Below are 72,089 nucleotides of genomic sequence, written 5' to 3'. Positions count from 1 at the left end.
TTCAATGACGTCATATGTATTTTTACTACGAAATACAATATTGTGAGTTTCATTTGCTCCCTTTTTAAATGCTTTTGCAATATATATTTTTGAGACTGAGAATACATGCGCTTTTATAAATGATTGACGAAATAGACACAAGTAATCGAAACTACATTCTATGGTTGAAATGTTATACCGGATATCGCCCTTGTTGAACTTGGTAACCTAAGAATTGGTGTTTATTATAATTGCCACCAATTGACGCGAATCCTAAAGATAGATCTATGGGCTGTGACACGCCCCAGTCAGAGAATTTGAACTGCTTTAGTACTTCGATGATTATATATGGGGATATTTTAGATGCATTTTGTTAAGGTCGGTTACCAGGTGTTCAATCCATACAAATGAATTTTAAACACTTATGAGTGTATGATTATTGAATAAATGAATTCTTGTGGTCTATTAAAATTATGGAAATGGTTGATTATGATAAACTAATGAACTCACCAACCTTTTAGTTGACACTTGAAAGCATGTTTATTCTCAGGTATTAAAGAAATCTTCCGCTGTGCATTTGCTCCTTTTAAAGATATTACTTGGAGTCTTTCATGGCATATTTCAAAAGACGTTGCATTTAAATTGTTGAGTTCGATAAAGATTATTGTTAAGTAAATGACAGATTAGGTCATTTATAGTTTAGATATTATGAAATGGTATGCATGCCTGTCATCTTTCGATGTAATGAAAATTGTCTTTTAGAAACGAATGCAATGTTTGTAAAATGTATCATATAGAGGTCAAATACCTCGTAATGTATCCATATGTTATTGTATTCGTCCTTATGGATTGGGACGGGTCGTCTCACAAACCCCATGCGATCGCATGGGGTGTATTTTCCTTTTTTTTATTTTTTTATAAAACCTATTACTTATAAAACAAAAAAAAAATGAAATAAATTTAAAATTTTGTTTTTATATTGAAGGCGTTTCGGTACGTTGACCTAGTTCGTCCCTCGACAAAATTTTAAAAATTTGTCTTTTTAAAGCATTGTTTTAAAAGCTAAGGCTTTTGAATTTTTTTATGTTTTTTTGGCATACTTTAGATCAATAAAATTAAAAATAATTATAATAAAATTTCTAGTCCCGCCCATGGGTAAAGCAATTTCGGTTCAACGACCTAATCTTCAACTCACGACAAATTTTAAAAATCATATTTTTAACTTAATGAAATAAAGTACATTTTTGTTTTTAAATTCACATCAAACTTAAATTGAAAATACATAAAATTTAAAATTTATATAAATATCATTAATATTTTTGTACATTAATTTTACAAACTTATATTGAAAATATTAATTTTTTTTAAATATTTAAAAACTTAAATATATTGGTTTTAAAAATTTACAATAATAATTTAATATTAATTTAAAAACAAGGTAAAAATTAAAATTAAAAATCTTTTTGGTCTTTTATCCCACTTTAATCAATCAAATATTATCAAAAATATACGTCCCTCTTTTTGGGTAAAGTAATTTCGGCTAGTTTACCTAGTTTTACTCCTGACGAATTTCTGAAATATTTTGGATTGATTGATTAAAGATATTTATACCTTAAGAATAAACGGTAAATTTCACCGTGATGTAATAAATTTTTGTATGATATCAATAATTTCGGTTTCGCATACCTAATTTTATTGAATATCAATTTAATACTTTATAGCGAACGATTCAGCGTTTATTATCAAAAGGTTAAAAGCAATAAATAAAGATAAAAACTGTACATACTTACCTGTGATATAGAATTCTCAGAGACCTGCTTTAGCCGACTCATAGGAGAGTCGTGTGATTTGGTTTTCCATAGCTACATAAGCGTAACCTCGATTTTTCAATAACTTTTCTTCTAAACATATGAACGGTCCTTCTCTGCATAGAGTAACAAATTCGGTATTTGAATATGTTTGATTGTTCGAACATTTACCTTCATGTGACCATTTTTCGCATTTATGACATCTTTCAAGGTGTCGTGCTCTTCTTTTTGTTGTGGATTTTGATTTTCCTTTACCAAAATGTGTCTTATAATGATCTTTCTTGAGTTCTCTCCTTACTTCGTACATTTTTCCTCTTATGAATGATACCAGATCACTCGGGAAGATGTTATTATTATGTTTAGTAATCATAGCGTGTAGTAGTAGACCATGGTTCAGATCAAAGGAATTCTTCATCTCATAAAACCTAAAAGAAATAAAAATTCAGAATGGAGGGAGAAGACTAGTTCTTTAGGGTCTGCTAGGGAAAGACCATTCGGATTCCATTCTCGAAAACTACACGAAAACAGAATATCTAACTCTAACAAAAATACTTATTACCCATAAAAGATTCGAACCTTCCCACACTTACTTAGCTGTGGTGTCGAAATTGTGATTAACTTCATCTTCAACTTCCATTGGATTATCTATGTAATATTTAACTCTGTGACCATTAACCTTAAATTCAATCCCATTTGAATTTATTAATTCTACTGTTCCGTATGGGAAAACTCTTTTGACTATGAATGGTCCAGACCATCTTGATTTCAATTTTCCAGGAAATAGCTTGAATCGTGAATTGAAAAGAAGAACTCTATCACCTTCCTTGAATTCTTTTGAACTTCTGATTCTTTTATCATGCCATTTCTTCGTTCCCTCCTTATAGATTAACGAATTTTCGTATGCTTCATTTCTTAATTCTTCTAATTCGTTTAGTTGACTTAATCGTAAACGTCCGGCTTCATGTAAATCAAGATTACATGTCTTCAAAGCCCAAAATGCTTTGTGCTCAATTTCTACTGGAAGGTGACATGCTTTTCTGTAAACGAGTCTAAAAGGTGTGGTTCCAATTGGAGTTTTGTAGGCTGTTCTAAAATCCCAGAGTGCATCCTCCAATTTCATGGACCATTCCTTTGAATTTGATCCTACAGTTTTCTCTAGAATACGTTTTAAAGCTCGGTTGATATTTTCAACTTGTCCACTTGTTTGTGGATGATAAGCAGTTGAGATTTTATGAGTTACTCCATATCTTTTGAGAACTTTCTCAAGTTGATTATTACAAAAATGAGTACCCCGATCACTTATTAAAGCTTTCGGTGTTCCGAACCTAGCAAAAAGACGTTTTAAGAAGTTGACTACAACTCGTGCATCGTTAGTTGGGAGAGCTTGTACTTCCGCCCATTTAGATACATAATCAATAGCAACGAGAATGTCGAGATTATTATGAGATTTTGGAAATGGACCCATAAAGTCAATACCCCAAATGTCAAATACTTCACATACTTGAATGACATTTTGTGGCATTTCATCACGTTGACTTATTTTTCTGGCCCTTTGACAAGCATCACAGGATTTATAAAGAAGGTGTGCGTCTTTGAAAATTGTAGGCCAATAGAATCTAGCGTCATAAACTTTTCTTGCTGTTAGTTGAGGCCCATAATGCCCTCCTGTTGGTCCTGTGTGACAATGGTTTAAGATTTGACTAGCTTCATCTCCGAATACACATCGGCGTATTATTCTATTGGGACAACTTTTAAACAAATGTGGATCTTCCCAGAAATAGTGTTTTATATCACTAAAGAATTTCTTTCGTTTTTGGTACGACAACCATTTTTCAAGGAATCCACATACTAAGTAGTTTGCATAGTCTGCAAACTATGAAATTTCATTATAATCGATCTTCAAAAGATATTCATCAGAAAAGTTATCTTGTATGGCCGATTCATTTAGAACTTCTAATTCAGGATTTTCAAGACGAGAAAGATGATCGGCTGCGAGGTTTTCTGCTCCCTTTTTGTCTCGGATTTCAATATCTAATTCTTGTAAGAGTAAGATCCAACAGATTAATCGTGGTTTGGCATCTTGTTTTGAAAATAGGTATCTAAGAGTAGAATGGTCGGTATAGACCACCGTTTTTGCTAGAACGAGATATGAACAAAATTTGTAAAAAGTAAAGACAATGGCAAGAAGTTCTTTTTCAGTAGTTATGTAATTCGTTTGTGCTCCTTGTAATGTCTTACTAGCGTAATAAATAGGTTAAAATTATTTTTAAATCCTTTGTCCTAAAACGGCTCCCATTGCAAAATCACTTGCATCGCACATAAGTTCAAATGGTAGATTCCAATTTGGAGTTATCATGATCGGCACATTAGTGAGTTTTTCTTTAAGAATATTAAAAGATTTGATGCATTCATCTAAAAAGATGAATGGAGCATATTTTTCTAGGAGTTTATTCATAGGAGTGGTAATTTTAGAAAAATCTTTTATGAAACGTCGGTAAAAACCGGCATAACCTAGAAAACTCCTAACTCCTCTAACATTGGTGGGATGTGAAAGTTTAGCAATTACATCTACTTTAGCTCTATCCACATCAATTCCTTCCTTTAAAATTTTATGACCAAGAACGATGCCTTCTTTAACCATGAAATGGCATTTCTCCCAATTAAGAACTAGATTTGATTGTTCGCATCTAATAAGCATTCGTTCAAGATTAACTAGACATGTTTCAAATGTATCACCGAAGACTGAAAAGTCATCCATGAAAACTTCCATGCATTCTTCTATCATGTCGTGAAAAATCGCCATCATGCACCTTTGAAAGGTTGCAGGGGCGTTGCAAAGTCCAAATGGCATGCGTTTGTAAGCAAAAGTACCATAAGGGCACGTGAAGGTGGTTTTTTCTTGGTCTTCGGGTGCTATTGAAATTTGAAAATATTCGAAAAATCCATCAAGAAAACAATAGTAACTATTTCCGGCTAATCTTTCCAACATTTGATCAATAAAAGGTAAGGGAAAGTGATCTTTTCTGGTGGCGTCATTTAATTTTCTATAATCAATACATACACGCCATCCTGTTACAGTCCTAGTAGGAATAAGCTCATTTTTCTCATTTGTGATGACAGTCATGCCACCCTTATTAGGTACACATTGAACTGGGCTTACCCATGGACTATCAGAGATTGGATAAATTAAACCTGCATCTAGCAGTTTAATAATTTCTTTCTTAACAACATCTTGCATATTAGGATTTAGTCTTCGTTGGCGTTGCACATAGGTTTTATGACCTTCTTCCATAAAGATTTTGTGTGTGCAATACGAAGGACTTATGCCTTTAATGTCATGAATCTTCCATGCAATAGCTGGTTTATGGCTTTTAGCACAGAAATGAGTTGAGATTTTTCATTTTCAGTAAGAGAAGACGATATTAGTATAGGTAATTCAGATTCGCCAATTTAACTAGCATGTTTTCCATTAGCCCTCTAGGATATTTTACTGATTGATCGGCTAGTTGTATGCTTATTCATGTTGATTTTAATTCTCCCAGGTCTAGTTTAGTGTATAATGAATATGGCATTAAATTTATACTAGCACCTAAATCTGTCAATGCTTCTATTTAACTAAGACTACCCAGAAAAAAAGGAATTGTGAAACTTCCTGGATCTGATTATTTTTCTGGTAGTTTATTCAACAGCACTGCAGAACAATTAGCATTCATAGTAACAGCCGAGAGTTCTTCCATTTTCTTTCTATTTGTGATTAGATCTTTCAGAAATTTAGCATATCTTGGCATTCCTGAAATCACATCAATGAAAGGAAGATTGACATTTATTTGTTTAAACATATCCAAGAATTTAGATTGCTTGGCTTCAAGTCTTTCTTTTCTCATTTTACTCGGGTAAGGAAGTGGTGGTTGGTATGGTTTAACATAAGGCTTAGCCTTAACTGTGTTATCTTCATTAACCTTTTCAACTACCGGTTCTGTTTCCTTATCTTGCTCAGGCTGTGGTTCTTGTGGAGTAGGAATAGCGTCAACAGAAATTACAGGCATTTCAGGTGGTTTAAGTGTAATACCACTTCTTGTGGTAATGGCTTTAGCTGTTTCATTCCGGGGGTTAGCATTTGTATCACTAGGTAGACTTCCCGGTTTTCTTTCACCTATCAACCTTGCTAGGTTACTTACTTCTTGTTCCAGATTTTGAATAGAAGATTGTTGATTTATAAATGCTTGAGCATTTTGTTCATTAGTTTGTTTCTGAGATGTGAAAAACTGCGTTTGATATTCAACTAGCTTTGACATCATATCTTCTAAATTTGGTTTTTTATCATCGGTTTGTGGTGGTTTATTTGGAAAAATAGGTCTTTGCTGATTGTAAGTATTATTAGATACTTGTTGATTGCTAGGAACTTGTTAGTTGTTGTATGGAACATTTCGGTTATAATTCTAATTTTGATTGTAGTTTGGTCTTGGCGGTTGATAATTATTCTGATAATTATTTCCAGGCCTTTGGTTCATGTATGAAATATTCTCTCTTTGTTCCATTGTTTGTTTAATACCGAGACAATCTTTTGTCAAATGTGGTCCTCCACACTGCTCACAACTAATTCGTATTGCATGAATATCTTTAGTCATCTTTTCCATTCGTCTTTCGAAAGCGTCTATCTTTGCATAAATGGAATCAAAGTCATGGCTAGAATCGGCTCTAGCCACTTTAGATGATCTAACGATGTCTTTTTCTTAATACCACTCATGTGAGTGGGAAGCAGTGTTATCAATAATTTTGTAAGCTTCAGTTGCGGTTTTCTTCATAATGGAACCACCAGCTGCTATATCAATGTCTTTGCGTGTAGTAATGTCGCATCCTTAATATAATATTTGTACTATTTGATAAGTGTCTAAACCATGTTGATGACATCCTCTCAATAATTTTCCAAATCTTGTCCACGCCTCATATAATGTTTCATTTGGTTTTTGTGTGAACGTAACTATTTCTCCTTGAAGTCTCACAGCTTTAGATGCCGGAAAGAATTGTTTAAGAAAATTTTCAACTAAGACATCCCATGTATCAATCGCCCCTTCAGGTAATGATTCTAACCAATCTTTGGCTTCTCCCTTTAAAGTTCAGGGAAATAACATGAGATAGATCTGTTCATCCTCAACTTCTTTGATTTTAAACAGAGTACAAATCCTATTAAAGGTTCGAAGATGTTCGTTTGGATCTAATTTTGGCGCACCACTAAATTGGCATTGATTAGTTACCATGTGTAGTATTTGTCCTTCGATTTCATAATCTGGTGCATTAATGTCTGGTTGAGTAATGGCATGACCTTGGCCAGTGCGTTTAGCCCTCATTCGGTCTTCCATACTTAGAGGTTCCAGATTTTCCATGATTAAATTTGTTGAATCTGAATCACTAGAGGATTCCGATTTAATGGTTTCTTCCTCAACAATTTCTGGATGAGTAATCTGTGGTTCAGGATGAATGATTAGTGGTTCAGGATCTCTGAATTGTCCCTGAATATCCTCCGGATTCTCAATTGTGAGGTCGGGTTCAAAAAATGGATTATCGGAAATTTGAAATGGAGTACTTGGTCGACTAGATGACGATTCTAAAGAAAAATCAATGGCGAAAATATTGGCTAGATGTCTTGATCGAGTTACAGGTGGTGAACGTATGAAAGGTGGTGAACGTTTTGCTCGGTGCATTCACTGAATATCCTATTAGTTATAAAGATAAAAATTATATAAGTTATCAAATTAATAGACTTTTCTGATTTTGCCCACGTTTCGAATAGCCAATAGATGCAGCAGGTAGCCAGGACCCTTTAAATCGGAAGCCCACAACTCGCCACTAACAAATCCAACTATTACTACGAACCAGAAAATTTTGGATGTCTATCAATTTAACCACTTAAAATAATTTTTCATCGAAATTTTGAAGAAAAAATCTATGTCCTAAAAACTAGAGCGTCGAGAAATAAGAAAGAAAAAGAGTGCGTCGAAAAATAAAGGGTCAAAAAATAATAATAAGAAAGTAAAGCGTCGAAACTCAAAAGTCTAAAAACTAAATATTAAAAGTTGCGTCTAAAGGTATTAAAGCTTAAAAGGAATTCTATATCCAAAACGGTAATAACTTAAAAAGTACTAAAATCTTAAAACGGCGTCGCAAAATTCTAAAGCACCTAAATCTTAGTCTAAAGAAAAAAATACTTAAGGGATTTTACGGCAAAGCTTAAAAATCTAGAAATAAAGTAACTACGGCAAAATACTAAGTTACGATCTAATTACGAACGATAAATATACAAATTACGATTAAACGATTAAAAAGATATGAAATATAGAAATAAAACTTAAAGTTATGAAAATACAATTTTTTTATAAAAATATTTTTTTTATATTACTTATATAAAAGTATCAGTTTTATATATTTACTAATAATTATTAAACTTAATAATACTAATTAAAACTAAAAATAAAACTAATTTAAACTAATTAATATTTTAATTAAACCTTAATTATAATTAATTATATAATAAAACTAACCCTAATTCGTTGGTCAAAGGTACCAGACCTGTCCAATCAGCTCATGCGATCGCATGAGCTGAGTGTTTTAATACCATGCGGTCGCATGGCTTCGGGTACCAGGCCAGATTATGGGCTGCTACAGTACCAGGCAGGATTACTTTTACTTATATTTTTTTTATGTTTTTTAAATTTATATAAAAAAATAATATGTAATAAAAACTTATATTTTTAAAAAAATTACTTATTAGTTTCAATTTATAACAAAAGAAAAATAAAAATATAAACTTTTTAATTTAAATAAAAATATATTTTTCTTTTATATTTTTATATTTTAAAACTTATATAAAATTATATTTTTACAAAAATAGCTTAAAAGCTAATATTTTTTATATATAGCGTTCGCTTTCGGGGTCCCCGGCAGTGGCGCCAAAAATACTTGATGTTATGCGAGGTGTATACGAAATAGTTATATTTTTATTTCGAAATACCATTAAATACGATACAATTTTACACAAGTTATTTATTTATTATTAGAGTGGATATACCTAAACTTTGCAACAATACTATAGACAGTGTACCTAATCGTAAAGTAGTATAGTTTTTAGTAAGTCCGGTTCGTCCACAGGGAACTAGCCAAGTTTAACGCTATATTTTTAAACTATATTTGTATAAATATATATATTTATATAAGTATTATTATTATTATTATAAAAAGGGGGTTTTACCGTTTAATGACCAATTTGTCGATTTTATGTCTTAAGTCGCAATTAAAACCTAATGTAAAATATTAAATATACAAATGATTTAATTTAAAGCGTAAAGTAAATGACGATAAATAAAAATGCGATAATTAAAAGTGCGATAAATAAAATGATGATAAATAAAATTGCGATAATTAAAAAGTACGATAATTAAAAGTGCGATAAGATATAAAACAAAGGAATTATGCTTATTTAAACTTCCTTAATCATGATGTTTGACGTGTTGATTTTAATTTATTACCATGGGTTAATTGTCCTTTGTCCTGGATTATTCAATATGTCCATCTGGTTTTTGTCCATAACAGTCCATCAGTCATAAATATAAAGTGCGAGTGTCCTCGTCAAATTATCCTTATATCCGAAGTCAAATATTCCAACTAATTGGGGACTTAAACTGTAACAAGGTCTTAATACTTTGTTTAATAATTACACCAGGATATCGACTGCGTGTAACCCAAGGTTTTAATACTTTGTTATCAATTACACCAAGTGTGCTTGTATGTAATCCACCCCTGTTTTAATGAGTCCATTGACTATTAATCCATCCCCGTGTTCGGTCAAATGAACGATTATTAGTACTTATAAATATCTCGCCCATCGTGTCCGATCGAGTGTATGTGGTTATTTATAGGTACGTCCAATTGTAAATATCTATATTAAATTAACGAACTATCATTCAGTTAAACAAATATAAAGCCCATTAATAGCCCATAGTCCAATTTTCACAAGTGACGATCTTTTGTCCAAACCCCAATTATGGTCCAAAGCTCAATAACCCCGTCTTTAATATTTAGCCCAACATCATGATTACTTCAATTTAAATAAGCATAATAATAACTTAGCTACGAGACATTAATTTAAAAAGGTTGAACATAACTTACAATGAGTATTAATCGCGTAGTGTTACACTGACAGAATTTCGACTTACAAACTTACAACATTTGCTACCATAACCTTATTATTATTAATCCTAAATTAAAATTAAAATTATAAATATAAATATAAATATATACATATACATATATACATATATACATATATATACAAATATATATATATATATATATATATATATATATATATATATATATATATATATATATATATATATATATATATATATATATATATATATATATATATATATATATATATATATATATTGAGAGAGTTAGGGAGAAGATTGAATTAGGTGTGTAAAATTCGTCTGAAATACGCTGCAATTTATAGATGTGGCCTGACACTTGAAGCCATGGGATCGCATGGTTTTAAACCTTCCTGGCCATGCGATCGCATGGCCTGCTTTTCTAGCTCACCAAGCAACAAAAACGTGGGCTGCTGAGTTTATAATAATATATAATATAATATATATCATTTTATATAATTATATATATATATATATATATTATATTGTATTCTTGTGCATAGTTGACTTGTAATTTTAGGCCCGTTGCGTCGCGCGTTGATAGTTGGTTCATGTCTCGGTTCCGGATTTTCGAACGTCCTTGCGTACTATTTAATATCTTGTACTTTGCGTTTTGCGGCTCGTACTCTTGTAACTTTTAGACGTTTCTCATCAATAATTTGAACCACTTTGATTGTACTTTGTACTTTTTAGCGTTGTGGTCATTTGCGTCTTCAATTCATCGAATCTGTCTTTTGTCTTCACCTGTTATTATTTAAACGAATATCACTTGTAAATAGAACAATTGCAACTAAAAGCTTGTCTTTCTTGAAGGATAATGCTATGAAATATATGTTCGTTTTTAGCATTATTAATTTCATTCTTCAAATTCCCTTCTTTTACGACACCCTATTGCGCCTCCTTTATTTGAGTAGTAAGGTTAGTACGAATAATTATATTCATAGCTTTTACCCGCATAGGTTCTCTGTCCTTTCTACACAAAGCGTCTGCTACCACATTCGCCTTCCCCGGATGGTAACGAATCTTGAAATTGTAATCATTCAATAACTCAATCCACCTACGCTGCCTCATGTTTAGTTATTTCTGATTAAATATGTGTTGGAGACTTTTGTGATCGGTATATATAATACTTTTGACCCCATATAAGTAGTGCCTCCAAGTCTTTAATGCAAAAACAACCACGCCTAATTCCAAATCATGCGTCGTATAATTCTGCTCGTGAATCTTCAATTGTCTAGATGCATAAGTAATTACTTTCGTTCGTTGCATTAATACACAACCGAGACCTTGCTTTGAGGTGTCACAATATATCACAAAATTATCATTCCCTTCAGGCAATGACAATATAGGTGCCGTAGTTAGCTTTTTCTTCAATAACTGAAACACTTTCTCTTGTTCATCCTTCCATTCAAATTTCTTCCCTTTATGCGTTAATGCAGTCAAGGGTTTTACTATTTTGGAAAAATCTTGGATGAATCTTCTGTAGTAACCAGCCAGTCCTAAAAATTGGCGTATATGCTTCGGAGTTTTCGGGGTTTCCCACTTTTCAACGGTTTCAATCTTTGCCGGATCCACCTGAATACCTTCTTTGTTCACTATGTGACCGAGGAATTGAACTTCTTCCAACCAAAATGCACACTTTGAAAACTTAGCGTACAGTTTTTCTTTCCTCAACAACTCTAGCACTTTTCTCAAATGTTCTTCGTGCTCTTGATCATTCTTTGAGTAGATAAGTATGTCATCGATGAAGATGATGACAAACTTGTCAAGATATGGCCCACACACTCGGTTCATGAGGTCCATGAACACAGCTGGTGTGTTAGTTAAACCAAACGGCATAACCATAAACTCGTAATAACTGTAACGCGTCCTAAAAGCAGCCTTCGGAATATCATCCTCCTTCACCCGCATTTGATGATATCCGAAACGTAAATCAATCTTCGAATAAACTGACGAACCTTGTAGTTGATCAAATAAGTCGTCGATTCTCAGTAGTGGGTAACGGTTCTTGATGGTAAGTTTGTTCAACTCTCGGTAGTCGATACACAACCTGAATGTACCATCCTTCTTTTTGACAAACAAAACAGGAGCTCCCCATGGTGATGTACTTGGTCGTATAAAACTACGCTCTAAAAGTTCTTGTATTTGGCTTTGGAGTTCCTTCATTTCGCTGGGTGCGAGTCTGTATGGAGCACGAGCTGTTGGTGCAGCTCCTGGTACAAGATCTATTTGAAATTCAACGGATCGATGTGGAGGTAGTCCCGGTAATTCTTTCAGAAATACATCGGGAAATTCTTTTGCGATGGGAACATCATTGATGTTCTTTTCGTCGGGTTTGACTTCTTTGATGTGTGCTAGAACGGCATAGCAACCTTTTCTTAATAGTTTTTGCGCCTTCAAATTATAAATAAGATTTAGCTTCGCGCTGCTCTTTCCTCCGTACACCATTAAGGGTTTTCCTTTTTCTCTTACAATGCGAATCACATTTTTGTAACATACGATTTCCGCTCTCTCCTTTTTCAACCAGTCCATGCCGATTATCACATCAAAACTCCCTAACTCTACTGGTATCAAATCAATCTTAAACGTTTCGCTAACCAGTTTAATTTCTCGATTCTGACATATCTTATCTGCTGTAATTAATTTACCGTTTGCTAATTCGAGTAAAAATTTATTATCCAAAGGCGTCAATTGACAACTTATTTTAGCACAGAAATCCTTACTCATATAGCTTCTATCTGCACCCGAATCAAATAACACATAAGCAGATGTTTTGTCAATAAGAAACGCACCCGTAACAAGCTCCGGGTCTTCCTGCGCTTCAATCGCATTAATATTGAAGACTTTTCCTCGGCCTTGCCCATTATTATCCCCCTGATTTGGATACGCATTTTTGTAATGGCCCTTTTTCCCGCATCCGAAACAGGTAATGTCGGCATAACTTGTTCCGACATTATTTGTTCCCTTAGCCATTGATCCGTAGATTTCGCACTTTGTCGCACCATGGCCCTTTCTTTTACACTTAGTACACTGCCGTACAGAGCCCAGTCGGATGGTATCCTTCACACCTCTGACATGGTTTCTTCCTATTGTTGTTATTGTTGGGATTGTTGTTGTTGCGGTTGTTATTGTTGTTGAAACGGTTTTGTAGTTGTTGATGGGGTGGTTGTTGTTGTTGCTTTTTTTGTTGCGAAAATTAGTGCGATTGTAGTTGTGATTGTTGTGTTGATTGTTAAAATTGTGACCCTTGTCACTGGTTTCTTCCCATCCCTCAATCTGATTTATGAGTTTGTGAGCCATTCGACTTGCCTTTAGTATGGAGGCGGGCTCGTGTAAACTCACATCTTCTTGAATCCTTTCTGGTAACCCTTTTACAAATGCGTCTATTTTCTCTTCTTCATCTTCGAACACTCCCGGACACAATAGGCACAACTCTGTGAATCTTCGTTCGTACGTGGTAATATCAAACCCTTGTGTTCGTAACCCTCTAAGCTCTACCTTGAGCTTATTGACCTCGTTTCTGGGATGGTACTGCTCTCTCATTAAGTGTTTGAATGCTGACCACGGTAGTGCGTAAGCAGCATCTTGTCCCACCTGTTCTAGATAAGTGTTTCACCATGTTAACGCAGTACCCGTGAAGGTATGCGTAGCGTACTTTACTTTGTCTTCTTTAGTGCACTTACTTATGGCAAACACCGATTCAACCTTCTCAGTCCACCGTTTTAATCCGATTGGACCATCGGTTCCATCGAATTCCAAAGGTTTACAGGCAGTGAATTCTTTGTAGGAGCATCCTACACGAGTTCTCGTGGCGTTAGTTCCATTGCTGGATTCAAAGTTATTGTTATTTTGCATCGCAACCTGTACTGCGGCTATATTTGCTGCAAGGAAAACACGGAAGTCTTCCTCGCTCATGTTCAAATTCTGACGAGTCGTCAGTGCCATTTCCTTCAAAAATAGCCCAAAAGAATTAAGTTAATCATATAGAATATTAAGAGTAGTCAATAGTATTTCGTAGCATAATATGAACTCATTTATAAAAGCTTTTTCTTCATATTAGCGTTTTATAGTTTTAATTCGGGTAGTACCTACCCGTTAAGTTCATACTTAGTAGCTAATATACCATTCGACTACTACAATTCTATATGAAAAACTGATTATAATAATATTTCGCGTTCAAAATTTTATACAATATTTTACAAACTTACAATACCGCTATAATACATATAGCATGAAATATAGCACACAATAACTTTGATACAAAATAGTTGTGACAACAATCCTAGTTAATACGCAAGTCGTTCAACAAAGGCAATAAAAACACGTAATTCATAAGTCCAGAAACAAGTCATGCATTCTGGTTTTACTAAGACTATTTCCCATCCTTGGTCTTGTGGAACATAACCGTTGTGGCCGTTGACAAGACAGCATGCTGTAACATCGTCAAAGGGACGAGGGTTTTGTAATGCCCAACAACCCTGTAATAATCTAAAAACCTTGTTTCTCACCCCAACTACTGAATCCGTCACTTGTGGGAAGGTTTTATTTAAAAGTTGTAATCCGGTGTTCCTTTTCTCACTTTGGTGAGAAGCGAACATCACTAACTCGTAAGCATAACATGCTTCTTTATGTTGCATGTTAGAAGCTCTTTCTAACTCACGAAGTCCTACGTTGGGATATGTTGAGTCAAAATAGGTTTTTAACCCGTAGCGTAAAATTGCATTTGGGTTCCCCGCATTTAACGCTTTAAAGAAAACACGGCGTAACTTACGGTGTCCCCAATGTGATATACCCCATCTTTCAAATAAAAGCCTTTTATAAACTAAGGCCTGCCTGGAACGTTCTTCAAATGTTCTACAAACTAATTTTGCCATAAATAATTGTGCCGACGAATTCTGACCGACTTTAGACAAGATTTCATCAATCATGTCCCCGGGTAGGTCTTCTAAAATTTTTGGTTGTATATCCTTAACGTCCATTGTGTTTTTATACTGTAAAATAGATGAGAATTAGATTTGAAAAAGATAATTATCAAATAATACAAGCAATTTTCACATACAACACGAAAAGTACAAGCACACTTATTTTACATATTTTACACCTCATGATTACAACTCTTTATTCCGACTCACTAGTTTCTTCCTCTTCAGACCTGTTTCGTTTTGCTAATTTTTTAGGGATATATGATGTTCCTCTAATACGAGCCGTTGTTTTCACAAATGGTTTTGAAAAACCTGGTGGCTTAGAGGTTCCCGGGTTATTGTTACAACTTAAGAAATACGGGTGTTGCCGATACATATAAAGTTCATCGGGGTTGGAATCAGGTTTCTATATTTTTAAACCTTTTCCCTTATTATTTTCTTTTGCTTTTTCAAATTGGGTCGAGGTAATTTCTATAACATCATCGGAATCCTCATCGGGATCTGATTCATCGAAAAATTGGTAATCTTCCCAATATTTTGCTTCCTCGGTGGAAACACCATTGACCATTATTAATTTTGGTCCATTCGTTGAGGGTTTTCTTTTACTTATATGTTTTTCTGGGGTTCCTAATATTTCCTCCTCCGGAACCTCTTCTTCTTCCGGTTCCTCTTCGGGAATTTGTGAATCTTCCCAATATATATTCGACTCTTCATTATTATTAGGTGAGTCGATGGGATTTGTACTAGAGGTAGACATCTATCACACAATATCAAACATGTTAAGAGATTAATATATCACATAATATTTACATGTTACAATTTGTAGTTTCCAACAACAAAATATTAAGCAATCATTTTTAAAGAAAATACGGTCGAAGTCCAGATTCACTAATGCATCCTAACAAACTCGATAAGACACACTGATGCAAATTTTCTGGTTCTCTAAGACCAACGCTCGGATACCAACTGAAATGTACCGTTCATATTGATTATAAACGTTCCATATTAATTGATTTCGTCGCGAGGTTTTGACCTCTATATGAGACATTTTTCAAAGACTGCATTCATTTTTAAAACAAACATAACCTTTATTTTATCGATAAAGGTTTAAAAAGCATTACGTAGATTATCAAATAATGATAATCTAAAATATACCATTTACACACGACCATTACATAATGGTTTAGAATAAGAATATATTACATCAAAAATAAGTTTCTTAAATGCAGTTTTTACACAATACAATACAAGCATGGACTCCAAATCTTGTCCTTATTTTAGTATGCAACAGCGGAAGCTCTTAATAATCACCTGAGAATAAACATGCTTAAAACGTCAACAAAAATGTTGGTGAGTTATAGGTTTAACCTATATATTATCAAATCATAATAATAGACCACAAGATTTCATTTTTATAACACATCTCATATCAGGCATTTCGCAAACTGCATAGAGATAAAAATCAATCATATGTTGAACACCTGGTAACCGACGTTAACTTAATGCATAGAATATCCCCAAAACAGAATCTCTCGTCTGTATAATAATCTCGAAGTACTAAACCATCCATAACCTGAATGGGGGTTGTTAAGCCCAATAGATCTATCTTTAGGATTCGCGTCAATTAGGGGCCATTTCCCTAATTCTTAGGTTACCAGACTTGAAGGGCGATATTCGGTTTAATAATCCAACCATAGAATGTAGTTTTGCTTACTTGTGTCTATTTTGTAAAACATTTATAAAGCTGCATGTATTCTCATCCCCAAAAAAATATTAGATTGTAAAAGTGGGACTATAACTCACTTTCACAGATTTTTCCTTCGTCAGAAATAAGAGTTGGCCACTAGTCGATTAACGAACCTATAATAAATATGTACATATATATCAAAGTATGTTCAAAATATATTTACAACATTTTTAATACGTTTTACTGTTTTAAGTTTATTAAGTCAGCTGTCCTCGTTAGTAACATACAACTAGTTGTCCACAGTTAGATGTACAGAAATAAATCGATATATATTATTTTGAATCAATCCACGACCCAGTGTATACGCATCTCAGGCTAGATCACAACTCAAAGTATATATATTTTTGGAATCAACCTCAACCCTGTATAGCTAACTCAAACATTACTGCATATAGAGTGTCTATGGTTGTTCCAAATAATATATATACATGGGTCGATATGATATGTCAAAACATTTGTATACGTGTATATGGTATCCCAAGATTTCATAATATATTAGAATACATGTATAATACAATATAAGTTAGCTAGGATATGATTAATATAGATTTGTTACAAATTTTCACGTAGCTACAACAAGCAAAATTATCCAATCTTATTTTACCCAGAACTTCTTCGTTTTAAATCCGTTTTGAGTAATTCAAGTTGCTATGGTTTCATATTGAACTTAAATTTATGAATCTAAACAGAAAAAGTATAAGTTTATAGTCAAAAATATAAGTTACAAGTCAATATTATAAGAGGTAGTCATTTTAGTCGAAAGAACGACGTCATGATGACCATTTTGAAAAACATACTTCCACTTTGAGTTTAACCATGATTTTTGGATATAGTTTCATGTTCATAAGAAAAATCACTTTCCCAGAAGAACAACTTTTAAATCAAAGCTTATCATAGTTTTTAATTAACTAACCCAAAACAGCCCGTGGTGTTACTACGACGGCGTATATCCGGTTTTACGGTGTTTTTTGTGTTTTCAGGTTTTAAATCATTAAGTTAGCATATCATATAGATATAGAACATGTGTCTAGTTGATTTTAAAAGTCAAGTTAGAAGGATTAACTTTATTTGCGAACAAGTTTAGAATTAACTAAACTATGTTCTAGTGATTACATGTTCAAATCTTCGAATAAGATAGTTTTATATATATGAATCGAATGATGTTATAAACATCATTACTACCTCAAGTTTAGTAGGTAAACCTACCGGAAGTGACAAGAAATGATCTAGCTTCAAAAGATTCTTGGATGGTTTGAAAGTTCTTGAAGTAGAATCATGACACGAAAACAAGTTCAAGTAAGATTTCTGCTCGAATTAAGATTGTTATAGTTATAGAAATTGAATCAAAGTTTAAATATGAGTATTACCTTAAATTAGAGAGATAACCTACTATAAGTAAAAAAGGTTTCTTGATCTTGGATGATTACTTGGAATGGATTAGAAAGCTTGGAAGTAATCTTGCAAACTTGAAAGTGTTCTTGATTTTATGAAACTAGAACTTATAGAATATATGAAGAACACTTAGAACTTGAAGATAGAACTTGAGAGAGATTAATTAGATGAAGAAAATTGAAGAATGAAAGTGTTTGTAGGTGGTTTTGTTCGTTCGTATATGGATTAGATATAAAGGATGTGTAAGTTTGTTTTCATGTAAATAATTCATGAATGATTTATAATATTTTTTTGTAATTTTGTGAGATATTTCATGCTAGTTGCCAAATGATGGTTCCCACATATTTAATGACTCACATGGGCTGCTAAGGAGCTGATCATTGAAGTGTATATACCAATAGTATATACATCTAGAAGCTGTGTATTGTACGAGTACGAATACGGGTACATACGAGTAGAATTGTTGATGAAAATGAATGAGGATGTAATTGTAAGAATTTTTGTTAAGTAGAAGTGCTATGATATGTGTCTTGAAGTCTTTTAAAAATGTACAAATACATCTTAATACACTGCATGTATATACATTTTAACTGAGTCGTTAAGTCATCGTTAGTCGTTACATGTAAGTGTTGTTTTGAAACCTTTAAGTTAACGATATTGTTAAATGTAATTGATTCATTGTTATTATACTTAAATGAGATGTTAATTTGTTATGTTAACATGATAACATGGTGTATGAATATATCTTAACATCATATATATATGTTAAAATACTATTACAACGATAATCGTTACGTATATATATATTGTTTCGAAATTCTTAAGTTAGTAGTCTTGTTTTACATATGTAGTTCATTGTTAATATACTTAATGATATATATAATTATCATTTTATCATGTTAACTATAGTGTAAAAATATCTTAATATGATACATATGTATTTAGTAAGACGTTGTTATAACGATAATCATTATATATATCGTTTCGAGTTTCTTAACTTAGTAGTCTCATTTTTATGTATATAACTCATTGTTAATATACCTAGTGATATACTTACTTATCATAATATCATGTTAACTATATATATATATATATATATATATATATATATATATATATATATATATATATATATATATATATATATATATATATATATATATATCATCATATAGTTTTTACAAGTTTTAACGTTCGTGAATCGCCGGTTAACTTGGGTGGTCAATTGTCTACATGACACTCATTTCAAATAATCAAGTCTTAATAAGTTTGATTGATTAATATGTTGAAAACATTTAATTATGTAAATATCAATTTCATTTAATATATATAAACATGGAAAAGTTCGGGTCACTACAGAATATGTATGACTTGCACTTGGTCTAATGCAAATTAATGATGCAGCATGTAAAATTGCATGACCCCATACAGATACTGGGAGTTTTGTTCTCATTAACAATGGTCTAGCTATTAACTGCAATAGTTTGATTAGTGATTCGGCTAAACCATTTTGTGTATGCACATGGGCAACATGATGTTCAACAACAATCCCAATAGACATGTAAAAATCATTAAATGCTTGAGATGTAAACTCACCAGCATTATTCAATCTCACTATTTTAATAGTATAATCAGGAAAATGTACTCTCAATTTAATAATTTGAGCAACAAATTTTGCAAATGCCATATTTCGACTTGATAATAGACAAACATGAGACCATCTACTAGATGCGTCTATTAGGACCATGAAATATCTAAATGGCCCACATGTTGGATGAATTGGTCCACATATATCACCTTGAATTCTTTCAAGAAACATTGGTGATTCTTTTTCAACCTTAAGAGGTGATGGTCTTATTATAAATTTTTTCAAGTGAGCATGATGTACATGGGATAAGTGCATCATGAGGGATCTTTTGATCCGTCAATGAATGTCCATGTGTATTTTGAATTATTCTTTTCATCATTGTTGATCCTGGGTGGCCTAATCTTTCATGCCACAGATTGATCATTACAGGATCACATGCCTTTTCATTAACTACCATGTGTGCTTCTGGTACATTTATATATGTATAATGTAAACCAGAACTAAGTCTTGGTAGTTTTTCAATCATATGCTTCTTGTCAGTGATACTTAAATATTTATCATTTTCTGTAGTCACTGACTGATAATCATATCCATTTTGGTATATGTCAGAGAAGCTTAACAAATTTCTCTTTGACATGGGAGAAAATAAGGCATTTTTTATCAGAAAATTTGTACCATTTGGTAACATGAATTTTGCCTTTCCCATTCCTTTTATTAAATTCGCAGGACCTGATATAGTATGTACCGTTCCTTCTGTTGCTTTAAAATCAGTGAAATATTTTTTAGATTTGAGTATAGTGTGTGTGGTACCACTGTCTGCAATACAAAGATCTCCAACATTTGACTGATTTTGCACTCCAGTAGTATACATCATGAACTTTAAAATATGAGAAACAAATAATGAGTACATAATTCATCAATATATTACATTCAAAATATGTTATAAACGAAAGTACATATTAAGGAAACATATAGTAAAGTAGATATGGTATAGATCGTAAATCTACATCCATTTATTTGATATGGATATATAATAGAAAATTTATTCATTAAAGTAGTCGCTTGTTGGCTCAGTGATTTTTGTATCAAGGTCATCCACAAGGTTTGCCTCTTTTCCTTTTCCCTTTAGGGATTCTTGATATTGATTAACAGAATATTGATTTGTTCGACAGTTTTTAGACCAATGTCCAATTTTACCACATTAATAACAAGAATCTTCAATATTCTTTGAAGAGCTTCCTTCAACATTATGATTTGTGGGATTGTATGGTGGTTGAAATTTATAATTTTGTGGATTATTATTTCTTTGTCCACGACCACCGTAACCATTACGACCACGACCACCACCACGACCATTACCATAAGGGTGATTTAGAACATAGTTATGATTTTTATTATTGTTATGGCAATTTCCATGATGGTGGTTTTGGCCAATATGACCACGATCTAAGCCCACGTCCTCATTCAGGTGCATTTCTTTTTTTATTACTATTATTGTTAATAGCATTAGCTTCAAGAAATGCTAGCGCACCCGTAGGACGAGATTCTTGATTCTTCATCAGTAATTCTTTATTCACTTCTGCAACTAAGAGATAAGTTTGAAGTTTTGAAAAAGTTTTGTAATTCTGCAATCTTAAATTTTCTTGTATAGTTATGTTTGCAGAATGCATTGTGGAGAAAGTTTTCTCCATCATATCAGCATCACTTATTTCTTGACCACAAAATTGAAACTTTGAACGGATCTTGAACAAAATTGAATACTTCATAACGAGTTATGAAGTATTAAATCATTATTTCCAAAGAATTTATATATTATATATATGAATTTTGGAAACCATAATATATTTTTCGTACTAAGATATTAAGTATGAATTGAAAAAGGGTAGATACTACTCGGTTAATTCATATTACTAATATGCTATGATCTACATCCTTCGTTAACTACAATCTCTGTTTCAAACCAATGAATTCAATTTCATAATAAACCAAGTGTATTATTCAACTACATGTTTAATTTTACACTCCCATTTTTGATATACTCGAAAATTTCCAGAAAACATCATTCGTACTTTGCGGAATTCACAAGTATTTCATGAGCATCAACATCCTTCACCAAGGAATATCAATAAGAATAAATAATGATGTATTCTTTACATTAGTGAAATACTCCGCAAAGATTATGTAATTTCTAAAGTTTTAGGGATTATTCATTTCTAATTCCAACCATAAACCAAATGAGATTAATATAATATTAACTCATTAAATCCATATTACATCTGAAGAAAATATACATACATATATTTTCATAAAGACTGTAATAAAAATTCTTTTGTACAAAATATTACTTGTGAAATTTTATTTTAATGGGTAGGTAATACCCGAGAAATACTTATGTTCACATTAATATGTTACACTGTACATTTTCAATGATGTTTCAACAATCGTTAATTATACTCTCTCCTTTCATAGCAATATACATCATTTCACAAAAATCAAGACAACTGATAATGCTAAAAATGAACATATACTTCATAGCATTATCCCTCAAGAAAGACAAGCTTTTAGTTGCAATTGTTCTATTTACAAGTGATATTCGTTTAAATAATAAAAGGTGAAGACAAAAGACAGATTCGACGAATTGAAGACGCAAATGACCAAAAAGCTCAAAAGTACAAAGTACAATCAAAGTGGTTCAAATTATTGATGAGAAACGTCTCAAAATTACAAGAGTACAAGACGCAAAACGCAAAGTACACGATATTAAATCATACGAAAGGACGTTCGAAAATCCGGAACCGGGACCAAAGTCAACTCTCAACGTTCGACGCGACGGACCAAAAATTACAAGTCAACTATGCATAAGAATAAAATATAATATATAATTGATTATATATATTATTATATAATATAATTTTATGCAGCCCACGTTTTGGATCTAATATGTGAGCTGGTTTCCAGACATCCGCACACGCGGTACTTTTGTGAAGGAGACATCAGCACTCGCGGAGCTCTACTGTACAACGTGGGCCTATAAAAGCCATCGAATTCTACATGAATTTTACACACGTTTTCTAATCTTTCCTCTATCTATCTCACGTATATATATATATATATATATATATATATATATATATATATATATATATATATATATATATATATATATATATATATATATATATATATATATATTATAATTTTAATTTTAATTTTAAATTCTAATAATAAGGGTATGTTACCGAATGTTGTAAGGGTGTAAGTCGAAATTCTGTCCGTGTAACGCTACGCTATTTTTAATCACTGTAAGTTATGGTTAATGTTATTTTTAATTTAATGTCTCGTAGCTAAGTTATTATTATGCTTATTTAAGCCGAAGTAATCATGATGTTGGACTAAAATATTAAAATTGGGTAATTGGGCTTTGTACCATAATTGGGGTTTGGACAAAAGAATGACACTTGTAGAAATTAGACTATGGGCTATTAATAAGCTTTATATTTGTTTAATTAAATGATAGTTTGTTAATTTAATATAAATATTTACAATTGGACATACCTATAAATAACCATATACACTCGATCGGACACGATGGGCGGGATATTTATATGTACGAATAATCGTTCATTTAACCGGACACGGGAATGGATTAATAGTCTATGGAATTATTAAAACAGGGGTGAATTATGTACAAGGACACTTGGCGTAATTATTAACAAAGTATTAAAACCTTGGTTTACACGCAGTCGATATCTTGGTGTAATTATTAAACAAAGTATTAAAACCTTGTTACAGTTTAAATCCCCAATTAGTTGGAATATTTGACTTCGGATATAAGGATAATTTGAAGAGGACACTCGAACTTTATATTTATGACTGATGGACTGTTATGGACAAAAACCAGACGGACATATTGAATAATCCAGGACAAAGGACAATTAACCCATGGTAATAAACTAAAATCAACACGTCAAACATCATGATTACGGAAGTTTAAATAAGCATAATTCCTTTATTTCATATTTAATTGCACTTTTAATTATCGCACTTTTATTTATTGTCATTTTATTTAATTGCACTTTTAATTATCGTTCTCTTTAATTATCGCAATTTTATTTTATCGCACTTTTATTTATAGCAATTTTATTATCGTTATTTACTTTACGCTTTAAATTAAGTTATATTTATTTTTAATATTTTACATTAGGTTTTAACTGCGACTAAAGTTTTAAAATCGACAAACATGTCATTAAACGGTAAAAACTCCCTTTTATAATAATAATTGCAATATATATATTTATTTACAAATATAATTTTAAAAATATGGCGTTAAACTTGGCGAGTTCCCTGTGGACGAACCGGACTTACTAAAAACTACACTACTGTACGATTATGTACACTGCCTATAAGTGTTGTAGCAAGGTTTAGGTATATCCACTCTATAAATAAATAAATAACTTGTGTAAAATTGTATCGTATTTAATAGTATTTTGTTGTAAAAAAATTAATAGTATTTTATACCCCTTCGCTTTAACATCAAGTATTTTTGGCGCCGCTGCCGGGGAACAACACTTAACGCCGAAGCGAGACGCTATTAAAAAAAAATTTACTTTTTACGTTATTTTTTTGTAAAAATATATTTACATAAGTTTTAAATATCAAAAATATAAAAACATAAAAAATATATATCTTTAAGTCTTTAAAAAAATAAGGTATTTTTAGTTATAAAATACTAATAAGTTATTTTTATTTAAAATATAAGTTTTAGTTATATTTTAAAATATTTTCTATAAAATAAAAACAGAAAATTAAAAAAAAAAAACAAAACATAAAAAGTATAATAAAAAAAAAACAGAACCTGTCGAATTTTTTGACCTGCATCTGATCTGCATCTGAGGTATCCGCACTCGCGGTACTTTTTGCCAGTTGGCATCCGCACTCGCGGAGGTCTCTGACAGGTCAAACATCACAACATTAATTACGAAATTAGGGTTGTTTAATTAATTATTATTGTTAATTAGGGTTTAATTAAAATATTAATTTGTTTTAGTTAATTAAATTTGTATTTTTAGGTTTTAATTAGTTTTATTACTTATAAAATTTAATACTTTTATAAAATATTAATTTAAAAATAATATTTTTGTAAAAATTGTATTTTTTTTACAACTTTAAGTTTATTTTTATATTTTGTATCTTTTTATTTGTTTTCGCGTAATATTTGTACTTTTCGTTCGTATTTAGTTTTAATTCATAGTTTTTGCCATAGTTATTTTTATTTCTAGATTTTTAGGCTTTGCAGTAAAATCCCTTAAGTGCTTTTTCTTTAGACTAAGATTTAGGTGCTTTAGAATTTTGCGACGCCGTTTTTAAATTTTAGTACCTTTTTAAGTTATTGTCATTTGGGATATAGAATTCCTTTTAAGCTTTAATACACTTAGACGCAACTTTTAATTCTTATTTTTTAGACTTTTAAGTTTCGACGCGCTACTTTCTTATTTTTATTTTTCGACGCCTATTATTTTTCACCTTTTATTTTTCGACGTTTTTCGACTCGCTCTTTTTCTTTCTTATTTCTCGACGCTCTAGTTTTTAGGACATAGAATTTTCTATTTCTTCTCTAAAATTTCAAAACCAAAAATTATTTTAAGCGGTTAAATTGATAGACATCCAAAATTTTCTGCTTCGTAGTAATAGTTGGATTTGTTAGTGGCTGAGTTGTGAGCTTCCGATTTAAAGGGTTCTGGCTCCCTACTGCATCTATTCGCTATTCGAAATGTGGGCAAAAGCAGAAAAGTCTATTAATTTGATAACTTATATAATTTTTATCTTTTATAACTAATAGGATATTCAGTGAATGCACCGAGCAAAACGTTCACCACCTTTTGTACGTTCACCACCTGTAACTCAATCAAGACATCTAATAAATATTGTCGCCGTTGATTTTTCTTTAGAATCGTTATCAAGTCGACCAAGTACTCCAATTCAAATTTTCGATAATCCATTTTTTGAACCCGACCTCACAATTGAGAATCCGGAGAATATTCAGGGACAATTCATAGATCCTGAACCACTAATCTTTCCTCCGGAACCACCAATCATTCAAACAGAAATTGTTGAGGAACCAACCATTAAGTCAGAATCCTCTAGTGATTCAGATTCAACAAATTCAATTATGGAAAATCTGGAACCTCTAAGTATGGAAGACCGAATGCGAGCTAAACGCACTGGCCAAGGTCACGCAATTACTCAACCAGACATTAATGCGCCAGATTATGAAATCAAAGGACAAATCTTACACATGGTAACTAATCAATGCCAATTTAGTGGTGCGCCGAAGGAAGATCCAAATGAACATCTTCGTACCTTTAATAGGGTCTGTACACTATTTAAAATCCGAGAAGTGGAGGATGAACAGATATATCTCATGTTATTTCCCTGGACTTTAAAGGGAGAAGCCAAAGATTGGTTAGAATCGTTACCTGAAGGGGCAATTGATACATGGGACGTTTTAGTTGAAAATTTTCTTAAACAATTCTTTCCGGCATCTAAAGCCGTAAGACTTCAGGGAGAAATTGTTACGTTCACACAGAAGCCAAATGAAACTCTATATGAAGCATGGACAAGATTTGGAAAGTTATTGAGAGGATGTCCGCAACATGGTTTAGACACTTGTCAAATAGTACAATATTCTACCAAGGATGCGACATCACTACACGAAAAGACATAGATATAGCAGCTGGTGGTTCCATTATGAAGAAAACAGCAACCGACGCTTACAAAATTATTGATAACACTGCTTCCCACTCACATGAGTGGCACCAAGAAAAAGATATCGTTAGATCATCTAAAGCAGTTAGAGCCAATTCTAACCATGACTTAGATTCCATTTCCGCAAAGATAGATGCTGTCGAGAGACGAATGGAAAAGATGACTAAAGATATTCACTCAATAAGAATTAGTTGTGAACAGTGTGGAGGACCACATTTGACAAAAGATTGTCTCAGTATTGAATTAACAATGGAACAAAGAGAGAATGTTTCATACATAAACCAAAGGCCTGGAAATAATTATCAGAATAATTATCAACCGCCAAGACCAAACTACAATCAAAACCAGAATTATAACCGAAATGTTCCATACAACAACCAACAAGGTCCTAGTAATCAACAAGTATCCAGTAATACTTACAACCAGCAAAGACCTAATTTTCAAAAAAAACTACCACAAACCGATGATAAAAAGCCAAATTTAGAAGACATGATGTCAAAGCTAGTTGAATCTCAAACGCAGTTTTTCACATTTCAGAAACAAACCAATGAACAAAATGCTTAAGCATTTAGAAATCAACAAGCTTCTCTTCAAAATTTGGAACAAGAAGTGAGCAACCTAGCAAGGTTAATAGGTGAAAGAAAACCGGAAAGTCTACCTAGTGATACAAATGCTAACCCCCGGAATGAAACAGCTAAAGCCATTACCACAAGAAGTGGTATTACACTTAAACCACCTGAAATACCTGTAATTTTGGATGAAGCTATTCCTACTCCACAAGAACCACAACCTGAACAAGATAAGGAAACAGAACCGGTAGTTGAAAAGGTTAATGAAGATAACACAGTTAAGGCTAAACCTTATGTTAAACCATACCAACCACCACTTCCTTACCCGAGTAAAATGAGAAAAGAGAGACTTGAAGCCGAGCAATCCAAATTCTTGGATATGTTTAAACAAATAAATGTTAATCTTCCTTTCATTGATGTGATTTCAGGAATGCCTAGATATGCTAAATTTCTAAAAGATCTAATCACAAATAGAAAGAAAATGGAAGAACTCTCAGCTGTTACTATGAATGCTAATTGTTCTGCAGTGCTGTTGAATAAGATACCAGAAAAATTATCAGATCCAGGAAGTTTCACAATTTCATGTTTTCTGGGAAGTCTTAGTTCAATAGAAGCATTGGCAGATTTAGGTGCTAGTATAAATTTAATGCCGTATTCACTATACACTAAACTAGACCTTGGAGAATTGAAACCAACACGAATAAGCATACAACTAGCCGATAGATCAGTAAAATATCCTAGAGGGATAATGGAAAACATGCTAGTTAAAGTTGGTACTTTAGTATTTCCAGTAGATTTTGTTATTCTGGACATGGAAGAAGATTCTCGAGTTCCTCTCATATTAGGAAGACCATTCTTAAACACGGCTAAAGCAATAATAGATGTGTTCGGTAAGAAACTGACCCTAAGTATAGAGGACAAGAGTGTTACCTTTTTAGTTGATAGAGCTATGCAACAACCGCAATCTATAGATGATACATGTTATTATATTCAAACTATAGATTCACATGCAGAATTATTAGAAGAATTTCCAGAATTACAAGGAACAGGAGAATGTTCTTTAGGAGAAAGTACTGAACCAATTGATGAAACTAAAATGTTAGCTACACTTACGGCTAATGGATATGAACCAACAACAGAAGAAATTCAAATGCTAAAAGAGGAAGACAGATATCGATATAAATCATCGATAGAAGAACCACCGACATTAGAGTTAAAGCCACTTCCAAACCATTTGGAATATGCTTATTTACATGGTAAGTCTGAATTACCTGTAATAATATCGTCTTCTCTTACTGAAAATGAAAAATCTCAACTCATTTCTGTGCTAAAAGCTCATAAACCAGCTATTGCATGGAAAATTCATGATATTAAAGGAATAAGTCCTTCGTATTACACACATAAAATCCTTATGGAAGAAGGTCATAAAACGTATGTGCAACGCCAATGAAGACTAAATCCTAATATGCAAGATGTTGTTAAGAAAGAAATTATTAAACTGCTTGATGCAGGTTTAATTTATCCAATTTCTGATAGTCCATGGGTAAGCCCAGTTCAATGTGTACCTAAGAAGGGTGACATGACTGTCATCACAAATGAGAAAAATGAGCTTATTCCTACTAGGACTGTAACAGGATGGCATGTTTGTATTGATTATAGAAAATTAAATGACGCCACCAGAAAAGATCACTTTCCCTTACCTTTCATTGATAAAATGTTGGAAAGATTAGCCGGAAATAGTTACTATTATTTTCTTGATGGTTTTTCCGGATATTTTCAAATTCCAATAGCACCCGAGGACCAAGAGAAAACCACATTCACGTGCCCTTATGGTACTTTTGCTTACAAACGCATGCCATTTGGACTTTGCAACGCCCCTGCAACCTTTCAAAGGTGCATGATGGCAATTTTGCACGACATGATAGAAGAATGCATGGTAGTTTTCATGGATGACTTTTTAGTCTTCAGTGATACTTTTGAAACATGTCTAGTTAATCTTGAACGAATGCTTATTAGATGCGAACAATCAAATCTAGTACTTAATTGGGAGAAATGCCATTTCATGGTTAAAGAAGGAATCGTTCTTGGACATAAAATCTCAAAGGAAGGAATTGAAGTGGATAGAGCTAAAGTAGATGTAATTGCTAAACTTCCACATCCCACCAATGTTAGAGGAGTTAGGAGTTTTCTAGGGCATGCCGGTTTTTACCGACGTTTCATAAAAGATTTTTCTAAAATTGCCACTCTTATGAATAAACTCCTAGAAAAGGATGCTCCATTCATCTTTTCAGATGAATGCATCAAATCTTTTAATATTCTTAAAGAAAAACTCACTAATGCGCCGATCATGATAACTCCAAATTGGAATCTACCGTTTGAACTAATGTGCGATGCAAGTGATTTTGCAATGGGAGCCGTTTTAGGACAAAGGATTGAAAAACGATTTCAATCCATTTATTATGCTAGTAAGACGTTACAAAGAGCACAAATGAATTACACAACTACTGAAAAAGAACTCCTTGCTATTGTCTTTGCTTTCGACAAATTTCGTTCATATCTCGTTCTAGCTAAAACGGTTGTCTATACCGACCATTCTGCTCTTAGATACCTATTTTCAAAACAAGATACTAAACCAAGATTAATCCGTTGGATCTTACTCTTACAAGAGTTCGATATTGAAATCCGAGACAAAAAGGGAGCAGAAAATCTCGTCGCTGATCATCTTTCTCGTCTTGAAAATCCCGAATTAGAAGTTCTAAATGAATCGGCCATACAAGACAACTTTCCTGATAAATATCTATTGAAGATAGATTACAATGAAATTCCATGGTTTGCAGACTATGCAAACTACTTAGTATGTGGATTCCTTGAAAAAGGATTATCGTACCAAAAATGAAAGAAATTCTTTAGTGATATAAAACACTATTTCTGAGAAGATCCACATTTGTTTAAAAGTTGTCCCGATGGAATAATATGCCGATGTGTATTCGGAAATGAAGCTAGTAAAATCTTAAACCATTGTCACACAGGACCAACAGGAGGGCATTATGGGCCTTAACTTATAGCAAGAAAAGTTTACGACGCTGGATTCTATTGGCCTACAATTTTCAAAGACGCACACCTTCTTTGCAAATCGTGTGATGCTTGTCAAAGGGCCGGAAAAATAAGTCAACATGATGAAATGCCACAAAATGTCATTCAAGTATGTGAAGTATTTGACGTTTGAAGTATTGACTTTATGGGTCCATTTCCAAAATCTCATAATAATCTCTACATTCTCGTTGCCATTGATTATGTATCTAAATGGGCGAAAGCACAAGCTCTCCCAACTAACGATGCACGAGTTGTAGTCAACTTTTTAAAACGTCTTTTTGCAAGGTTTGGAACACCAAGAGCTTTAATAAGTGATCGGGGAACTCATTTCTGTAATAATCAACTTGAGAAAGTTCTTAAAAGATATGGAGTAACTCATAAAATCTCCACCGCATATCATTCACAAACAAGTGAACAAGTTGAAAATACCAACCGAGCTTTAAAACGTATTCTAGAGAAAACCGTAGGAACAAATCCGAAGGAATGGTCCATTAAATTGGAGGATGCACTCTGGGCTTTTAGAACAGCCTACAAAACTCCAATTGGAACCACACCTTTTAGACTCGTTTACGGAAAAGCATGTCATCTTCCAGTAGAAATTGAACACAAAGCATTTTGGGCTTTGAAGACATGTAATCTTGATTTACATGAAGCTGGACGTCTACGGTTAAGTCAACTAAACGAATTAGAAGAATTAAGACATGAAGCATACGAAAATTCGTTAATCTATAAAGAAAGAACAAAGAAATGGCATGATAAAAGAATCAGAAGTTCAAAAGAATTTAAAGAAGGCTACAGAGTTCTTCTTTTCAATTCACGATTCAAGCTATTTCCTGGAAAATTGAAATCAAGATGGTCTGGACCATTCATAGTCAAAAGAGTTTTCCCATACGGAACAGTAGAATTAATAAATTCAAATGGGATTGAATTAAAAGTTAATGGTCACAGAGTTAAACATTACATACATGGTCCGATGGAAGTCGACAACGAAGTTAATCACAATTTTGATACCACAGCTAACTAAGTGTGGGGAGAATCAAGTCTTTAAAGGATAATATGTATTTCTGTTAGAGTTAGATTTTCTGTTTTCATGTAGTTTCTGAGAATGAAACCCGAATGGTCTTTCCCTAGCAGACCCTAAAGAACTAGTCTTCTCCCCTATTCTGAATTTTTATTTTTTTAGGCTTTACGAGATGAAGACTTCCTGTGAACTAAACCATGGTCTAATGCTACACGCTTTGATCACTAAACGTAATAATGACACCCTTCCAAGTGAATTGGTATCATTAATCAGAGGTAAATTGGACGGAGTAAGAAAAGAATCTAGGAACGAAAATAATAAGTTACATTTTGGTAAAGGAAAATCAAAATCCGCAGCAAAAAGAAGAGCACGACACCTTGAAAGATGTCACAAATGCGGAAAATGGTCACACGAAGGAAAATGCTCGACGAATCAGACATATTCCAATACCGAATTCGTTACTTTATGCAGAGATGGACCGTTCATATGTTTCGAAGAAAAAACGTTGAATGCTCGAGGTTACGCCTATGTAGCTATGGAAAACCAATTAGTCCGACTATCTTATGAGTGGGCTAAAACATGTCACTGAGAATTCTATCTCACAGGTAAGTATGTACAGTTTTTATTTTTATTTTATTGCTTTTAACCTTTTGATAATAAACGCCAAATCGTTCGCTATAAAGTATTAAATTGGTACTCAATAAAATTAGGTTTTGCGACCGAAATTATTGATATCATACAAAAATTTATTACATCACTGTGAAATTTACCGTTTATTTTTAAGTTATAAATATCTTTAATCAATCAACCCAAAATATTTCAAAAATTCGTCAGGAGTAAAACTAGGTAATAGAGCCGAAATTACTTTACCGAAAAGAGGGTCGTATATTTTTGATAATATTTGATTGATTAAAGTGGGATAAAAGACCAAAAAGATTTTTAATTTTATTTTTACTTTGTTTTTAAAATTAATATATAAATATTAAATTGATATTTTAAACTTTTTAAAATCAACATATTTAAGTTTGTAAATATTTAAAAATTTTATGTTTTTAATATAAGTTTGTATGTATAAAAACAAAATTATAATATATATGTATAAAAACAAAATTATAATATAAATTTGGTGTAAATTTGTAATTTTAATAATATGATTTTTTAATTTTATGCATTTTAAATTTAAGTTTGGTGTGAATTTACAAACAAAAATGTACTTTATTTCGTTAAGTTAAAAATATGATTTTTAAAATTTGTCGTGAGTTGAAAACTAGGTCGTTGAACCGAAATTGCTCTACCCAAGGGAGGGACGAGAACTTTTATTATCATTATTTTTAATCTTATTGAATTAAAGTATGCCAAAAACATTAAAAAAAACCCAAAAATCTTTACTTTTAAAACAACGCTTTAAAAAATGACGAAATTTTAAAATTTTGTCAAGGGACGGACTAGGACGATGATCCGAAACGCCCTCATCCTAAAAAGAAACAAATTTTTAAAATTTAATTTAATTATATGTTTTATTAAGTATAAAGTTTTTATATAAAAAAAAATGTGATGAACAAATGTGATGAACAAATGTGATGAACAACAAGACGGAATGAACAAATGATGTGCACCATTTATCATTCAACAAACAAACACCAATATGTTTGGAAACTTTGGTAAAATTTAATCATTTTTCTACGCTAATCACCCTCAATAATTTAAATTGTACTGATTTCTTGCAAATGAGGGCATTGCAAGATCTTAAGTGTGGGAAGGGGTTAAATTCTTTCGGATTTTTAAAATTTTTAGACTTAAAACACTTGGTTACCATTAAAAATACTAGTAATGCAGTAGTTGTATTAGAATCTAGTGCTCTCTGATAATAAAGAACAGCCCTAGTCTTATATACTGACTACCAAATTCTAGTAAAAATTTTCAAAATTTTCAATTAAATGAACTCAAAATCATGTTTATACATATTTATGAACGATAAAACTAGGTGTCAACACCGAAATTATTGTTACCTCAGAAAAGACATAAATTGAGTAACAACCTAAAATGTTAGAATTCATTTAAAATGGAATAGAGGACAATAAAAAAGGCAAAGAAAGAAAAAATAAAAAAATAAAAGCCAAGTGTGAGAAAATTTACCAAGTTATTTTGAACATATATAACATATTTTTGTACAAATAATTAAAAATACTTTTGTTTTGGACAATTTTATCAGTTTTACCCGATTTACTGTAATATATTTGAAAGAAAGATGGATCTACACGATGAATCAATTCCATCATTAAAATGAAGTAAAGTCTTTCGAAAAAGACACGCGCTTCTTGATTTAGGTCATGAAGTTGTCGTCCAGACCAGCTGTAGGTTGACGAAAAATCTAGAAAAGTCATCACTAAAATCAGCAGGAAATCCACGAACCTCAGCATCAAACAGGGTCGCCAAGTGGTCAGACTTATCCTAACCATGAGAGGATCTGTCTCGTAAAATGGGGAGGACGTCGTGCAAATTAGCTGGATAAGACTAATGAATCAGATCCCCAGAAAGGATAATCTCCTTAAAGATTAAAAATCAGCTTCTAAGTCTGATATTACTCAATCCTAGAGATTGACATTAAAGATTGAGAATTACAAACTCATGGAATTCGATGATATATAAACTCGAGCTTGAACGAGAAAATATTTTAATCAAAATTACAGACCGATTTGTTTTCTGAAAACCCATTTTCAATGCGTTCATTACCATTGAACGTAAAATCCTAGGAATTCACCTGGAATTCATTAGGTCACCTGAACCAAATCTGGTGTCAACCGTAAGAACGGTGGTTGCATAGCATGGTCAAAGACAGGACCTTGTGCCAGACCGAAAAACTATAGGGTGAGCTTTACTATTGCTCCTACAAAGGATAGTAATTGCATCCGACACGTTATAGACCATAATTAAAAGCATGTCAGGGGACATTGCCTTAACAGTTGCTTGTTCAACGCTTTCCTTTACGACCGGACGGTAGTTTACCGAAAGGTAATATACGGAACAAGTATACTGGACGTGTTGCTTTCCCAATACAAGGTTAGCAAGTGGGTGACACAAAACCGTAAGTTTTGAGCAAAAATTTTCAAATCTGAAACCCACCAAACCCACAAAAACATTTTGCAACACCGGTGAAGGGTTATTCCGCAAAATTTATCTAGGGTAAAAGCTAGATTGAATTTACAAAAGATCAAATGTTTTCATAAAGATCCAATTTCCTTAAGGATCTAAATTTTCATAGTCATGTGGGACTGTAAACCACAACGTTACTACCATTGTTTATACCGCCGTATAGAAATCACTGATGTACAAAGTGTGAAGAATAAAGAAGTGATTCTAGTATTTTTATTTCAAGACTATATTGCTTGAGGACAAGCAACGCTCAAGTGTGGGAATATTTGATAATGCTAAAAACGAACATATACTTCATAGCATTATCTCTCAAGAAAGACAAGCTTTTAGTTGCAATTGTTCTATTTACAAGTGATATTCGTTTAAATAATAAAAGGTGAAGACAAAAGACAGATTCGACGAATTGAAGACGCAAATGACCAAAAAGCTCAAAAGTACAAAGTACAATCAAAGTGGTTCAAATTATTGATGACAAACGTCTCAAAATTACAAGAGTACAAGACGCAAAACGCAAAGTACACGATATTAAATCATACGAAAGGACGTTCGAAAATTCGGAACCGGGACCAAAGTCAACTCTCAACGCTCGACGCGACGGATCAAAAATTACAAGTCAACTATGCATAAGAATAAAATATAATATATAACTAATTATATATATTATTATATAATATAATTTTACGCAGCCCACGTTTTGGATCTAATATGTGAGCTAGTTTCCAGACAGCCGCACTCGCGGTACTTTTGTGAAGGAGAAATCCGCACTCGCGGAGCTCTACAGTACAACGTGGGCCTAGAAAAGCCATCGAATTCTGCACGAATTTTACACACTTTTTCTAATCTTTCCTCTATCTATCTCACGTATATATATATATATATATATATATATATATATATATATATATATATATATATATATATATATATATATATATATATTATAATTTTAATTTTAATTTTAAATTCTAATAATAAGGGTATGTTAGCGAATGTTGTAAGGGTGTAAGTCGAAATTATGTCCGTGTAACGCTACGCTATTTTTAATCACTGTAAGTTATGGTTAATGTTATTTTTAATTTAATGTCTCGTAGCTAAGTTATTATTATGCTTATTTAAGCCGAAGTAATCATGATGTTGGACTAAAATATTAAAATTGGGTAATTGGGCTTTGTACCATAATTGGGGTTTGGACAAAAGAACGACACTTGTAGAAATTAGACTATGGGATATTAATGGGCTTTATATTTGTTTAATTAAATGATAGTTTGTTAATTTAATATAAAGATTTACAATTGGACATACCTATAAATAAACATATACACTCGATCGGACACGATGGGCTGGATATTTATATGTACGAATAATTGTTCATTTAACGGGAGACGGGAATGGATTAATAGTCTATGGAATTATTAAAACAGGGGTGAATTATGTACAAGGACACTTGGCGTAATTGTTAACAAAGTATTAAAACCTTGGGTTACACGCAGTCGATATCCTGGTGTAATTATTAAACAAAGTATTAAAACCTTGTTACAGTTTAAATCCCCAATTAGTTGGAATATTTGACTTCGGATATAAGGATAATTTAACGAGGACACTCGCACTTTATATTTATGACTGATGGACTGTTATGGACAAAAACCAGACGGACATATTGAATAATCCAGGACAAAGGACAATTAACCCATGGTAATAAACTAAAATCAACACGTCAAACATCATGATTACGGAAGTTTAAATAAGCATAATTCCTTTATTTCATATTTAATTGCACTTTTAATTATCGCACTTTTATTTATTGTCATTTTATTTAATTGCACTTTTAATTATCGTTCTCTTTAATTATCGCAATTTTATTTTATCGCACTTTTATTTATCGCAATTTCATTATCGTTATTTACTTTACGCTTTAAATTAAGTTATATTTATTTTTAATATTTTACATTAGATTTTAACTGCGACTAAAGTTTTAAAATCGACAAATCGGTCATTAAACGGTAAAAACCCCCTTTTATAATAATAATTGCAATATATTTATTTATTTACAAATATAATTTTAAAAATATAGCGTTAAACTTGGCGAGTTCCCTGTGGACGAACAGGACTTACTAAAAACTACACTACTGTACGATTAGGTACACTGCCTATAAGTGTTGTAGCAAGTTTTAGGTATATCCACTCTATAAATAAATAAATAACTTGTGTAAAATTGTATCGTATTTAATAGTATTTTGTTGTAAAAAAATTAATAGTATTTTATACCCCTTCGCTTTAACATCAACAACCATTTTCCATGCCAATTCAATTACATATTCTGATTTTGACAAATCAAAATCCAAGTCAAGATTTAAGAAGTGTCATCAATCTTAAATTCCTACATCCTTCGAAAGGGTACTTTGAATTCAAAATGTTATTCATAAAACCCAGGAGAATATTATACGTATCTTTCATAATTCGCGATGATTTCACCTCCACCATCATATACTAACGGATACAACCTGCGTTCAAACACTCCAAATCAAAATTCTTGAAAGCACCTCAGATTGAAAATCAATGAATTGGACTCATTATATATGAGAATGCGGATGAAGCAGCCAAAGTTGTTGATGATCTTAATAGTCAAAAGTTGATAATAAAGAAAAGTATGTTAGAAAAGAAATTTGGAACTGAAAAACGGATTGAGCAAACTATGAAGGAGGCTATTGACAAATCACAAGGACTAAACCCGTACCTAAAGAATTTAGATAATTCAGTTTCTGATGGAAATATCAGAAGATATGCAATCTCTTTACGTATTCTAAATCCTTGCGGAAGAATTTTCTTCATCATCCTTTGATTTTAATTTTTTATTTAAATTCTAAGATATCATCGTATCTTCCATTATAAATATCCTCAATATTTCTGAAAAATACCTCCATAACTATTCTTGTCTGAAATTAATTATCTCTTCGCGTTATCTGTATTACATCATAACGAAAACTGTTTTAGATTCAAAATTTTTGTAACATTCGAATTTAAGTTCATTGATATTATAGAGTAGTGTTGGAATGAAAGCATGAGTTAGTGTAATATAATGACACCCGATCAACGTGATTATATTATAGTAAGTCATGCGGAAGTTCTAATGGCACATGATGAAGGTAGTACTTGATCAACATTACCCTCACCATGTACCATGTTACGCGACTCTTTTATTTTACTTAACATCTGAACATACCAAGAATGTATTTTCTTGATAGTTCTATACTTTCCGTGATTCTAGTAGTTTGCTAATATAATCGTGCCATTACATTTTTCTTTCTGCTTATAACACTAGTTATGCTCATTTGAAATCCTATCTATCGTATTTTCGGAGAAATCTTTATCATTTCATTTGTATTTCTCAATAGTGAGAAATTATCTATTTATTGAACTTGTGCTTATCATAAAACGGAACGCGACCCATTTAGGGTACTCGAAATACTCCATTCATCAATCTTATCATTTTCTTTGATAATGATTATACTAACAATCGAATTCATTTAAAGAATTCAAGTTATATCATATTTCGTGATACGAAAATATCATCATTTTCGTTATCAACTTTCTTTAGCCAAATTTTGGGACGAAATTTCTTTTAACTGGTAGGTACTGTCATGACCCGAAAATTTCGGTCAAATTTAAACTCTGATAACTCCGACAAGATAAGTAAATTGATGTGTTGCATTAAAATATTTTCTTCATACATTTAATTAACCATTGGACTTTACCCTACGATTCACGAACAACCTATAATTTAAAACTCGAACCCGTCATGATTTATATATGAAATGATAAAAATTTACTATTAAACGATGCTATTTCAAATTAAAAATTTTACGTATTAAGTCGTTTTATTTTTATGATATAATTTTTGTAATTTTTTTTAAGAAACGAAGTTAAATTAAAAATGTACAATTTGTAAAGCACAACGTACAATAACGTGTAGCTTAAATAGTTGAATTTAAATTAATTTATTTACTATTCATTGAATAGTAAATAAAATGAAATTAATTTATTTACTATTCACATGAAAGCAATATGATAGAAATTATTAATTATAAGTTACATAAAATACCCCTAAAGTATTTAATAAATACGACTTTTTTTAATTCATTTTGATTCTAAATTTATTATTATATTATTATATTTTATTTCAATATTATTATATTATTATATTTATTACATTATTATATTTAAGTTAATATTATATTATATATCTTTGTTCAGTCAAGAACTAGGAAAACACATATTACGCGTACAAACTTTATAAACAAACCTTTTTACAACTAATTTTATAAAGCTTAAGACCAAAACAGATATATATATATATATATATATATATATATATATATATATATATATATATATATATATATATATATATATATATATATATATATATATATATATTCAAATATAAAAAGTGAAATTTTTATCCATATTTTTACCCGTCAATTATTAACAACAGAGTACGAAATACCGGTCCGTGAAAACTGTCGGCAGAAATTGACAAAATGAATTTCACACGTTTTTATTATTATTATTATATTATTACTTTATTATATTATTATATTATATTTATATTATTATATTATTATATTTTATTTCAAAATTTTTATATTATTATTTTATTAATCTATATATATGAATGATCGATTTCTCATTCTGGCTCATTCAATTTTTACTCCGCATATTATCATTAGTATTTATATTAATATTATTACTATTATTATTATTATTATTATTATTACACTTATTATCAATCTTATTATTATTATTAAGTAGTATTATTATTAGTATTATACATAAAATACTACGACGGGGGTATGCTCGGGTGATTTCAAAACGGGTTTTCCAAATGGTTTAAAGCTAAGGAATTCATGGGTATTAAATAAGGAGTTTATGGGTATTGATCGGGGGTATTGTTCGTGAATCAAAGGCCAACCTTGCATTTATCATTTTCGTTGCGTCTGCACACTTTTCCTACAATATTGAACCACAATATTGATATGTGAGTTTTCATAGCTCCCTTTTTAAATTCTTTTGCATTATATATTTTTGGGCTGAGAATACATGCATATTTTATAACTGTTTTACGAAATAGGCACAAGTACTAAAACTAATTCTACGTGAGTTTAAACCAAAAATATCTCCTTAGCTTGGTAACTATAACTACTGGTGTATGACTGGTAGGCGCGAATCCTAAAGATAGATCTATTGGGCCTGACAAACCCCATCCTGACTATGGGATGCTTTAGTACTTCGAGATTTATATAACACACCTGATTCGGTGTACTTTCAGAGGGTAAAACATGAATGTTAAGGCTTGTTACCGGGTGCCTACAACTTATAGAATGCTTTTATACACTTGCGAGTGTATGGATATTTATGAAACTGAAATCTTGTGATCTATTACAACTATTGAAAATCATTATTTATGATAAAACTATGAACTCACCAACCTTTTTGGTTGACACTTTTAAAGCATGTTTATTCTCAGGTATTAAAGAAGCTTCCGTTGTTTAACTGCTATGTGCATGGAGTCTCACATGGCATATTTTTCAAGGAAACTTGCATTCAAACATTAATATGTATTATATTTTGACTGTTTAGTCAACTGATGTATTATTATGAACTATCATTTATTGGGATTGTCTATATGTAGAAATCACCACAAGTCGAAACATTTATGTACATGCTTTAAAAATGTATACAAATTTTAAAACTTTCTTATATAGAAAGCGCGTCTTTTGAAATGAATGCAATGTTTGTAAAACGTATCATATAGAGGGCAAACCTCGCAATGGGACCGATGAATGATGTGCTGCGTCAATAAGGATTTTGGTGGGCCATCACAGTTGGCATCAGAGCGTTGGTCTTAGCGAACCAGAATTTGCATTAGTGTGTCTAACCAGTAGTTGTTAGGATGCATTAGTGAGTCTGGACTTCGACCGTATCTTCATATTATAAATTTTGCTTATCATTTCTTGTCGAAAATTACCTGCTTATCGTTCTTAAGTCTAGTCGTGTTTTCCTGCATTTATTGCATAAATAGTGTATAGACTAATTCCTATCTTAGCATACTGTGAACTTTGCATGACATCTTCCAAAGATTCCTCCGTAATTTATGGGATTTGATATTATATATACATATGTAAATTATGTATTGAAGAATACCAAATCTAAGTCCTATAATCTATTTCATACCAAAAATTCTTTCCCTGATTATACAAGATGGAACCTGCATCTAGTTCAAATTCCTCGGATTCCGACAGCTATTCCGATATGGAATTCGACCTGAGCTCCGAAAGCAGCGTAACCGGAATGGATCAACCAATTAGCCATCATCTATTCTGGATGAATTGGGGATGGGTTCGTAATCTACTTAACCATTGGAGACAAGAAGAAGGTGATCCCTTCCATCCACCACATTCACCTCTTGGCGAAGAACATGAAGCACTTACCGGCGAACCTATTCAAAACACCCTTTTCTCTCTCATTTCCAGAGTATCTCATCACGATTATATAATATCCTAAATTCTGAATCTATTCATCCGCTCGTTCGAACCGACAATCATCCTGGTGTAATAGAAGAAGTCAACAAGCTTCGCGCTCGCGTGACGGCTTTGGAGAATATGGTGCAAGGATTACAAGCACCATCAACAACACCAGTACCGCTAGCAACATCCACATCGGAAGCCTTAGCACCACAAACCTCAGCAGCATCACCGACATCAACAGTACCATCATCAACATCAATAGTATCATTACCACCACCAACAACCACATCCGCATTGTGACGACCCGGGAATTTCTGACCAAATTTAAACTTAATCTTCATATGATTTTGACACGATAAGAAAAGTGTATGATGTTGAGTCTAAAAATATTTGAAACTGTTTACATGAATGCAATTAACCTTTGACCATTCTCGACGATTCACGAACCATTTTATCGTAAATAGAAATGTATATATAAATAACTATACATGTAAATAAATTGTATATTATAAATATATTAATGAACTGTTTTGTGATTTAGAAAGAATACTTAAACTTATTATTTAAAACTGTTTATTCAAATATAGAGAGTAGGTTGAATATACATAATTTGTTAACAATTAATAAGTTATTAATTGAATATAGTTATACTTTGAGTTTAATTGCTTTAATGAATATAATTAATACATTCATTTAAGTAATAAAATTGGATATGTAAAACATAATTATATATAGTGAATTTGAATATGTATATGATGTATAAACATAGATATTATTATATGTATATCGATAAAATGTATAAATACCAAATATATGTTATTATATAAGTATTAAATAATACATGATATGTAATAGTAATATATCAAAATATAAATGCTATACTAATATTATTATTATTACTTTCACTATTATCATCAAATATTAATATTAATATATGTATTATTAATATTATTATAATATATAGATATAGATATAACAATTTAAAACATGTAAGTTTGTTATATCTTTATTATTATTTCTATTAGTATTATTTTGATAATATTTTTATTATTAACAATATTAATAATATAATTATTAATATAATTATTGATTATAAATATTAATTAAATATAAAATAAATAAACTAAAAAGAAATAAATTACGCGGAATCAATATTCAGTATTTTTTCTGCCTTTCTATTTGGCTCGTGACCTTGTGTCATCTATCAATAAACCTACAAACAATATTAGTGAATTATTACTGCTTTATCAATTGATCACAAGCTCAATACATCTTATCAAATTACTAATAGCCGTGAAGGAAACAAAACAGACAGATAAAGCGATACACTCTGCTCTTGTTATTTATTTATTTATTTATTTATTTCTTTCTTTTTTCTCAAAACACGAATTTGAATCATATTCCAAAATGTAAAAATACAAAGTTGTTAGGAATGTTTTACTCAAACTTTCTTCAAAATCTCAAGACTCAATTCGTTATATCGAGCTTTAATTGTCGAGTCAAAGTTCAAGTACCAAAAAGTCAAACAAGATGTTCTTGGCAAAATTCGAGTTCAATTCAAAGTTTTGGATCCAAATGAGGTTACAGAAAGTTTATACGTTTGATTTGAAACCACTTTCGTGTAGAAGTATTTGTCTAAAACCTCCTCATAAACGAAATAAAATTTTTTTTTAGAAGCCGCGACAGCAGCAGCCTTTATTGGCATTTTTTTTTCCTTCTTGTTTTGCTGTTTTGTTTTCAATTAATATAACATTTAACAGTTATTGATTATCATTATGTTGAAGTACCGAATCACATTTTTTTTTATCCCCTATAGCGACGAGCAGCATTAACAGCTGCACTCTTTTTTTTTTTCAATTCAACTAATCACAATTAATTGTTTTCTGTATTGGATATGCAGTCCTATAGTCATTTTTTTATAAATATTAGTAAGAGTATGAGGATTTGGGTCGTGTATTTTGAGGGAAGAAGAAGGTGAAGGAGTCAGGAGAATTAAGGGTTAAAGATTACTGAGTTAGTAATATTTCAGAAAAACAGAAACAGATTGGATGGTTAATGTGTTTGTGTGAGAGCGGGAGGTCGCGGGTTCGAGTCCTGTTTGGTGCATTATTTTTATAAAAAGATTGGAAAGGGGTATACACTCTTATTTTTGATTCTATCATTATTATTATTAGTTATTAACATGTTTATTATCATTATCATTATTATTATTATTATTATTATTATTATTATTATTATTATTATTATTATTATTATTATTATTATTATTATTATTATTATTATTGTTATGTTATGATTATTATTATCATTTTAGGTATCATTATTAATATTATGACTATTATTATTGTTGGTATTGCTAGTATTATAGTTATTATTATTAATTATATCATATTTATATTTATAAGTATTAGAAATGTTATTAACATTAGTATTTTTATGAGTATTTCTAAGATTATTATTAGGTATTAGGAATTATTATCATAACTATTATTTTCATCATCATTATTATTAAGCATACCATTTTATTAAAAACTATTATAATTAGTAAAAGTATCATTTTTCTTATTTACTATTATTATTGTTATTATTATTATTAACAAAAGTATTATTATTATCATCAACATAGGTATTATTATTAGTACTATCATTATTAATAATATTACAAAGTATCATTAATCGACTTATCAGTTAAACATTAATATTAGCAATACTGTATGATTACTGAAATTTCTATTAAAACTATTAAAAATTAACATTGTTATTAAAAGTATTATTTTATTAAAACTATCATTATTATAATTATCAGTATTATCTATATTATTATTATCAAGATAATCACGATTAGGAAAATAAAAGTATTAATGACATTATTAAAATTATAAACATAAAATTAAAGATTATATATATATATATATATATATATATATATATATATATATATATATATATATATATATATATATTTATTTATTTATTTATTACACATAACTTAACTATATTAATATATCTATATATATATATATATATATATATATATATATATATATATATATATATATATATATATATATATATATATATATATATAATGAAACTTATTAATCTACTATATGAATGAATTACATCACTAATAATAATATAATTGCTCGATTACAAATTATGAATATTAATAAATATACAAATGATATAGGTTCGTGAATCCGAGGCCAACCCTACTTTTGTTCAATGTCGCCATATGTATTTTTACTACAAAATACAGTACGGTGAGTTTCATTTGCTCCCTTTTTAAATGCTTTTGCAATATATATTTTTGGGACTGAGAATACATGCACTGCTTTTATAACTGTTTTACGAAATAGACACAAGTAATCGAAACTACATTCTATGGTTAGATTATCGAACCGAATATGCCCCTTTTTAGCTTGGTAGCCTAAGAATTAGGGAAATGGCCCCTAATTGACGCGAATCCTAAAGATAGATCTATGGAACTTGACATGTCCCATTCGGGTTACGAAAGCTTTAGTACTTTGATTATCATGTCCGATGAGAGTCCCGGAATGATGGGGATATTCTATATGCATCCTGTTAGTTCGATTATCAAGCGTTCACCATATGAATGATTTTTATCTCTATGCAGTTTGCGAAATGCCTGATATGAGATTATGTTTATGAGAAATTGAAATATGAAATCTTGTGGTCTATTAAAATTATGGAAATGATTATTATGATAAACTAATGAACTCACCAACCTTTTGGTTGACACTTTAAAGCATGTTTATTCTCAGGTATTAAAGAAATCTTCCGCTGTGCATTTGCTCATTTTAAGGATATTACTTGGAGTCAGTCATGACATATTTCAAAAGACGTTGCATTCAGGTTGTTGAGTTTATCAAGATTATTATTAAGTCAATTATAGTTGGATGTATTATGAAATTGTATGCATGCCGTCAACTTTCGATATAATGAAAGATTGTCTTTTCAAAAACAAATGCAATGTTTGTAAAATGTATCATATAGAGGTCAAGTACCTCGCGATGTAACCAAATGTAATGTATTCGTCCTTATGGATTAGGACGGGTCGTTAGACGCATCCCATACCTCAATATCACATCTAAAATCTGTACTTCGAGTATCAACATCATACGCACCATAGGTACTAAGGAGTACCAACAACAACAAACAATGAAGTATCGATTCATCACTTCATTGAAGAAATATTCTGCAGAGAATATGTAATTTCTACAAAAATTTAGAGATTACTTATTCTAGTTCTAACCATAAACCAGAAGAGTAGATGGATAGAGATGATAGAGGAAACCCTGACAAGAATGGTGTGTGATCTACAAGCTAGACTGGTTATACAAGCGCCACCAGAAGTACCACCAGCATCACCATTAGTATCACCAACACCTGTAGCACCACAAGCTCCATCAACTCCATAACCACCGACGATATCGACACCACAATCACCGAGGAGTATATTGGAATAACGAGTTATGAAGTATTAACTCATTATTTCCAAAGAATTTATATATTATATGTATGAATTTTGGAAACCATAATATATTTTTCGTACTAAGCTATTAAGTATGAATTGAAAAAGGGTAGATACTACTCGGTTAATTCATATTACTAATATGCTATGATCTACATCCTTCGTTAACTACAATCTCTGTTTCAAACCAATGAATTCAATTTCATAATAAACCAAGTGTATTATTTAACTCCATGTTTGATTTTACACTCCCATTTTCAATATACTCGAAACTTTCCAGAAAACATCATTCGTAATTTGCGGAATTCACAAGTATTTCATGAGCATCAACATCCTTCACCAAGGAATATCAATAAGAATAAATAATGATGTATTCATTACATTAGTGAAATACTCCGCAAAGATTATGTAATTTCTAAAGTTTTAGGGATTATTCATTTCTAGTTCCAACCATAAACCAAATGAGATTAATATAATATTAACTCATTAAATCCATATTACATCTGAAGAAAATATACATACATATATTTTCATAAAGACTGTAATAAAAAATCTTTTGTACAAAATATTACTTGTGAAATTTTATTTTAACGGGTAGGTAATACCCGAGAAATACTTAAGTTCACATTAATATGTTACACTGTACATTTTCAATGATGTTTCAACAATCGTTAATTATACTCTCTCCTTTCATAGCAATATACATCATTTCACAAAAATCAAGACAACCATTTTCCATGCCAATTCAATTACATATTCTGATTTTGACAAATCAAAATCCAAGTCAAGATTTAAGAAGTGTCATCAATCTTAAATTCCTACATCCTTCGAAACCATACTTTGAATTCAAAATGTTATTCATAAAACCCAGGAGAATATTATTCGTATCTTTCATAATTCGTGATGATTTCACCTCCACCATCATATACTAACGGATACAACCTGCGTTCAAACACTCCAAATCAAAATTCTTGAAAGCACCTCAGATTGAAAATCAACGAATCGGACTCGTTATATATGAGAATGCGGATGAAGCAGCCAAAGCTGTTGATGATCTTAATAGTCAAAAGTTGATAATAAAGAAAAGTATGTTAGAAAAGAAATTTGGAAATGAAAAACGGATTTAGCAAACTATGAAGGAGGCTGTTGACAAATCACAAGGACTAAACCCGTACCTAAAGAATTTAGATAATTCAGTTTCTGATGGAAATATCAGAATATATGCAATCTCTTTACGTATTCTAAATCCTTGCGGAGGAATTTTCTTCATCATCCTTTGATTTAAATTTTTTATTTAAATTCTAAGATATCATCGTATCTTCCATTATAAATATCCTCAATATTTCTGAAAAATACCTCCATAACTATTCTTGTCTGAAATTAATTATCTCTTCGCGTTATCTGTATTACATCATAACAGAAACTGTTTTAGATTCAAAATTTTTGTAACATTCGAATTTAAGTTCATTGATATTATAGAGTAGTGTTGGAATGAAAGCATGAGTTAGTGTAATATAATGACGCCCGATCAACGTGATTATATTATAGTAAGTCATGCGAAAGTTCTAATGGCACATGATGAAGGTAGTACTTGATCAACATTACCTTCACCATGTACCATGTTACGCGACTCTTTTATTTTACTTAACATCTGAACATACCAAGAATGTATTTTCTTGATAGTTCTATACTTTCCGTGATTCCAGTAGTTTGCTAATATAATCGTGCCATTACATTTTTCTTTCTGCTTATAACACTAGTTATGCTCATTTGAAATCCTATCTATCGTATTTTCGGAGAAATCTTTATCATTTCATTTGTATTTCTCAATAGTGAGAAATTATCTATTTATTGAACTTATGCTTATCATAAAACGGAACGCGACCCATTTAGGGTACTCGAAATACTCCATTCATCGATCTTATCATTTTCTTTGATAATGATTATACTAACAATCGAATTCATTTAAAGAATTCAAGTTATATCATATTTTGTGATACGAAAATATCCTCGTTTTCGTTAACAACTTTCTTTAGCTAAATTTCGGGACGAAATTTCTTTTAACTGGTAGGTACTGTCATGACCCAGAAATTTCGGTCAAATTTAAACTCTGATAACTCTGACAAGATAAGCAAATTGATGTGTTGCATTGAAATATTTTTTTCATACATTTAATTAACCATTGAACTTTACCCTACGATTCACGAACAACCTATAATTTAAAACTCGAACCCGTCATGATTTATATATGAAATGATAAAAATTTACTATTAAACGATGCTATTTCAAGTTAAAATTTTTACGTATTAAGTCGTTTTATTTTTATGATATAATTTTTGTAATTTTTTTTAAGAAACGAAGTTAAATTAAAAATGTACAATTTGTAAAGCACAACGTACAACAACGTGTAGCTTAAATAGTTGAATTTAAATTAATTTATTTACAATTCATTGAATAGTAAATGAAATGAAATTAATTTATTTACTATTCACATGAAAGCGATATGATAGAAATTATTAATTATAAGTTACATAAAATACCCCTGAAATATTTAATAAATACGACTTTTTTTAACAATTTACGATTCAATTTGATTCCAAATTTATTATTATATTATTATATTTTATTTCAATATTATTATATTATTATATTTATTACATTATTATATTTAAATTAATATTATATTATATATCTTTGTTCAGTCAAGAACTAGGAAAACACATATTACGCGTACAAACTTTATAAATAAACCTTTTTACAACTAATTTTATAAAGCTTAAGACCAAAATATATATATATATATATATATATATATATATATATATATATATATATATATATATATATATATATATATATATATATATATATATATATATATATATATATATATATATATATATATATATATATTCAAATATAAAAAGTAAAATTTTTATCCATATTTTTACCCGTCAATTATTAACAACAGAGTAAGAAATACCGGTCCGTGAAAACTGTCGGCAGAAATTGACAAAATGAATTTCACACATTTTTATTATTATTATTATATTATTACTTTATTATATTATTATATTATATTTATATTATTATATTATTATATTTTATTTCAAAATTATTATATTATTATTTTATTATTCTATATATATGAATGATCGATTTCTCATTCTGGCTCATTCAATTTTTACTCCGCATATTATCATTAGTATTTATATTATTATTATTATTATTATTATTATTATTATTATTATTATTATTATTATTATTATTATTACACTTATTATCAATCTTATTATTATTATTATTAAGTAGTATTATTATTATTATTATACATAAAATACTACGACGGGGGTATGCTCGGGTGATTTCAAAACGGGTTTTCCAAATGGTTTAAAGCTAAGGAATTCATGGGTATTAAATAAGGAGTTTATGGGTATTGATAGGGGGTATTGTTCGTGAATCAAAGGCCAACCTTGCATTTATCATTTCTGTTGCGTCTGCACACTTTTTTTACAATATTGAACCACAATATTGATATGTGAGTTTTCATAGCTCCCTTTTTAAATGCTTTTGCATTATATATTTTTGGGCTGAGAATACATGCATATTTTATAACTGTTTTACGAAATAGGCACAAGTACTAAAACTAATTCTACGTGAGTTTAAACCAAAAATATCCCCTTAGCTTGGTAACTATAACTACTGGTGTATGACTGGTAGGCGAGAATCCTAAAGATAGATCTATTGGGCCTGACAAACCCCATCCTGACTATGGGATGCTTTAGTACTTCGAGGTTTATATAACACACCTGATTCGGTGTACTTTCAGAGGGTAAAACATGAACATTAAGGCTTGTTACCGGGTGCCTACAACTTATAGAATGCTTTTATACACTTGCGAGTGTATGGATATTTATGAAATTGAAATCTTGTGGTCTATTACAACTATTGAAAATCATTATTTATGATAAAACTATGAACTCACCAACCTTTTTGGTTGACACTTTTAAAGCATGTTTATTCTCAGGTATTAAAGAAGCTTCCGCTGTTTAACTGCTATGTGCATGGAGTCTTACATGGCATATTTTTCAAGGAAACTTGCAGTCAAACATTAATATGTATTATATTTTGACTGTTTAGTCAACTGATGTATTATTATAAACTATCATTTATTGGGATTGTCTATATGTAGAAATCACCACAAGTCGAAAACATTTATGTACATGCTTTAAAAATGTATACAAATTTTAAAACTTTCTTATATAGAAAGCGCGTCTTTTGAAATGAATGCAATATTTGTAAAACGTATCACATAGAGGGCAAACCTCACAATGGGACCGATGAATGATGTGCTGCGTCAATAGGGATTTTGGCGGGCCATCACATAGTAACTTTAGAATTTTCAATAACAGGGTAAATAAAACTGTGTTTAACTATCTTAAAATATAGTAGCCAAATCTGGAGAGAAGTTTCCAACAATGGCAGTTATACTAAATTCCAGACCCGTGCACAACAGGAGTGACAAAGAAAACCCAAACACATTTGTATTGACAAATGGGTTTTATAGTGGGTTTTATAAGTCAATTAGATACTAAGATGATCTAAGCCTTCTTTGAAGAAAGTCCATATTGACACCTGCTAAAGTAAAAAAAATACAAGTATTGTGTACATTTAAAAAGTATCCTGTGACGCCAAGAGAAGTAACTTATAATTGCTTAATTTCATAAAAGATACAAACAATCATAAAATCAATCAAGTATAAATATAAGGTGATGCATCAACTATTTATGAGCAACAGCATCGTTGTCAGTTTACATAGAATATTGGTGTAAACATACCTGATAATCCATGACAATTACTTCATTTATCTTATTATTTTTCTCACAACCATAACCCTTTTGAACTTACATTCGAAGAAGTCTAATCTTGAGTTACAATCTTTTGACGGGTTAAACTCTGGAATCGTAATAAGATCCGAATCCATTTTCTATGTACACAGAAACAACATGTCAAAAAGAGCAACATAAATGAGAAAACAGAATCTTACAGTACCGTGTACGTGATAAACGTAGATATATAAAAAATCGATTAATCATAGTTTTATAAATGAGAAACAGAAAGTTACAGTACCGTATATGTGATAACAGTCAGCCCCTGATTCCAATGAAAACACATTTGATCTATAAAACATTAATAATCAATATTCAGTATATTATACAAAACATAAAATTACATGCAAATTAAAATCAATACATGATACTCACCAAGTCACCATCTTGCTTAATTTGGAATCAATTGAAGTTGATGATGTGTGGATTGTAAAGAAACTTTTGAAACCCTAGAAACACCGATGCTTATTTTTTATCTGCAGCGTATCTCATCTCTTTTTAATTAAACACAAATGTACTTTTTAATTAAAAAGAAATAGTTGCATACCTGATCGATTGTGTATCCACCGGTCCAATGTTGAATCTTCATCAACTTGAAATCACGGAAACCAATTAAACACAATACCTAAATTAAAAAAATAGGGCATGATTCATGAATAAAAAGACAATTTAATACCTGATACGTTGTATCGAATTTGTCATTCATGATCTGGTAATGATACTGATTTTACCAACGCTGAATTGTGATACACCGTATGTGTTTGTAACGCAATAACCCTTTTGATTTGGAACCGTAACTGCATATCGTTGATTTATGTGATACGCCATCAATGGAATTAAACGCCTTAAAAATACCTTAACACTCAAATCTAGCATTGATTACATCTCACAATTGTTCGGATTCAGTCACCTGCGACGGTTACGACAATTTTACGTAAAATGGAGATATTATACAAAACTTATACCATTAGGTGCGTAAAATTGTAAGGGATAAATTGATGGTAGTGGCTTCATCGATTACAGCAGCAGGCGGCCATAATCGCAGGTGAAAAGGATCCAGGGTTTTCTTGTGAAGAGAGAAGAGAGAGGGTGAACGGTTTGTGTTTATACCATTTTTTTTTATTTTTTTTTGTTTGATGTTGGGTGTTATTTCATATGACCAATGGATGTGTAGCAGGTGTCGTGATTTTAGGAGTATTAGGTCTAAATTATTCCACTAATCCGAGATTAACATGTGGATTAAGAAATTAGGGGGTGATTAGTAGAAGGACACGTGGCAGTGTCCTTGTGCTTTATATGATGTATAAGATAAACTAGTGAAATGACACGTGGAATTACGGGTTTGTTTAAACGAAACAATTTAATTACATGTCTTAGGTATTAAGTGAATGTAAATGCTAAAGTCATTTATTTTAATGACCTGTTTGACTAAGAAACTTGTCGTTGTTTTTACAAATATATAGAGATATGTATTTTCGCATAAATTTGTAACGTAACTAATTTCGTAAAAATAATCCATATTTGAATATTAATAATATAATAATTATAATTATAATTATAATTATTATATTAAAAGTAAATAATAATAATAAAGTTGCTAAAAGTTGAGTTTTTATATTTTTAATAATAATAATTGCCTTTTAATTTTTTTTTAGAAATTATCATTATAATTTAGGAGAGATTAGTATTTCCTTTTATAGAAGATTTCGTATTATTATTTTAATTAAATTAATATATAATTATGACATCATCATTATGAAAATTAAAGGGTAATTAGCTTAATGATGACATCATCATTTTAGAGCTTTATATGACTAATATATAGATACTCCGTATAAATATAAATACGCTTTTCCTCTCATTTTTTTAACGGCAATATTGACATCGAATACTCTCATTTGTAACCCACACACGTATTCGGAGGAAACCCAATTCCCGACGATGTTAACAGTACCATCGAAGGTTGGAAACCCCCAAGAGACCTTCTCAAATCGCATTGATGTTGGCAGTACCATAAAAGGTTAAAAACTCCCTGTTTGGGTGAGAGTCCAACCTGAATTTGCAGTACCTCACGTTAAATCGCATCTCCATACCACTCAAGTCAAATTTTGGTGGTTCTCATTTATAATGTTTTGAGACAAAAATACAATTTAAAGAAATACAATTACAGTATTATATCTTTTGGTAATCGATGATAGTTTTAATCTTAATATTTTTACCGATCTTCTTATATTAGAATAGTGAAAGTGGTGACTAAAGGTCTAAATGTTTCGTTCAGAATTTTTGAGAAACCTTAAGATGGATAAGGAAGAAACATATGTTAGGTGAAGAAGCATAAGTGACAAACGCTGAGAAGCGATCAAAGGGAGTGGAAAACGTCAGTTTCTTGACGCCTCTTTTAAAAAACGTTGAAAAACTCATTCAAGTTTTACATATTTTAACTATGCAGTCACTTGGGCCCGTCAGCTTACATGGACAAAAGTTGACGAAAATTGACGGAGCCTAATAAAATTAACGGAGTTGCCTGGCGTCAGTCAGTTTCGTCAGTTGGACTTCCGATGCAATAATAAAATTCGTCATTTTTGCCTTCAACCAATCAGATTTTCTGATTTAATAAATGTAATTTTTTATTATTAATTTATTTTTTCCAACCAAATTTTCAGTCATATTTTACCACATCACTCTACCCAATATTTGATACAAAAAACTGACAAAACAGTTTAAAAATTGTCAGAAATGACACTGCCTAAATTTATCTGTAAATTTCCAATCCTTCATCTGTAATCTTCTTTATCCCTAAATTTATTAATTCCAAAAAATCAATTTGTAGCGTGATTCAATCTGTCGATACATAGCATATTGAACCACGGTTGATTCAACGGCGCTCCTACGGCAGCCGCTAACAACGGCGGCGGGAGTGGCGCCCCAACCACGCTCCCGCTGTGAATGGTCTTATAGTAAAATAAATTAAAATTCTTTCAATATTTAATATATGTTTGTTAAAAGTACCTGAAATCTAGTATACTTTTCTAAAAGTTAATATATGCTTTGCAAAATCATTTGCTTATTTTTCAAGAGTATTGTCCATGTGAAAATGATTTATGGTATGTTTACCGAATTCACATGAGTTCTGCTGAAAAGTACGGCTTTCTTCTGCGTTGATATGCTGAAGTTCCAAGTGAATTTTCACTCTTGTATATGTAACTTTCAGTTTCATTTATAAAATTTATTATTAACTTCGACAATCCCTTTATAAAAGGGAGTATAACGTAAAAGAATAACTACAATTAAATTTGTGTATTGCATAAATAAAAGGTGACAAGTAGATGTTATTCTGAAAACTTTATAATACACACATAATGTGGGTTTGAATGTGGGCTTACGTGTTTTAGAAATGACTACTCTATGATTTATCCTTTTAATTATCGTAAAAAGTAAGTAATAAAAAATAGCGCGGAAACAGCATAGGAGGCAGATGCCCCCAGTCAATTTCACATTTCTAGGCATTTTCAGGCTTAAAATTTCGAATTTTTTGATCCTGCCTTCAATGGATTTGAAATTTTCCGACTTAAAATTTGATTTTACCCCCAAAGGTCTTCATATTTTCCTCAAAAGCTTCCAGATTTTGCCCCTAACCCAAAAGTCATGACCTAAATTATTTTTTGACCCCGGTGAAAAGTTTTTTTGTTTTCGCCACTGAAAACTAATAAGTATAACTTTTCAAACGACATAAAATATATTACTCAGTAAAAATTAGCAAAGGTTAAAAGCTAATAAGTATAGTTTTTTGAAGTGATGCATTTTCTTTAAACAAGACAATGTAAATCATGATTAGTGTTGGTGACATGGTGTTAATATTAAGCAAAATAAATAATGTATAATTGTCTTTTTTTTGGAACAGCACTGCCGGATCACCATGGGACTTAACCACCCACGCATTTATCTCATGCTACCCAAGAGGAAACACGGTCCAATCCGAGGGCATGGGCGGTAAAACCCCTCTATCCACTGCCCACCAACGCGATGTGTGGAAGGCACCCTTAGGTGGAATTTAAGGATAGAGGGGTAACCTTGTGTTCAATGCTGCACCCCACGAAAGTCAAACTTCTGACCTCTCGCTAAGAGATGCAGATCAATAACACATGAGCTACAACACAATCTTAATATAAAATTGTCTTGACGTAAATAATGAAATTGGGACCTAGTGAAACTAGGTTTAAGTGTTATTATTTGAAATTTAGCTTTTTGAGACGCTTAGTGCTTACAATAGTTTAAAACACTGCACTTCTTTTGATTCCTAAATTTGAGGCGCGACATACTTACAAATATGTCGTAACTTACACTAAATGCTACAAGACCTTGTTTATGATCCGTCTTATTTTATAAAAAAATTTAAGTAATATACAACCATAGGTCACCCAAATTTATCAATACATTTTTGTAGGCTACTCACACTTGAAAATAATTATAATTATTTAATAAGTGACTCAAATATACAGACAAACAAGATGTGGATATAAATTAGATGGCCAATAATGGGTTACAATAGGCAAAGATTCAAGAATACAAAATTCTATCTCCATCTTCTATCAGACTACAAATATGTTTATCTGAGACTTTAGGTCCAAAAGGTTAAACTCAACTCACAGGATCACATGGTTGACTTTTCGGTTGATAAATCGTCTCCAAGCACTCCTTAGCCCTGTGAACTTTTGACTGCAGATAAAAACTACCACCAGTCGCATTTCGCTCAAATAACTTGTCATATTTCTGTAGAAGGTTACAAACATATGTCACTTGGTTGTTATAAAAATTAAAAACTACCACTAAACACATTGATTTTATTATATCCCTATGTTGTTGCATCACATTGTGTACTTTATTTATATATAATGTCTGGTGCAACTAACGGCTGATCATGACCCCTTTGGGTTATGCTTTATATGTATCTATAAACCATATGGGTCAATCGGGTAGAAAAAGTTAATTATATATTTTTGTAATCGTATTTTGAATAACATTCTAGGGAGCAAAAGATATAGTTATGCTGTGGGCAGCCAACCTGACTGTCCCGTTTCAACTGATGCTAAAAGATTACACATTTGACCCATTACCAATCCACTCGACACGCCCATTTTGCAACCTCCAAAACCCGTTTATAAGTACAAACATAACTAACCTGTGTAATTTCCTCCCACGATGACTGCTCGGTCACACCAAGAATTTGTCTGGCCTCGTTTTCGGTCAAAGCTCTGCTTCCTCTACGCACAGCATTCTGCAATGTTTCTTGAGCTACACCTGTTTTTGAGGCATCTGCAATATTCGTGCAAAAGTAATTAGAGAAAAATAGCAAAATGTAAGCCAGATACACACCTTACGAAATACTCCGAGTTCTGACACAATAACAGTATATTGGGTTAACACCGAACCACAACACTGTCATTACTAATGTACTGGACTTGGTTTTTATTTTGCGGTTTTCTCTACGTTTAGAACAAAATTTCAAAATCTCGCATCAGAAACTTACTCTGAAGGGCCTGGCGATATGCTTGAACCACTCCCCTAATCACTATTCCAGATCCTATTACAATCAAATTTGCAAGAATCTTAGCAGCCTGCGAAAAAATTATCGCCGAAATTTAAGATATTTTAAAACTCACATGAAAGTGTAGAATGGTCTTACCTTTAACAGTAAATTCTAACTTTAATAAAGCAATAAAGTAATTACAAGATTGAGGTTATTGAAGATAACAAGGTAATTATATGAACCAAACAGAACAATGAAAGATTTAAATCATGCAAAATCTACTATCATTAAATTGAACATGTTCAAGAGTAAGGCTTGATGCTAATAATACCAAAGCTGACCAACTAATTTTCACAAATTTCAAAACAGCACCCAAAATCGAATTAATTAATACCACTACACTACTTTAGTGATTTCCAGTTCATAACAATCAAATGTAGATTCAGCAATGAGATGCCAATTTCATGAATTAGGATAAAAAAAAATTAATCATCAATCAACGAAACATATAATTAGAAATTAGAAATATGCATATATAATAAATAATCAGAGGATAATATAGAATAAAACATACCATGGCTATAACTTTAGGCGAATCGAAAATTTTAATAAGACTGATTTCGTCAAAAGTAAATTTAGGGTTTTGTTTGTGATGAAGGAAAAATATAGAAACGTTGGAACTTGGGAAACAAGACAGGGCATATTAAATTGGAAGCTTTTTATATAACGAGTATTAGAAACAATTAATTACAATTTCGATCCCCTGACTTTTTCTTTTACCAAAACTTTACGAACTTTGTAATTGTGCTTTTTTCGACCCTTATATCTGGTTCTACTTTTTACATGAAATACTAGTATAAATTAAGGATAATTAGTGATTTTTCATTACATGTAGAATAAGAATGGGTATTAATTTAGGTATAAAGGTTAAAATGTTGGATAAGACTTAAGAGTATTAAGAATTGGTACAGGTTTATAATAATAAATAGAAATAGAAACAAGAGATAATCATGTCATCTACGGAGTATAATTTTTTAATGAAATAAGATGTTTGTTACATTTCTTAAATAACTAAAATAATTTAATGGTACGTAATTAAGTAGACTAAACCATTTCACGTTGTCATTCTATGTCTTCAAATTTACTTATGAAGGTGAATAATTCTGATAACCCGAGGACTAATGGGGCCATGGGGGCAGTGATGGAGGATTTTAGGGGTTGGGGTGGCCATGGCCTCCCCAAAAACTTGTGCCCTTACTAGAAATTTTTATATTTTTAAGGACTAAATATGATAATTTTATATCTTAGCCCCATCAAATTAGAATTAGAACGTGTAGAGACTACATTAGTTTGAACTTTTTAGAACCTATTTATATATACAAGACTACATGTTTTTATTGAGTTATTTTGGTCCCCCGCATTATTAGTCTTTCCGCACCAAGCTCGAGTTGGTTTCCCACCTCTTCGCTTGAGGGGGGGTATTAGAGGTATTAGAGATAACTTAGGGACCAAGTATCTTGATGAACTTGGAGAGCAAGTTTATGAGTAAATATTGTATAGATATAGTTACCATATATTGTTGTATCTATCTTATTCTCCAAGTTATGTATGTATTATAAATATCAATGAAATCATCCTCACAATGTGTGGAGAATTATTTTCTAATAATGTCCACGAACAATTTGTGAAGTTGAGTGTAAGTTACATTTTGCCTTCTTTTCACAAATAGTGGTCAGTGGATGCCAACGAGCGACACAACACATGGCCAACACTTCTTAAGGAAATTGGTAACCTGTCAAATTGATTATTATTGGGTTCAAGTCTAATGGACATAAATGAATTAAATTGCTTTGTGAAGGTCACGTGTGAAGACTTAACGGGGGCAGATTAACGTCACTTAAATTAGTTTTAGGGTCATCCTTAAAACTAATTGATAAAATAAAAAATTAAAATGGTAACATATGTTGTTTGATACAAAGTTTGAGGACTAACGGCACAATTTTGTCTAAAGAAAACGTTAAAAGTCACTTTTGTATCACTTATTATATATGTGTCATGGATAAGGTTATTGCTGAAATTCTATTCAAAAACGTTTTCCATTTTTATAAAAGCTTTCATTATTTTGCCAAATAAATTCTATTTGAAAAGTCTCATTTATCTTCGGATAGGAATACACTTTTTATTAGCCTGCTATTAACGGTATTGAATACTGATGTTGCATCACTTTTGTACTAAAAAGCAACTTCATTTCGAAATGAAGGTATACAAATTTAATGTACAACACTATGGTCTATGCAACTTTAAATGGGCATATGTTCAACATTCAGGCTGGTCCAGGAAAGTTAAGCCTAAACCCCTAGTTGAACACTCAAAATCAAAATCGTCTTCCATCGTTCTGTATACGTAAAATAGACAACGAGGTACCATATGCAACGGGACTTGTACTTTAAAATAAAACATAATAATCATCGACAATTCAATAGGTATAGTTAAATTAAGGTATGAAAGTTCGGAGGATCAGCAACAAAGTAGGCATTTTAAAGCCATTTGTCAATGAGCCAAAACAGTAGTTCATTGTAAGTTTGATTAAATTAATTATGACACAAATTAAACTTACACATTTTCAGCAGGATAAAATTTCATCTACTAATTCATCGATAAGCACAGTTAAGATGCCGTTTTCAATCACTGCGCCTTCTTCTAAAGCTTCAGCATCAAAATCCAACCATTTCCCGGTTCCGTGACTCATATCCATTTCGAGCAGATCATCCCCATCCAAATCTTCCATGTTTGTCCAACCAATTATCTCTTTCTCTATTCCATCTGCCAACAATTCCTTCTTGTTGAATATTGTTGACCATTTTGACCATTCTTCATAACTGCCACTGAAGGTGCGTTCTCGCCTATCTTCCAAACACAAACTTACACAATCGAATAAGGCCTTCCTTTGTAGCTTCATGAATGGGTCCATATATTTGTTCTGGTTCTCAAGTTGATTAAATAGATTGATACTAATGACATTTTGCGTTTGGCCAAAAGCAAAATCCTCTAACAGAAACTTTGTATGGTTTACGATTTTTCTGATATATTCGGACTCCCATTTTGATGACCATCTTGACATTGATGTGAATTCAAATATTGGGGTGCGAAGAGATGTCGCAGAATCACGGATATCTAATTCTTCTGCCAAAAGTTCCACGTTTCTTGAAGATATATCGGTAGTGTTTCCTGTAAAATGAAAAATATTCATCACATTAACCTTTGGCCTAGCGGTATCGAGGAGCCCTCTGAACTAGGGGTCATAGGTTCGAGTCATGTTTAGGACATTAATCGTGTAAATTTATATGTAGTGCGTGAGTTGGCCGTTCTAAAAAAAACCTATGGTCAAAACTAGATTTCAACAATATGCACCTAAAGATTGCAAAACGAGTCCGGCCAATCGGATAACAGGTCAAATCAGGTAACTGATAGTAGAAATCAGGTAACCAACACTTCTTTGTCTTCCGTTTTCTAGTTTTTATACATAATAATGACTGAAGTCGTATTTATAAAACCATATTATTATATCAAAAAACGAGTAATATTTTGAAATATGATTTAGAAGATCTTCAAAAATTTAAGTACATTTCAACAGAACAGTCCATTTACAGGCAAGTCTAACACAAAGTGAACCGTTTATATTAAAGGGTCATAATACCACCTCTATAATGCACAATGGCAGATTAGGGTTCGCATAGCACTCGTCGTGAGATACTACCGGAAACAGTATTAAGCCTTAGTTGCCATTACTAACATACGGTTCATGTTTAACTAGAAACCTGATCTTAGTAGAAACGAAAATATCTTTAAGTAGTGATCTCCTAATGCGACAGAGTCGTGTTTTCACATACACAAAAAGCTAGACAAGGAAACTAAGTAATTGAGTATGGTTACCATTGCTGGTTAAGGTTGTAGTGCTGTTGGATGTTACGCAACTATCATCTGATACAGAAGGTTCCAGACTCGGGCTGGTGCAACGATTCTGATACTGATGTTCTATTTCACCTTCATAGTATTCACTGTTGCTGTTACATTCTGTCACTTCAACTCCCTGAAAACAGAATAAGATATATGTAAAGATTTCATTGCTTATATGAGATGTTTGCAGCCAAACCATTGAATTGAAATAATACCTGCCAATCTGTATTAGCTGTTACATGTATCTGATCAGCAAAAGAGTCATCGGAATCATGTTGCATGATACTCTTGTCCTTCTGCATACTGGAACCAGGCATTACAGAAGCAAAATTTGTAGTAGAACCACTACTGCAAATGTCAAATTGAGAGGTCTTATTCTCAACAATATAAGATAGTTCTTTCAGTTTTTGTTCCAATAAGTTACTCAAAGCATCACTATCAATCTTAGGTGTCGCAAAAGAAGGGAACTCAAGAGTCCCTGTATCAAGTTGATCATCGTAAAACTTCAGACTGTGACTCTTCACCGATGCTTGACCCAAAGGATCGGATTCAGACACTGATTTCTTAATAGGGGATGTAAACGTAAACGACACAACATCCAGGCCATTTTTCCTATCTACAGACTCCCAATTTGAAGATCCGTCTATAGTTATATTACATTTTACATCCCTTTCTTTCTCCTTCATCGGTAGTTTGTTAGTAGTAGTTTCATCAATATTAATATCACCATCGGTTGGCCTTTTCTTCCCAGATGTCACTAACTGAGCTTTTCTGGGCCCAACCGCTGAATTCTCAACAGCTTTTTTAGATGTTTTGACTTCCCTGCATGAAGTATTGGAACTTGTTTTTCTTCCATGCTGGTAAGGGACTCTAGGTTTCGAATTTGTGCAATCTCTATGAGATGCACAGTTCTGCTTTTGATTATTCTGTGTGAGTACATTAGTGGTCTTGCTTGTTGTTGATCTATTATGCACCCTTTTTGTTGTAGTTCTTTGTGTTTTATTCACTTGGACAGAGTTACCACCATCTTCTTTTTTCTTTAACGCACTCCTACTCTTTCTTGAAGTGGGCCCCTCTGGTATATGAACATTTGTTTTTGCTGAAGTTGAAGGACCAACAGATACACTCTTCTGCTTCAAATTTCCTGCAACACTTTGCTTTAAAACCACGATTTCAGACCGAAATTGATGCTTGTCTCGAGGTTGACATTTGGAAGAACTGACAGGACTATATGTCTTGGTTCTTTGTGTAGATTCCATTTTCTCTTTTAAATCCCGAATTCTGAGGGGTATTGAAGGCGACCCAAAGGATGGTAATTTTCTCTCAAGAGTTGACTGGGGACTCTGTTCGATTATCTTGGAAGCTGCCTCCATTACAAAATCTGCATTTCTTGAAAGGATGAACCCTGGACTCTTAATAGGAGATAACATTCTGTGATGAGAAATAGGTACAGATTTAGCTGATCTTGGAGGTAATACCTCTGTCTGAAATCTCTCAATCGGTCGGTTTTGCACCTTTTTCAATCTATCATCTACTGGATTACTAGAAAAACCATCCAACTTATCCCGCATACCATAGTCTGAAAAATGATACTCAGTTTCAAACTCAGTTGTGATCCTTGGGTGAAGAGAATGTTTATGTCTAGAAGAATGAGAGTCGGTAAATGGAATAAAACCAGAATCAGAAAAATCTAAAGTTGAAAAAGAATCTAACGTTGGTAAAGAATCTAATCCCATGAGTCTAGCCACCACCCCAGGGGCTTTGGTTCCATTTCCTTCATCAATACTCATGGATGAAGCCCAGTCATTTGCAGTCAGACTTGGACCATGCATACTCTCGTGTAACTTCATCTGTTCATGCATTCAGACAAAAGAAAAACAACTAAAACATCTAGACTATATGTGAGAACCTGCTAATTATTGATTATGCTATATTGCTACGGATAGATAAGTAGTTCGTGTGCACTCACATGTATGTGCTATATTGCTACGGATAGATAAGTAGTTCGTGTGCACTCACATGTATGTGCAAGATTAAAAGATAGTATACCTGATGAAGCCTGGTGATGGACAAATTGTCTAAATTCTCTTTTCCTTGTTTCGAGCTTTCTACACAATAACACACCGTTAGACTAAGCTACAAGAAAAAACAACAATATAAGCATTTTCACTGTTAACTAATTAGGGTACCTGGTAAATCCAGTTTATTAGAGAAGAGTTTCTTCCGGGATTTAACATTCCAGTCAAACAACTGAAGAAATCCTCCTTTCGAACTTCGCTTATCAATTTCCATTTTATCATATATGATTGATGAAGTACAATGCCTCAAAGAGCATACATAAATCAACAAAAATCCACCTATCACGTAACCACAATGTAGTCAACAAAACAATCCACCATTGAAAAGTTCTAAACTATGAATAAACAGTAATAAAGTAATTAAGATTAAACCCCTCACACTCAGGGGCGAAAATTAATGGGGACAGAGGGGGGCAACTGCCCCCAGTGGATTTACAGTTTTCAGTGCAAAAATTTTGGATTTTTCGATTTTGCCCCAGTGGATTTTTTTTTGCCCCAAAGCCTTCATATATTGTCCCAAAACCTCTATATTTTGCCATAAAACCTCAAATTTTGCCCCAAAACCTCCAAATTTTGCCCCAAAAACCTCCAAATTTTCATTTTTGCCCAAAAAAAAATTGCTACGCCTTTAAAAAAAAAAATCGCCCCCCGGTGAAAAAAATTCCTACTTCCGCCACTGCTCACACTGTATACATCTTCTATCCAACACCCTCTATCAAAAGCCTAAATTTACTTGGAACAAAAATACTCTGACCTAAATCTATATCCTAACTAAGTGTTAAGACCTGGGCTTTCACATTACATTTTTCACTAAATTTAACATCAGCAACCAATAATTTACACTACATTAACAAAATTGTAGCTTAGATCAGTTCATATAGCTAATTCAGCTGTACATAATTAACACCGCATCAAATTTAACTTTAATTTAAAAATTAAAATAAATAGAATTAGGGTTAATAACGACAAATCAAAGGTGTGATTGTAGTAGACAGCATATGAAACCAGCTCAGATTCATAAATCATACTTTCATATCAACATCAATAATGAAACATTCAAAATAAGTAAATAAAAAATAATATTGCTTACCGTAATAAATAAATAGCAAATGAAATTGTAAGAATTTATCAGTCTGAGAATCGAAGAATCGGATCACATCTAGTGTTTTGTTACTTTTGAGATGAATTGATGCGTAAGATCACAATCTAGGGTTTTGAATTTTGAAAGATATATAAACGTTTTACAAGCACGAGATATATAGATATAGAAAATAGATATATAGAGATAGTGTGTTTAGTTTTGAAAACATGAATGTGAGGGAGTTGCTAATGGCGAGGAGAAGCCACATCCCCCCTCGCTTTCTATTTTATTTTACCGTTAAGCATTTAATTTAATTTAGAGAAATTTATGCAAATAGACCATTTTAAATCTCTCTCAACCATATATTTTTTTCACAAAATATAGACGGGAATCTTGCGGTCAATGGAAGCGATGTGCAATATCTTTGACCAACCAATCAGAAATGGGCATGTGACAAACATCCTCGCGAAACGGATAATTCTCGCGGTCACATATACCACTCACACATACGTTACGATGAAACTCTTCACACACTATCGCACTAAGCGTACCCGCTGTGTTTTGGGTTAAACCGAGTGGTATACGGTCGCATAATTCAATTATTACTCCTATATACTAAAAGGAGTGCAGAAAATGGTCGTTTGATGTCTCAAATCAACCAAAACGATTAGAGGAAGAAAAAAAAAATTACCTCCATCAACTTCTGCCAATTTACACTTTCACCCCCTGAAACAGGGGTTAAAATTTAAAATTACTAATTGATTAAAAAAAACTTAATAAACTCCACCCAAATTTTCAACGGGCCATATCTTCACGTTCGCCGCGAGTTAAATTTTTTTGGCACCACCAACCAACTCGAAAAAAACTTACGAGCACAGCGAAACTAGGGACGCGCGAAACGGACTCTTTTTAAAAAACGTTAAACATTTCGGACTATCTTTTATATGTGTACATACACGTGCAATAAACAGCTCAAACTAACTGCATCTTATCGATGTTCCCGTTCCCTTTTTTCCCGCGATCTTCCTGTCATGGAGCACGTGCTTCCAACCATACGCGTAGCAACGCGTTTTTAATTACATACATACATATTGCTACGTAAAATATGAATATGAAACTGGAAAGTCCGGCCGCATCGCGCGGGCAGTATTTTTCTAGTTATATTCCGTGACTTACACGAAGTGACACTTCGTTTTTTGGCGTAATTCGCTTAAAACCATACTTGATCCCCAAAATTGGATTCCGAGGTGTGATACCCTATGTCTCATGCTTTGCGGATCAAATCTTAAAAAACGTTTCACAAATTACACTACCATATCACCACCACTCTTCACCACTATATCAGCACAACCTCCGTCAACATCTACCGCCATCGCCACTCAAAGACATCACAACGACCACCTTACTTTACCACGACGGTGTAACTACCACAGTTCAACCACCACCACCGTACGTCAACCCTAACCTTACAAACACCACCCACGACCACCACTGTACGACAACTGTAGTGACCCGAACTTTTCCATGTTTATATATATTAATTGAGATTGATATTTACATGATTAAATGTTTCCAACATGTTAAGCAATCAAATTTGTTAAGACTTGATTAATTGAAATTTGTTTCATATAGACAATTGACCACCCAAGTTGACCGGTGATTCACGAACGTTAAAACTTGTAAAAACTATATGATGACATATATATGGATATATATATAGTTAACATGATACTATGATAAGTAAACATATCATTAAGTATATTAACAATGAACTACATATGTAAAAACAAGACTACTAACTTAATGATTTTTAAACGAGACATATATGTAACGATTATCGTTGTAAAGACATTTAATGTATATATATCATATTAAGAGATATTCATACATGATAATATCATGATAATATAATAATTTAAAATCTCATTTGATATTATAAACATTGGGTTAACAACATTTAACAAGATCGTTAACCTAAAGGTTTCAAAACAACACTTACATGTAACGACTAACGATGACTTAACGACTCAGTTAAAATGTATATACATGTAGTGTTTTAATATGTATTTATACACTTTTGAAAGACTTCAATACACTTATCAAAATACTTCTACTTAACAAAAATGCTTACAATTACATCCTCGTTCAGTTTCATCAACAATTCTACTCGTATGCACCCGTATTCGTACTCGTACAATACACAGCTTTTAGATGTATGTACTATTGGTATATACACTCCAATGATCAGCTCTTAGCAGCCCATGTGAGTCACCTAACACATGTGGGAACCATCATTTGGCAACTAGCATGAAATATCTCATAAAATTACAAAAATATGAGTAATCATTCATGACTTATTTACATGAAAACAAAATTACATATCCTTTATATCTAATCCATACACCAACGATCAAAAACACCTACAAACACTTTCATTCTTCAATTTTCTTCATCTAATTGATCTCTCTCAAGTTCTATCTTCAAGTTCTAAGTGTTCTTCATATATTCTACAAGTTCTAGTTACATAAAATCAAGAATACTTTCAAGTTTGCTAGCTCACTTCCAATCTTGTAAGGTGATCATCCAACCTCAAGAAATCTTTGTTTCTTACAGTAGGTTATCATTCTAATACAAGGTAATAATCATATTCAAACTTTGGTTCAATTTCTATAACTATAACAATCTTATTTCAAGTGATGATCTTACTTGAACTTGTTTTCGTGTCATGATTCTGCTTCAAGAACTTCGAGCCATCCAAGGATCCGTTGAAGCTAGATCCATTTTTCACTTTTCCAGTAGGTTTATCCAAGGAACTTAAGGTAGTAATGATGTTCATAACATCATTCAATTCATACATATAAAGCTATCTTATTCGAAGGTTTAAACTTGTAATCACTAGAACATAGTTTAGTTAATTCTAAACTTGTTCGCAAACAAAAGTTAATCCTTCTAACTTGACTTTTAAAATCAACTAAACACATGTTCTATATCTATATGATATGCTAACTTAATGATTTAAAACCTGGAGACACGAAAAACACCATAAAACCGGATTTACGCCGTCGTAGTAACACCGCGGGCTGTTTTGGGTTAGTTAATTAAAAACTATGATAAACTTTGATTTAAAAGTTGTTATTCTGAGAAAATGATTTTTATTATGAACATGAAACTATATCCAAAAATTATGGTTAAACTCAAAGTGGAAGTATGTTTTCTAAAATGGTCATCTAGACGTCGTTCTTTCGACTGAAATGACTACCTTTACAAAAACGACTTGTAACTTATTTTTCCGACTATAAACCTATACTTTTTCTGTTTAGATTCATAAAATAGAGTTCAATATGAAACCATAGCAATTTGATTCACTCAAAACGGATTTAAAATGAAGAAGTTATGGGTAAAACAAGATTGGATAATTTTTCTCATTTTAGCTACGTGAAAATTTGTAACAAATCTATTCCAACCATAACTTAATCAACTTGTATTGTATATTATGTAATCTTGAGATACCATAGACACGTATACAATGTTTCGACCTATCATGTCGACACATCTATATATATTTCGGAACAACCATAGACACTCTATATGTGAATGTTGGAGTTAGCTATACAGGGTTGAGGTTGATTCCAAAATATATATAGTTTGAGTTGTGATCAATACTGAGATACGTATACACTGGGTCGTGGATTGATTCAAGATAATATTTATCGATTTATTTCTGTACATCTAACTGTGGACAACTAGTTGTAGGTTACTAACGAGGACAGCTGACTTAATAAACTTAAAACATCAAAATATATTAAAAGTGTTGTAAATATATTTTGAACATACTTTGATATATATGTATATATTGTTATAGGTTCGTGAATCAACCAGTGGCCAAGTCTTACTTCCCGACGAAGTAAAAATCTGTGAAAGTGAGTTATAGTCCCACTTTTAAAATCTAATATTTTTGGGATGAGAATACATGCAGGTTTTATAAATGATTTACAAAATAGACACAAGTACTTGAAACTACATTCTATGGTTGAATTATCGAAATCGAATATGCCCCTTTTTATTAAGTCTGGTAATCTAAGAATTAGGGAACAGACACCCTAATTGACGCGAATCCTAAAGATAGATCTATTGGGCCTAACAAACCCCATCCAAAGTACCGGATGCTTTAGTACTTCGAAATTTATATCATATCCGAAGGGTGTCCCGGAATGATGGGGATATTTTTATATATGCATCTTGTTAATGTCGGTTACCAGGTGTTCACCATATGAATGACTTTTATCTCTATGTATGGGATGTGTATTGAAATATGAAATCTTGTGGTCTATTATTATGATTTGATATATATAGGTTAAACCTATAACTCACCAACATTTTTGTTGACGTTTTAAGCATGTTTATTCTCAGGTGATTATTAAGAGCTTCCGCTGTCGCATACTTAAATAAGGACGAGATTTGGAGTCCATGCTTGTATGATATTGTGTAAAAACTGCATTCAAGAAACTTATTTTGTTGTAACATATTTGTATTGTAAACCATTATGTAATGGTCGTGTGTAAACAGGATATTTTAGATTATCATTATTTGATAATCTACGTAAAGCTTTTTAAACCTTTATTGATGAAATAAAGGTTATGGTTTGTTTTAAAATGAATGCAGTCTTTGAAAAACGTCTCATATAGAGGTCAAAACCTCGCAACGAAATCAATTAATATGGAACGTTTTTAATCAATAAGAACGGGACATTTCAGGTGGTATCAGAGCGTTGGTCTTAGAGAACCAGAATTTTGCATTAGTGTGTCTTATCGAGTTTGTTAGGATGCATTAGTGAGTCTGGACTTCGACCGTGTTTACTTGAAAAATGATTGCTTAACAAATTTTGTTGGAAACTATATATTTTTAACATGTGAATATTATGTGATATATTAATCTCTTAACGCGTTTGATATTATGTGATAGATGTCTACCTCTAGAACAAGTCCCATTGACTCACCTAATAATAATGAAGAGTCAAATGTAAATTGGAATGATTCGTGGACTGATTCACAAGTTCCCGAAGAGGAACCGGAAGAAGAGTCGGAACCAGAAGAAGAATCGGAACCGGAAGAAGAATCGGAACCGGATGAAGAAATAGAACCGGTGGGGGAAATAATAAAACGGTTAAGTAAAAGAAAATCCTCAACCAACCGACCAAGGTTAATTATGGTCAATGGTGTTTCCGCCAAGGAAGCAAAATATTGGGAGGATTACCAATTCTCCGATGAATCGGATTCCGACGAGAATTCCGATGATGTTATAGAAATTACCCCAACTGAATTTAAAAAGGCAAAAGAAAATAATAAGGGAAAGGGCATAAAAATAGAGAAATCTAATTCCAACCCCGATGAACTTTATATGTATCGTCAACCCCCGAAGTCCTTAAGTTGTAACAATGACCCGGGAACCTCTAAACCACCAGGTTTTTCTAAACCAATGTGGATAACGACGGCTCGTATTAGGGGAACATCATATATCCCTAGAAACTTGGAAAAACGAACCAAAACCGAAGAAGAAGAAACAAGCGAGTCGGAATAAGATAGCTGTATTCGTGTGGTGTTAATATATGTAATATAGTGTGCTTATGCTTTATGATATATGTAAAAATTGCTTGTATTAATAAGTAATTTTTTTTTATGAATCTAACTCTTGTCTATTTTACAGTATAAAAACACAAAATGGATAGACAACCCAATATTTTAAGAGACCTACCCGGAGACATGATTGATGAAATCTTGTCTAGAGTCGGTCAGAATTCTTCGGCACAACTATTTAAGGCGAGATCAGTTTGTAAGACATTCGAAGAACGTTCCAAGAATGCCTTGGTTTATAAAAGGCTTTCGTTCGAAAGATGGGGGATATCACATTGGGAAATCCATAAGTTACGATGTGTTTACTTTGACGCATATATTGCGGGGAACCCAAATGCTATTTTACGCAATGGGTTAAGAAATTATTTTGACTCAATATATCCGAATATTGGACTTCGTGATTTAGAAAAAGCGGCTAACATGCAACATAAAGAAGCATGTTATGCTTACGGATTAGCAATGTTCGCTTCTCACCAAAGTGAGAACAAGAACATCGGCCTACAACTATTAAACAAAACGTTCCCACAAGTGACGGAGTCGGTAATTGGGGTAAGAAATGAGGTTTTTAGATTGTTACGGGACTATTGGACATTACGTAACCCTCGTCCCTTTGACGAAGTTACAACACGCTGTCTTATCAACGGCCATAACGGTTATGTTCCACAAGACCAAGGATGGGAAGTAGTCCTAGTAAAACCAGAATGCATGACTTGTTTCTGGACGTATGAATTACGTGTCTTTATTGCCTTTGCTGAACGACTTGTGTACTAGCTAGAATTATCTTCACAACTATCTTGTATCAAAGTTATTGTGTGCTATATTTCATGCTTTATGTAAAATAAGCGGTATTGTAAGTTTGTAAAATATTGTATAAAAGTTTGAACGCGAAATATTATTATAATCAGTTTTTCATATAGAATTGTAGTAGTTGAATTGTATATTAGCTACTAAGTATGAACTTAACGGGTAGGTACTACCCGAATTTAAACTTATAAAACGCTAATATGAAGAAAAAGCTTTTATAAATGAGTTCATATTATGCTACGAAATACTATCAACAACTCTTAATATTCTGTATGATTAACTTGTTCCATTTGACTATTTTGAAGGAAATGGCACCGACTACTCGACACACCGTGAATATGAATGAAGAGGAATTCCGTACTTTTCTAGCTTCAAACATAGCCGCAGTACAGGCTGCGCTACATACCAACAATAACCTGGGATCTAGCAGTACAGGAAATCGTGTAGGATGCACCTACAAAGAATTCACTGCCTGCAAACCTTTGGAATTTGATGGAACCGAAGGACCGATCGGATTGAAACGGTGGACCGAGAAGGTCGAATCGGTGTTTGCCATAAGTAAGTGTACTGAAGAGGACAAAGTGAAGTACGCTACGCATACCTTCACAGGTTCTGCGTTAACATGGTGGAATACCTATCTAGAGCAAGTGGGACAAGACGATGCGTATGCACTACCGTGGTCAGCATTCAAGCACTTAATGAACGAGAAGTACCGTCCCAGAACCGAGGTCAATAAGCTCAAGACAGAACTTAGAGGGTTACGAACCCAAGGATTTGATATTACCACGTACGAAAGACGATTCACAGAATTGTGCCTATTGTGTCCGGGAGCATTCGAAGATGAGGAAGAGAAGATCGACGCGTTTGAAAAAGGATTACCGGAAAGAATCCAAGAAGATATAAGTTCACACGAGCCCGCCTCCATACAACAGGCATGTAGAATGGCTCACAAACTAGTGAACCAGATTGAAGAAAGAATTAAAGAACAGACTGCTGAAGAGGCCAATGTGAAGCAAGTCAAAAGAAAGTGGGAGGAAAACGGTGATAAGAATCACCAATACAACAACAACAACAATTACAACAATAATCGCAACAATTATCCCAACAATCGCAACATCAATCGCAACTACAATAAACGGCCCAACAACAACAACAACAACAACAACAGCAACTACAACAATCATCCCAACAACAATAATAACCGCAACAACAACAATAATCAGAAGCAGCTATGCCAAAGGTGTGAAAAGTATCACTCGGGGTTCTGCACCAAATTTTGCAACAAGTGTAAAAGAAATGGTCATAGCGCGGCGAAGTGTGAGGTCTACGGACCAGGGGTTAATAGAACGAAAGGAACAAATGGTGTCGGAACGAGTAATGGCGGAGCAAGTAGTGTCGGAGCAAGTTATGCAATGTAGTTTGTTATAAATGTGGAAAACCGGGCCACATTATTAGAAATTGCCCGAACCAGGAGAACACGAATGGACAAGGCCGCGGAAGAGTTTTCAATATTAATGCGGCAGAGGCACAGGAAGACCCGGAGCTTGTTACGGGTACGTTTCTTATTGACAATAAATCTGCTTACGTTTTATTTGATTCGGGTGCAGATAGAAGCTATATGAGTAGAGATTTTTGTGCTAAATTAAGTTGTCCATTGACGCCTTTGGATAGTAAATTTTTACTCGAATTAGCAAATGGTAAATTAATTTCAGCAGATAATATATGTCGGAATCGAGAAATTAAACTGGTTAGCGAAACATTTAAGATTGATTTGATACCAGTAGAGTTAGGGAATTTTGATGTGATAATCGGTATGGACTGGTTGAAAGAAGTGAAAGCAGAGATCGTTTGTTACAAAAATGCAATTCGCATTATACGAGAAAAAGGAAAACCCTTAATGGTGTACGGAGAAAAGGGCAACACGAAGCTACATCTTATTAGTAATTTGAAGGCACAAAAACTAATAAGAAAAGGTTGATATGCTGTTCTAGCACACGTCGAGAAAGTACAAACTGAAGAAAAGAGCATCAATGATGTTCCCGTCGCAAAAGAATTTCCCGATGTATTTCCAAAAGAATTACCGGGACTACCTCCACATCGATCTGTTGAATTTCAAATAGATCTTGTACCAGGAGCTGCACCAATAGCTCGTACTCCTTACAGACTCGCACCCAGCGAGATGAAAGAACTGCAAAGCCAATTACAAGAACTTTTAGAGCGTGGTTTCATTCGACCAAGCACATCACCGTGGGGAGCTCCTGTTTTGTTTGTCAAGAAGAAAGATGGTACATTCAGGTTGTGTATCGACTACCGAGAGTTAAACAAACTTACCATCAAGAACCGCTACCCACTACCGAGAATCGACGACTTATTTGATCAACTACAAGGCTCGTCTGTTTATTCAAAGATTGACTTACGTTCCGGGTATCATCAAATGCGGGTGAAAGAAGATGATATTCCAAAGACTGCTTTCAGAACACGTTACGGTCATTACGAGTTTATGGTCATGCCGTTTGGTTTAACTAATGCACCAGCTGTGTTCATGGATCTTATGAACCGAGTGTGTGGACCATACCTTGACAAGTTTGTCATTGTTTTCATTGATGACATACTTATTTACTCAAAGAATGACCAAGAACACGGTGAACATTTGAGAAAGGTGTTAGAAGTATTGAGGAAGGAAGAATTGTATGCTAAGTTTTCAAAGTGTGCATTTTGGTTGGAAGAAGTTCAATTCCTCGGTCACATAGTGAACAAAGAAGGTATTAAGGTGGATCCGGCAAAGATAGAAACTGTTGAAAAGTGGGAAACCCCGAAAACTCCGAAACACATACGCCAGTTTTTAGGACTAGCTGGTTAC

General features: G+C 32.2%; 2 protein-coding genes and 1 non-coding gene across 4 annotated transcripts; all 3 read right to left on the bottom strand.

Annotated features, from left to right (window-relative positions):
• Positions 1 to 26,196: 26,196 nt before the first annotated feature.
• Positions 26,197 to 26,303, bottom strand: LOC139895176 (small nucleolar RNA R71). The gene has a single exon (XR_011775639.1). It is a non-coding gene; the product is annotated as a small nucleolar RNA R71 (small nucleolar RNA).
• Positions 26,304 to 54,577: 28,274 nt separating this feature from the next.
• On the bottom strand, positions 54,578 to 56,347 carry LOC139890796 (mitochondrial import inner membrane translocase subunit PAM16 like 2-like). Its single transcript, XM_071873712.1, has 4 exons — positions 56,254 to 56,347; positions 55,680 to 55,767; positions 55,332 to 55,465; positions 54,578 to 54,922 (listed from the first exon to the last, which is right to left on the bottom strand). Exons 1-4 carry the CDS (start codon positions 56,254 to 56,256, stop codon positions 54,791 to 54,793), a joined length of 357 nt encoding a protein of 118 aa, XP_071729813.1. The 5' UTR covers positions 56,257 to 56,347; the 3' UTR covers positions 54,578 to 54,790.
• A 1,807-nt stretch (positions 56,348 to 58,154) lies between these two features.
• Positions 58,155 to 63,090, bottom strand: LOC139890795 (uncharacterized). 2 transcript variants are annotated; one of them, XM_071873710.1, is made up of 6 exons: positions 62,805 to 63,090; positions 61,826 to 61,993; positions 61,686 to 61,744; positions 59,852 to 61,486; positions 59,613 to 59,769; positions 58,155 to 58,907 (listed from the first exon to the last, which is right to left on the bottom strand). In XM_071873710.1, the coding sequence occupies exons 2-6, from the start codon at positions 61,926 to 61,928 to the stop codon at positions 58,303 to 58,305; spliced, it is 2,559 nt and encodes an 852-aa protein (XP_071729811.1). In that variant the 5' UTR covers positions 61,929 to 61,993; positions 62,805 to 63,090; the 3' UTR covers positions 58,155 to 58,302. The 2 variants fall into 2 exon arrangements, with proteins under 2 accessions (XP_071729811.1, XP_071729812.1); XM_071873711.1 differs by lacking the exons at positions 61,686 to 61,744; positions 61,826 to 61,993; positions 62,805 to 63,090 and having other exon boundaries at positions 59,852 to 61,215; positions 61,350 to 61,672.
• Between the last annotated feature and the right edge of the window lie 8,999 nt (positions 63,091 to 72,089).

The sequence above is a fragment of the Rutidosis leptorrhynchoides genome, chromosome 2 (genome assembly GCF_046630445.1).
Source record: "Rutidosis leptorrhynchoides isolate AG116_Rl617_1_P2 chromosome 2, CSIRO_AGI_Rlap_v1, whole genome shotgun sequence".
NCBI lineage: Eukaryota > Viridiplantae > Streptophyta > Magnoliopsida > Asterales > Asteraceae > Rutidosis > Rutidosis leptorrhynchoides.
This window is presented reverse-complemented; position numbering and strand designations above follow the sequence as displayed.

Excerpts from the sequence above, each read along its gene's own strand:
- LOC139890796 (XM_071873712.1), bottom strand. Across the intron at positions 55,466-55,679 it reads ATATCGCCAGGCCCTTCAGA|ATGCCTCAAAAACAGGTGTA; the intron begins GTAAGTTTCTGA and ends CGAATATTGCAG. Across the intron at positions 54,923-55,331 it reads CGTGGGAGGAAATTACACAG|AAATATGACAAGTTATTTGA; the intron begins GTTAGTTATGTT and ends AACCTTCTACAG.
- LOC139890795 (XM_071873710.1), bottom strand. The coding sequence starts at position 61,928 with ATGGAAATTGATAAGCGAAGTTCGAAAGGAGGATTTCTTCAGTTGTTT. Across the intron at positions 61,745-61,825 it reads TAATAAACTGGATTTACCAG|AAAGCTCGAAACAAGGAAAA; the intron begins GTACCCTAATTA and ends GTTATTGTGTAG. Across the intron at positions 58,908-59,612 it reads TACAACCTTAACCAGCAATG|GAAACACTACCGATATATCT; the intron begins GTAACCATACTC and ends TTCATTTTACAG.